This window comes from Pipistrellus hanaki (assembly GCF_964339955.1).
Source record: "Pipistrellus hanaki genome assembly, chromosome: 1".
Classification (NCBI taxonomy): Eukaryota; Metazoa; Chordata; class Mammalia; order Chiroptera; family Vespertilionidae; genus Pipistrellus; species Pipistrellus hanaki.
Window position 1 is genome coordinate 50293025 of NC_140503.1, and position 72089 is coordinate 50365113.

The 72089-nt window shown below is 38.2% G+C and overlaps 2 protein-coding genes across 3 annotated transcripts; one reads left to right on the plus strand and one right to left on the minus strand.

The window, feature by feature from the left end:
* The first annotated feature begins 3765 nt into the window (after positions 1–3765).
* Positions 3766–25773, plus strand: MNS1 (meiosis specific nuclear structural 1). Of its 2 annotated transcripts, none has more exons than XM_084877945.1 (10): positions 3766–3872; positions 4584–4802; positions 7492–7619; positions 13426–13528; positions 16477–16706; positions 17463–17679; positions 17788–17895; positions 20565–20822; positions 23852–23977; positions 25382–25773. In XM_084877945.1, exons 1-10 carry the CDS (start codon positions 3870–3872, stop codon positions 25472–25474), a joined length of 1485 nt encoding a protein of 494 aa, XP_084734071.1. In that variant the 5' UTR covers positions 3766–3869; the 3' UTR covers positions 25475–25773. The 2 variants fall into 2 exon arrangements, with proteins under 2 accessions (XP_084734071.1, XP_084734072.1); XM_084877946.1 differs by lacking the exon at positions 3766–3872 and adding an exon at positions 3879–4015.
* A 377-nt stretch (positions 25774–26150) lies between these two features.
* TEX9 (testis expressed 9) lies at positions 26151–59107 on the minus strand. The gene is made up of 12 exons (XM_084878277.1): positions 59044–59107; positions 58850–58935; positions 52023–52086; positions 50094–50173; positions 41248–41293; positions 40352–40434; positions 38652–38830; positions 36560–36642; positions 35629–35802; positions 31111–31245; positions 27353–27487; positions 26151–26711 (listed from the first exon to the last, which is right to left on the minus strand). The coding sequence occupies exons 1-12, from the start codon at positions 59077–59079 to the stop codon at positions 26634–26636; spliced, it is 1179 nt and encodes a 392-aa protein (XP_084734403.1). The 5' UTR covers positions 59080–59107; the 3' UTR covers positions 26151–26633.
* Positions 59108–72089: the final 12982 nt, after the last annotated feature.

Consider the following 72089-nt stretch of genomic DNA (forward strand, 5'->3'; position numbering starts at 1 on the left):
CTCTGCTGTCTAGAGCATGTATGAGCTTATCAACTATGTGGCTGCTGGAGTTTCGGTCTTATTACAGGTGGAGACGCACACATACAAAGGCCCTCTGGTAGGAAGGAGCTCAAAGAAGTCTACTGTGGCTCAAGTTTGAAGAAGAAACTTGAAGTAGACATACAAACCTTTACAGATCAGGTTAGGAGCTGGGGACAGTGAATACTTATTAAGGAAAAAAATTCCAAAAAATTCCAATAAAAATTCCAAAAATTCCAAAAATACCCTTCACAGCTAGCTGACCTCATGCTGAGACTGAACCAGAACAAAAGAGAAAGCTCCTCCTCTGACCACCTGGCCAGCAAGCATGAGCAACAAAGGACAGGGATCTACTCCTGGAGGCAGGAGCCAGGGTGTGGAGAGAGACACTTTCCACTGTGCAGGAACATGGGGAAAGCCTAATGCTAGGGGCATATCACGGACATCAGGAAAAGCCTTCTGGGAAACCAGCCCATAATATAATACAAGCTAATGCTAAAAAACAAAGCTGAAGATAGTGGAGCACTGAAGATAACCATAGTAACAACCAAGCTCAAATGCAGTTCACCTCCTGCTATACTGCCTCAGCCTCCTACACTAATGTTGTAGCAGAAGGACAGGTGTTTTTATTTCCAGGTGTAAATATGATTTACCTTCGTCTCTATTGTCTTCTACATTATGTCTGGCATTTAATAAAAAAAATGAGATCCACAAAAATGGAAAAAGACATTGTAACATTTGTAAAGACTGTATAAATATGAAGCAATCAATCAAAATTCATATATGACCCAGGTGGTGAAACTCTCAGGAAATTTTAAATACTATTATCAATATAATTAAAGCCTCTAATGAAAAGACAGACAATATATGAAAAGATGGGTAATTTTTATGAGAAGATGGAAACTATAAGAAAAAGTTAAATGAAAATATTAGATAAAAACCGAAACAGTAATGAACTTGAAGAATGCTTTTGACAAGCTCCACAGAAGACTTACAGCTCAGGAAGAAGTCATTGAATTTGAAAATATAGCAATAAAAATTACCCAAACAGAAATACAAGGAGAAAAAGATTAAAGAAAGATAAAGAAAAAAACCCCACAGTATTTGAGAGCATTGAGGCAACATCAAACCATCTAACCTATGTGGAAACATATTGTGGATTTATATATGTAAAAGTAAAATATGATAACAATAGCACAAAACATGGGATAGAGGAATTAGAATCATACTGTTGTAAGCTTTATACACAACAAATGAGACAGAATTGTAGTATTTGAATATTTAAATATACATATTAAACCTTGGGGCCATTACTAAACATAATGAGGTATAAGTAATAAATTGATAGTGAAAATAAAATGGAATCACAAAAAATATAAAGAAAGACAGAAAACAAAGAGAAAAGGAACAATGAACAGGTATAACAAATTTTAAAATTAGCAAAATATAGATTTTAATGCATCCTTATCAATAATATGTAAATGTCATAAGTATAACAATTAAAAGACAGATGTCAGATTGAATAAAAAAAACAACATCCAACAACATCTAAATGTGCTATTTATGGAAAGATATTTTAGACACAAAGATGAGGTATCCAAACCCATAGGAGTTATCTTTTTTTTCAGTCAATCTTTTTGCATTTCAGTTTGGGAAGTTTCTATTGACAAATCTTCAAGCTCCCTGATTCTTTCCTCAGGGGTATCCAGTCTACTAATAGGCTTATATCAAAGGCAGTCATCATTTGCTAAGTGTTTTTGATTCCTAGAATTTCTTCTGGGTTCTTTGAGTGTCCATCTCTCTGCTTATCTTACCTATCCGTTATTGCATGCTGTCCACATTTTCCATCAGCACTCTGCAGAAATTAATCAGTTATTCTAAATTCCTGTTTACTACCCAAGAAATCTGTGTCAAAGCTGAGTGTAGTTCTGATGCTTAACTCTGTCTGCCAGACTGTGTTTTTCTTGCCTTTTAGCAGCTTGCCTTACGTCTTGTAGACTTTTTGTTGAAAGCTGGACCTGGTATATTAGGTAACAGGAACTGAGGTAAATAAGGCTTTAGTGAGGTGTGAGGTTTTTTATAACATTGCTAGAGGTTGGGCTGCATTTAATGTTTGCTGTATCTGTAGGTGCCAGAGGCTTCAGATTCCTCTAGTGTTTTGTTTTTGTCTCCTGTTGTCTGTGGATTTTCCTAGGAATTTCTCGTTAGTGTGTGTTTTGCAGCACTCCCAGCTGTAATCCACTGTTATTACACGGGAGCACTGTGGGTGTGGTGGTAAAGCGTGGAAAAGGGAAAGCTTTTACAATTTTATGATTAAATCTCTATTTGTAGGGCTGTGACCTTCACAGGTGTTTCGTAGCTTCTTTCTCTCCATTAGGTGATACAAGGAGGCTGGAGGAGTGTCCCAGGTGGGATAAGGCTGTGGTAAATAGTTTCCTCTGAATAGTGGCCTTTATTATATATTGTAGAAGGTTCTGGACATATTTCACAATGATTCTTCTCATCCCAGAGGAGATCTTCCTTGGTTTTTCCACTGTGAGAACCTGCCGGGATTCCTGGAGGCGAGACCCATGGAAGTGTGGGGGCCTCCCTAACACTGCAGGCCCTCCTGGTTCCACTGACCCTCATCCACCCTTAGCCTTTACCATTCCATCAAAATTACCACTTAATTGTTAGTAGTTTATGGCTCCAGTGGCTTCTGCTCCAGGCAATTAGGTCTTGGATGTGACTCCTTGATTTTACCTCTCTCCAGATTGCTGGGTGGTGGGCTGTCCTGGGACCTTGGTTCTATAATTTGTCCAAGAAAAAGAATTAATGTTTATTCAGCTTTTTCTGGTAGTAAGGATGAAGACGATGACTTCCAAGCTTTTTAAATTTTGAGGCTGAAACCAGGCTGAAGTCTTTTGTTGTTGTTGTTTTTTTGTTATTAATCTTTAAGCAGAGATTGTGCTACACCAGATGGACTTTCAGTTAGACAACACAAACTAAGTCAGGTGCTTGCACCTACTACCTTAATTTTCTTTTTTTTTTTTTGAGATTTTATATTTGTCTAAAAATGTTATCTCTAAAACCAATATTTGACTAATTTCTCTGACCCATTCCTGTCCTTAAGTTCTTTCATTTAAAATGGACTTTTCCTTCAACCAGCTGATAAAATAAACCAGACCTACCTCCTGTGATCATCTTTATTTTCTCTCATTGGTACCAGAACCATGTATTACACATTAGAGTAATATCCATGTGGTACATACATTTTAAATATCTATATCTATATCTATATCTATCTATCTATCTATATTTTTTTTAATTGATTTTTTTTACAGAGAGGAAGGGAGAGGGATAGAGAGTTAGAAACAGCAATGAGAGAGAAACATCGATCAGCTGCCTCCTGCACACCCCCCACTGGGGATGTGCCCACAAACAAGGTACATGCCCTTGACCGGAATCGAACCTGGGACCTTTCCACAGGCCGACGCTCTATCCACTGAGCCAAACCGTTTCGGCAGGATTTTGTGCATTTCTATGTAAAAAAAGTTTCCTCAGCCTGGCTCCCTAACCCCCCAGACGTTAGCCGCGGAGGGAAATCGTGAGCTCCCTCACAGACCGCCAAAGGGCTGACGGCCTATGGACCGGGATCTGAACTTCCCGCCGCCTTCCTTTAGGCCTATAGGAGGAGCCAGCCCCCCAAGAACCTCACCGCTGATTGGGTCCTTCTCGTCCAATGGGAGCCCGCGCCTTGGTCAGGTCGTGGCCGTTGCCGGGAAACCGCGTAAACACCAGAGAGCGCCGGGGGTGTTTGCGTTTGCAGGGGGATCGTGGCTCCCTGAAGCCGGGGGTTTTCCTTCGCCAAGATGGTGAGCGGGTGGGGCCGGCGCGGAGGTCTCGGCACCACTAGTTTACTTGTCGATGGAGCGGTCGTTTAGAGCTGGCCTGCTTCCAAAAAAGGATTTGAAATGCCGGGCCTGAGAACTAGTGGGGAAGTTGCTTTTGCGTTCCGGTGCGCGGTAGCTTCCAGCTTATTTTGCACTTTCCCCACACTGTTAGATCTGCCCGGTAAAAACCTTATTTCCCATATAAGTAGCAGCGGGTGGACCCGTTAAATCTAGATTAGGGACGCCGGACGGGCTTGAGAACAGCACTTTATGGCCAAGCTGGAGGAGGGGGCGAGGTCGGGAGCGGGGAAGGGAAGGAGGGTGAGGAGAGGAATTCCCTGCTGAGCAGTCAGTCCTGAGCTGGGTGTGTGGAGCTCAACTGCCTGTCTTTGAATCCTAGTACACCTGTTAACTGAAGGACCTTGTAAAGTTGCTTTTACTTTTGACACCTCATCTATAAAGTGGGGAATAATTGTACCTCCTTCCTCGATAGATTTCTAGCACATTTACACTTCTATTATTCTTCTGAATTAAGAAGGAAGCCAAAGCCTCCCCACATTTTTTTTTTTTTATTCCCGTTACCTATCTTTGTTTCATTTGTTCCTGAGGGTTACATAAATATATTTTCAAAAATTTAGATTTTGCAACACCAAAATATGCATACTTTAATATATTTTTATTTTTGTATTATAGGCTTCCAAAAGGACTTTGAGCTTCAATGAAAGGCACCAGCAATTAGTAGATAGAAACTACAAACAAATGTTGCACCTTAATGCTCTAAAAAGGATAGAGACTCAAATCAGGGACCAAATTGTGCGGAATAAAAATGATGACCGAGCTGATGGCAAGAGATTCCTCAGGATATTACAGGATGAACAATTTGAGTTGGATATGGAAGAGGCTATTCAAAAGGTAAATTCTGTTATTCATTCTTATACCATTTTCCCTCTTCATTTTCTCCTTGGAAATGATTAAAGCTAACCATTCATACTGGAATTGAATAGATAGACAACAGCATCAGACATGGGATGCCTCGAAGTAAGTCAGCCCAGCGTGTTGGTTCATAGCTGGGATTTTGGAGCTAGATTATATGTGTCTTTGAATCCTAGGATTCCTGTATATTAGTTGTGGAACCTTGGGTGGGTTGCTTTTAATTTTTATGCCTCATTTATAAAATGGGAATAATAATAGTACCTACTTTGTATGATTGTTTTAATGATTAATGAGTTAATACATGCAAAGCCCTTGTGATATAGTGCCTAGAACAAAGTTAGCACTTAGGTGTTTTTTTTATTTTTTTATAAATATGATATCCATAATTACTAATGTCAACAGTTTTGTTCCCATAAATACAGTTCTGTTGCCTTCCATCCTGTCTAATAAAAGAGTTATATGTAAATTGATCATCACTCCAACACAGAAGATGGCTGACCCCATGTGGTCAAACATTCTGCCCCCAGGTGGACACAAGATGGCCGCCACAAGATGGCCAGCAGGGGAAGGCAGTTGGGAGGCACCAGGCCTGCAAGGGAGGACAGTTGGGGGCAATCAACCCTGCAGGGGAGGGCAGTTAGGGGTGACCAGGCCGGCAGGGGAGCAGTTAGACATCAATCAGGCTCGCATGGGAGTTGTTAGGGGGTGATCAGGTTGGCAGGCAGAAGCAGTTAGGGGCAATCAGGAAGGCAGGCAGGTGAGCAGTTGGGAGCCAGCAGTCCTCGAGGGGTCCCAGATTGGAGAGGGTACAGGCTGGGCTGAGGAACAACCCCTCCCCCCCCCAATGCACACATTTTGTGCACCGGACCTCTAGTAAAGTTATAAAGACAAACATTTAATACCTTTTGAACTTACAGATATTAAACATTAAGAGGCAGAAAATGAACACTTACATATTAAGTATGAATTTACTCGTATTTTTAAATACTGCCTTGAAGAATTCGGGTACAATTTATATCTCCTGAAATACAGTGGAAATTTCTAAATGTTTAAAAGGTTGAGGGTGGTAGAAGAAGGGAAGCCAATAAGAAAAAAAATGAGTTCTCATAAATGTGAAAAAAGTATCCTGACATTTCAGTGTTTTTTGAGTGCCTGTTTTATGTTCAACATTTTGTCACATCATGTGACAAAAAAGCAAGCTTTTTTTTTTTTTTTTTTTTAATTAAAAGTAGCAACCATCTCTCTAAGTTCCAAATTCCAGAAATTTAGACATGATTTTTTTTTTTAACACTGAGCAAGATCTCTGGGTTTAGCTTTTTCTCTTATTCCTTTTATTCTTATTTTTCTTTAAAGATGATCCCAAATATCCTATCAGCTATCTTCTGCATACTTCAGTAGGCATCTTATAAAATATTTTCTTACATAGTGCCACTATCTCACCCAATAGAATTATCAATAACTTTTAGGTATCATTTCATAAGCACATTTCTGTGATTATGTCAGGAATCTGCTTTTTCAGTTGGTTTGTTTTAATCAGGGTCTAAACAAGGTTCTTGCAGTGTATTTGTCTGTTTGTCTGTTAGATCACTCTTAATCTAAGACAGCTCTTGCATCATCCTTAATTTTTTATTGTTGTTGGTTAATTCTCACTGGAAGATATTTTTTACATTGACTTTTTTTTTTTTTTTTTTTTTTTAAGAAGGAAAACAATGACTTTTAATAACATTTGGTGGGATTATTCTCCTATGTATTTTTTTTTTTTTTACATTTTTTAATTAAATTATTATCTGTGTACATATTTTAACATTGCCCCCCTTCCCATATGTACCCTTCCTCCCCAGAGTTTTGTGTCCATTGGTTGTACTTATATGCATGTATGAAAGTCCTTCGGTTGATCTATTATCTCCCCCAGATCTCCCTCCCCTCCCCGCTGTATTTATATTGACTTTTAAAGAGAGAGTAGGAGAGAGGGAGACAGAGAGAGATGTGACCTGTGGCCTCCAGCACACTCTGACCAGGATGGGAGCAAACCTGCAATCCAGGTACTTGTCTTTGACTTGGAATCAAACTTGTGACCCTTTGGTATGTGGGCTGATGCTCTAACCAGAGCTCTTTAAGTTTTTTAACTTCATGTTTCTCAATTGTTATTAACTAGGCCAGTTGTTGTGTATGATATCCCACATTCTGAATTTATCTGTTTACTTCCTCTCTGTTGTCTTTAATTTGTAGTCCTATCTATCTATCTATCTATCTATCTATCTATCTATATATATAAAAGGCTAAGCTGCCAGCCAACTGGCCAGTAGCTATGATGTGCACTGACCACCAGGGGGCAGACGCTCAACGCAGGAGCTGCCAAGCGACAGCAACTTTGCAGAGTGTCCTCTCGCACTCCGAGACCCCCTCAGGCGTTGTTGGACTGCCGTTTTCAGCCCGATCCCCACAGGCCAGGCTGAAGGACCCCATCTGCCAGAGGGACCCCGCGCACTCCACATGGGCCCTTCAAACCATGGCAGCTGAGGAGGAACTGTGGGAGGTTGGCTCTGAAGGCACTTGCAGTTTTCTGTTATAAACAAGTAAATTCAGCCTTTATGAAAAAAAACCAAACCTGATTCTGGAAGATAAATAACTAAAGTTATGTGCTTTGTTTTGTTTTGTTTTTATTCAGTCAGAAGAAAACAGAAGATTGAAAGAACTCCAGTATGAACAAGAAGAAAAACTGGCTGTGGAACTGGCAAAACTAAAACACGAAAGTCTGAAAGATGAAAAGCTAAGGCAACAAGTAAAAGAAAACAGGTATCTTGGTTTCTATAAGTTTCATGCAGTTAGTCTTTCTCTGTAAACTTCTGTGTAATGCTTAGTACCTGAGAGTGAAACTTCTTTATATCATTGCACTTAGTTAACATTTTGCCTGGAAATACTTACTGCTTTATATTCTATATATATATATATATATATATATATATATATATTCATTTGAGAAAAGAAGCTGTATTTCTAGAAGTAAGGTGTTAATATTTAAGGTGGTAAAAAGAAATCAATTTCCTTTGCTCTTTCCTCTAAACATTTTTTTAAATGACCTATTATTAAAAAAAAAAAAATATTCATGGAATCCTAGTCTTAAGAGAACTTTGGGTGATACCTCATTTAATCTTATACTCCCACATAAACTTCCTGCAGTATTTCTGGAAAGCAGTTGGTCATTTGTGATCAACACCTCTGGTGACTGTGATAGGAACTTTCTTTTTTCATTCGGTCCTAACTTTGAATAACCTTTCCCCCAGCTGTCTCAAAATTGATTTCCCTGTAACTTTCATTTGCTTATCTCACTTTTGCTATCTGACGGGGGGGAAATTAGTTTTTCTTGAGGACATCCTTTCATATTTATGAGTCCATTAAATGTTTTCTTCTGTAACTTAGATATCCTTCATTCCTTAATTTGTTCAACTTCTAGGTTCTCCTCTGTAAATCTAATTTAGATTATTGGTGTTTCTTAACAAAATCTTGCCACCACAATTTCTTTCTTGGTATCATTGCACTTTCTCCAGGGTATTGGGTAGTACCCCTAATAGTGGGATTGTTCTAGAATATGTTTCTTGTCTAAGATCGAGTTGCTTTTGAGGGGTATCCATATCACCCTTTTGATGAAAACTCAGGGCTAACTAAATACCCATGTACTTATATAGTTGAATATAGTAGAAATGTACTTTGACCAAGAGGGTTTCTGTAGAATATGATAGGACCCATGAATGAGTTTCAGGGGTTTTGAGCCTCATTAAAATTATATATTTGGCAAATAAACCCATGTATATTTTTGTAGGGCCATGACTTAAATTCTCTAAGGGGTTATTAATGATTAAAAAATGATTTAAAATTATTGCTAATGTCTTCATATTGTTCTAGTCTCAAACTATCTTTTTGGACCTTAATTCTCAAATCATCATAAGCTATCGCTCATGGTTTTCTATTATGTGACATGTCTTGTCTAATTCACTGATATAAGATTTAAAGAGAGGAGCTTCCCACTCCTAGTAATTGTAGACTAGGTGATGCAGATAAATGCTCCTTTTGAGAAGAGGCTGTCTGGAGAAAGCGTTAACAGTGAGATCTGGAGAGGAAGGAAACCAGAATGGTGAGCTGGGAGTTTGTAACCTGCTGATTCCAAAACTATGGGTGAGAGTTAAGTGAAGCAGAGCTTAACTAATTAGCAGATGGACAGGTGTTTGACATCGTTCTACAAGTTGTATGCTTCAGATTTGTGCACTTTAGTGTGTGTTTTACTTCAATAATAAAAGAATTCAGTTAGATTGATTGAAACAGATGAAGAGATAAAGTGTTTCAGGTTAGTGGAAAATATCTGGAATATAAAGCACAGAGAGAAAAAGGATAGAAAAATATACTAGAGAACTTCAAAGAGATTTGGGATACAGTGAAAAGTTCTAACAGATGTATAATTTTAGTGCTGGTAGGAGACATGAAAAAGGAAGATGCAGAACAGTATTTGGAGAGGCCAAGGATTTCCAAAAATGATAAAAGACATAAAGCCATAGGTTAAAATGCAGTCTATCGATATAAAACCCTATTATGCAAATCGACCGAACAGCAGAACAACCAGTGGAACAAATAGTTGCTATGATGTACACTGACCATTAGGGGGCAGATGTTCAATGTAGGAGCTGCCCCCAACCCACAGGCCCCCACCAGTGGGGGATGGAGGGCGGGGCTGGCGAGTGGGCGGTATCAGGCCAGCCAAGGCAGGGGTGAGCCGGGGCCACCTGATCACCTCACCAGTCACCCCACAGATCAGCCCTGATTGCCAGCCAGGCCTAGGGACCCTACCCATGCACGAATTTCATGCACATCCCTCTAGTATATAAGGAAAACTACATTCATATTCATCATAGTCAAAATTCTGAAATCCAACAGTAGAGAAAGTAATAAAAATAACAAAAGTAGCCACACAAGAAAGATTTCAAAGGAGCAACAATAAAAAGTATGATTGAATTTTCAGCAGCAATAGTAGAAACTAGAAGATTTAAAGAGATGAAAATGTATTTAAAGAGATAAAAGAAATAATAGCCCATCTAAAATTCTATACCTTGTGAAAAATTTCTTCGGATTTAAGGCAAAAGTAATTCAGTTGAGCATTCTTTCAAATAGAGTATGCTGCCTCTCAGCAATGCAAAACTGCTGAGAATGTCTTACTTTGTGCATGAGCCATGGTAAAATTTTGACTGACATGCAGAAACAGACCATTTTCCTAATGAGTATGTTTAGTTGCAAACTGGAAGTCTAAGAAAATGTTTGCTGTGGTACTTAAAATGTATCCAAAGTAATCCAAAGTACCTATATTAAGATTCAGCTGCTTACATTAAAAAAAAATTTTAATTTTTAAACACAGAGCAAATTTTTTTAAATGATTGAAATTTATTTAGAAAATAAGTTCAGAAGTCATGAGACTTTTATTTGATTTTGAATACATCATTTTTTTACCCAAGAAAATATTTATAAGACAATTTATTTTATCATTGTTTTTAAGTGGAGTTGGGAAACTCAATACCCATTTTTAGAAAGCTTATGTTATGTATAGTACAATTTAATGAATAATTATAATTAATTAGTTATTACTTATATTTAGAATGATTATTAAATTCATTAATTGTATGGCACAATTAATTATACAACTTACAATTATTGCATAATTAGCAACAATATATTATATAGAAAACAAATTGTTTATGAAAGCAAAAGCAATACCTCATACATAATTTGTATTTCACTTAAGTGAAAAACAAGCTCAAAGAAAAGATATAGTCTTCCCTTATTAAATGTATAACCTGTTCCTTGCTGATGCCAATGCAGTTATATTCCAGACTCATCATCAGTATGTTGATTAAAATTAAGTCTGTGATATGAATAAAAAATAATTTCAGCAGAATTGATCACAGTAGCCCTGCCTTGAAGGAAATACTATAAATTCTTCAGGTGGAAGAATGGAGATGAACCCAACATTAATTTCAGAATTTCAGGAAGTTAAATCTAAGTGAAATTTGAATGTGTAAATCACTTGTGTCTTTTGGATTTTAATATATGTATAGAGTTAAAAGTATAATAAATTATAACAAAATTGAGGTAGGAAGTAAATACATGGAGCTAAATAAGCCAAGAAAATCCTTTTTTTTTTTTTTTAATTTCATCTTATAAAAGAAGGACATAGGGTTTGAGGGGGCTGGGTTAAGGAATTAAACAAAAAACAAAACAAAAACTCAGACAAAACTATAAAAATTTTTATTTTATTTTTCAATTACAGTTGATATACTAGAGGCCCAGTGCACAAATTCATGCATGGTGGGGTCCTGAAGCCTGGCCGGTGCTTGGGGCGATTTGGGGCCATCTCACCCACTCTGAGGGGAGGGACTATGGGAGGTTGTCTGGCTGCAGAAAGTTGGCTGTGAGAGCACAGTGACCAACAGGGGGCAGCTCCTGAGTTGGGCGTCTGCCCTCTGGTGGCCAGTGCATGTCATAACGATAGTCGACTGGTCGTAACGGTTGCTTAGGGATATATATATATATATATATATATATATATATATATATATATAATATTAGTTTCACATGTACATCATAGTGATTAGACATTATAATTTATGAAGTGATCACCCTGATAAGTTTAGTACTATATTCCTTATGTTGTACTTTATATCCCCATGACTTTTTATAACTGACAATTTGTACTTCTTAATCCTTTCACCAGTTTTACCACCCACCCCAACCCTCCCCCTCCATCTGGCAACCAACCAGTTTGTTCTCTGTATCCGAGTTTGTTTCTGTTTTGTTTGCTGATTTATTTTGTTTTTTAGATACCACATATAAGTGAAATCATATGGTATTAGTCTTTTTCTGACTTATTTCATTTTGTGGCTGAGTAATATATCATTATCTATATGTACTACATGTTCTTTATCCATTCATCTATCGAGGGACACCTAGGTTGCTTCCATATCTTAACTATTGTAAATAATACTGAAGTGAACACAGAGGTGCATACCTCTTCTCAAACTAGTGTTTTAGATTTCTTCAGATAAATACCCATCAGTGGAATTGCTGGGTATTATGGTAGTTCAATTTTTAACTTTTTGAAGAACCTCCATATTTGTTTCCATAGTGGCTGTATTTTTTTTTTTTTTAAAGGTTTTTATTGATTTTTTTAGAGAGAGAAACATCGATGTGAAAGAGACACTGATCGGCTGCTTCCTGCATTCCCCCATCAGGGTTCAAGCCTGCTACCTGGGCATGTGCCCTGACCAGGAATTGAACCACCAACCCTTTGGTGCCTGGGACAACGTCAGACCAACTGAGCCACACCAACCAGGGTGGCTGCAGCAATTTTTAATTTTGCCAACAGTGCACAGGGTTCCCTTCTTTCTACATCCTCACCAATGTTGTTTGTTGATTTATTGATGATAGCCATTCTGACAGTTGTGAGTGATTGTATTTTGATTTTAACTTACATTTTCCTGATGATTAGTGATGTTGAGCACTTTTTTAATGTCTGTTGGCCATCTGTATGTCCTCTTTGGAGAAATGTCAATTCAGGTTCTCTACCCATTTTTAATCAAATTACTTTATATTAAGTTGTATGAGTTACATAATTATTTTGGATTTTAATTGTTTATCAGATGTATCATTGGTGAAAATCTCCCATTCAGTCGGCTGCCTTTTCATGTTGTTGAGGGTTCTCTTTGCTGTGCAAAAATTTTTTAGTTGATGTCTCATTTGTTTATTTTGCTAATTAGATAGGATGTCCTTCCTTCCGGACAAAGCCGCAGTGGGCTGAGTCAGAGGCGGCAGAGGCCTCCCCCCACTCCACCCCCATGTGGTAGCGGCAGGTGGGGACTGGGGCCAAGGCCCTTGCACAAATTTTGTGCATCGGGCCTGTAGTATTTAAATAATACAGGCAGCCGGGACCGGTTTGGCTCAATGGATAGAGCGTCGGCTTGGGGACTGAAGGGTCCCGGGTTCGATTCCGGTCAAGGGCATGTACCTTGGTTGCGGGCATATCCCTAGTAGGGGGTGTGCAAGAGGCAGCTGATCGATGACTCTCTCATCAATGTTTCTAACTCTCTATCTCTCTCCCTTCCTCTCGGTATAAAATCAATAAAAAATATATTTAAATAATACAGGCAGTCCTGTAATTAGGTTGGACTCGACGTATGTAGTTTCATGATTACGTCGCCTTCTCCCATTTATTTTCTGTCATTTTGATGTATGTACATATGTGCTTTATGTTTTTTATGATTTATTTACCACAAGGTCAGGAATTGTTATATTTCTTTAAATTTTTTTTTTACTGTTTCATTTCATTACTGCTGTGTATGTGCTCCATGTGAGTGACGGGGATGCTTATGTAGGAGGGTTCTGACTTACGGCGAAAATCGCATTATGTAATGCTGTAGGAACGAATCTCCTAGTTAACCCAAGAACCTACTGTAATGTAAATATACTTCACACATTTAGATAAAAATTGTTTTAACTTTCAGATATAGGTTATGTTTATGGTAATCTTCCTCAAATTTAAATTCCTGTTTGTTTTTAAAAACAGTATTGAGATCAGAGAATTGGAGAAGAAATTAAAAGCAGCTTACATGAATAAGGAAAGGGCCGCTCAGATTGCTGAGAAGGACGCCATTAAATACGAACAAATGGTGAGCATGTTTCTGCCCATTCTCTTCTCTGTATTTCTAGGTTCATTAAAATATTTTTTTGAAAATTGTTACATATTAGAAAGAATTTACGGTGCTACATTTCTCAAATACTTTTTATTTTTCAGATCTTTCAAGTATAGGAAATCATGGGGTATTTAACATTGAGCCTTGTTTAATTTAATATTAGAGCCTTTCAGAGACATGAAGGATTAGGTTGCTGCTTAGAATGAACGGCTCTATTCAAAAACTCCAGCATTCTTTATGGTCTCTAACCAATTATTCTTTGACAAACCAATACAGTGCAAGTTGTTAGCATAATTTACATTGTGTTACTAATTTTTCATTTTTAAGCTATTCTAAAAAATAAACCATTTTATAATTTTAGGTAAACTTTTCTGTATTATAAACAGCAATCACGTCTTCCCATGTTTCCCTCTACTTTATCCCCTTTTCTACGTCCTGACATCCTGCCAAGTTCAGGGTAAGAGTTACTCTTGGGCAAAGGAGTTTCAAACACACTCACCAAAAGAAGAGAGAGTTTATTGAGTTGACACTCACTGATCTCTCGCTGTCACAAAGAAAGGCAGGACACAGATGGGAAGGTTTGTTCCACATTACACATTACACAGCCTTTACAATTCTCTCCTCGCACTGCTCTGTTAAGGTGTAGAGCATTTTGGTGGTAGAGTTCCCTCTCCTAGATCTCTTTCAAAAGACGTTGTCCGGCAGGCAGGCCAAATGGGCCACATGCAGCCCATAACGAGTATTTTTGCGGCCCAGCCAATATAACAGTATGTAAGAAACGTTTTAATAAAAATCTTGTAACTTAATTTTTACAAAATCCTGTTATACATAATCATTAATAAGGAACTACAACATTTGCTAATCTCCGATGCCTGTGATTGTGTTGCATTCATTTCCCTTATGCGCCTAACACGCAGGCGCACCATTAGCTCCACTAATACTAGCAGCGAATATTTTAGCAGCCGATTGCTCATTAGTCTTGGACTGACTGGTTTGGTGTGTGCAACAGGAAATATTTTGCCTTCGGAGAACAAGATAAATAGGTTTTTTTGCATTATGTTTATTTGTGCAGTTATTCAGTTTCTGGTAAGTTAATGTTTAAGAAAAAATATTAATTTTTATTAAAATGTATTATTTTATGTTAATGATTACTCATTTATTTCAGCCCTTATTATTCAAGCATGTATCTATCGAAATGAACCTACATTTCTATGAAAATGGAAGCTTTTGTGCATTCCACATAAACTTAAACCTTGTTTATTTGGCCCGTGTTAGCCTTTGAGTTTGACATGCTTGTTGTATAGATATTAAAGAGAAAGAGGTAAATGTTCTGGCTTTTAAAGCTATACTGAATGTATTTTAGGTTAAAAGGAAAAAGGGAAAGTTGAAGAATAATCAAGGTGGAGAATAATACATATCATAGACCATTTTTTATTTTAAAAAATCTGTACCTTTATGTATGTGGATATCAACATGTGTATATACATACATGTATGTATTGTATATAGCAATACACACACATACTCATACACACTATTAGAAGGGTGATATTAAAATATTTAACTGGTACAGTACAGTGTAGGTATAAAATAAAAATAGATGTTGCCTCGGCCAGGTGGCTCAGTTGGAGCATCATCACATACACCAAAAGGATTTCAGGTTCAAGTCCCAGTTGGGACACACATCTGGCTTGTGGGTTCAGTCCCCAGTCAGGGAACATACAGGAGGCAACTAATCAGTATTTCATTCTTACATCAATGTTTCTCTCTCCCCCTCCCTTCCTCTCTCTCTAAAATCAGTAAGAATATCAAGTGAGGATATATTTCTAAAGTTTTTTAAAAATATATATTTTATTAATTTTTTTACAGAGAGGAAGAGAGAGAATTAGAAACATCGATGAATTAGAAACATCAATCAGCTGCCTCCTGCACACCCCCTACTGGGGATGTACCCGTAACCAAGGTACATGCCCTTGCCCGGAATTGAACCCGGGACCCTTCAGTGCGCAGGCCGACCGAGCCAAACCATTTGGGTGGTAAAAAATTACACGTCACTTTATGGCAATATTCACTTTATTGTGGTGGTTTGAACTGAACCCTCAGTATCTCTGAGGTGTGCCTGTACCATCCTTATTCTAAATAGCATCTGATACTCATCAACGTAAGCAATGTCCAAACCTGAAGATTTCTTAAGAGTTTATTTGATGACATATGCTGGGGAGGAAAATCTCAAATGCTCCAGAGACTTAAGTTTTGTAGCTTCATTTATGCATTTGAAATTACAGAGTGAACATAAAGATTATTTGGAGGTGGAAGAAAGCAGAGTGGGGACTGGATTACAGGGTATTAATGAGATGAGGGTGGTTACTGCCTTATTTCAAAGGTCTGTTAACCTAGATGAACACAAACAATGGACAGGGTTCACTTTAGGCAAAGGTAAACCTTTTACTAAAAAAGTTACACGTCTCAGCATGACTATCTACTATGACTTCCCCAGTTAGGAATCCATGATCAGATCACCCTGTGAGGTCACTTCCCATAGAGCCACTTTTTCCCCTCCACACGCACAACAGAGCTAAAAATGGTTAAAACTGCCACCATTAAATAGAAGAAAGAGATGGCTATGGTGTTGCAGTTAACATAGTTACTAATCGAGTACATCTAACTTTATTTACTGCTTTTCACATGTGGAGTTATAACTCTCCTTGTTACTTATTGCTCTGAGGGAACTACTCGAAGGAATAGGAAAGCCGCTTTACGGTTTGACTCATCGTTCAAACCCTTCAGGTGACTGTGACTTACCTTTGACGTGGATGAGAGTATTTTATTTAACAGGCTTTATAATATCCAGTTACATCTCTTTAAAATATTCTATCACACTGCTCAGATTTGAAAATGGAAAGATGAATTTTGCTTTCGTAACAGAAACGTGATGCTGAAATAGTGAAAACCATGATGGAAGAACAGGAGAGAGTAATAAAGGAAGAGAATGCTGCGGAAGAGAGACGAAATAAAGTAAAAGCACAGTACTTTATTGACTTAGAGAAACAACTTGAAGACCAAGAGAGAAAAAAGCAGGAAGCTTATGAGCAGTTGCTGAAAGAGAAACTCATGATCGATGAAATTGTTAGGAAAATCTATGAAGAAGACCAATTGTAAGTTAATCGAATTTTATTTTATTTATTTTTTTTAATATATTGATTTTTTACAGAGAGGAAGGGAGAGAGATAGAGAGCTAGAAACGTTGATGAGAAACATCAACCAGCTGCATCCTGTACACCCCCCACCGGGGATGTGCCTGCAACCAAGGTACATGCCCCCGACCGGAATCGAACCTGGGACCGTTCAGTCCGCAGACCGACGCTCTACCACTGAGCCAAACCGGTTTCGGCAGTTAATCGAATTTTATGTGCATAAACATTTACATTAATCTCAGGCTTGAGGAGGGAAAGCACCTAAAGAGTGTGTCTGATACACAGTAAGTCCTCATAATGTTATTACATAAACTGAGACCAGCTTTTATTTATCTCTTGGCATGATAATTATCTGATAATTAATAAATGTTTATTAAGTGACAATAAATAACCCGTTTGTCTTAAATATGCCCATATCGTATAGCAGAGGACTTGTTTTCAGAGTGCTGTGAAGCAGATGTTATCAGGTTGTAGTGTTTGAAATGTGATGCATAAAACTTCATTAGTAGGTTAGAGAAAAGGCATAATAGTATGTTACTCAGAAAAAACATATACCCATTATATAGATAGTGGCAAATAGACACTCAAAATATTTTGTTGCATGAATGAATGAACACACTATACATTTTCCCCAGATTGACTGAACAAAATTACACATATTTTTCAATACTTTATTATTTCTGTTACTATAAAACTGCGCTCACTATTGCATTTTAGAGAAAGACAACACAGGTTAGAAAAAATGAATGCAACTCGGAGGTATATAGAAGAGTTTCAGAAAGAACAGGCTCTCTGGAGAGAAAAGAAACGTGAGGAAATGGAAGAAGAAAACAGAAAAATCATAGAGTTTGCCAACTTGCAGCAACAAAGAGAAGAAGATCGGATGGCAAGAATTCAAGAAAATGAAGAAAAAAGGCAACAGCTTCAGAATATGGTATTAAAATAACCACTTTTTTAACACTGGAGAAATTCTAAGGTATGTGTTATAGGATTTGGTACCTGTAAATGTCTAATTATTTTTTGTTTTGTTTTTATTTAATAGTTGATTCAGAAATTGGGACAAATGCTGCAGCAACGTGAAGATTTGGAACAAGTGCGACAAGAATTATACCAAGAAGAACAAGCTGAAATACACAGGAGAAAAATAAATGTAAGTTGGAAACTGAAAGAATGATTAACATAGAGAATAATAATTTGAGATGAATCAGTAGATAGATTTAAACCCAGTGATGTTGATAATTGCCTTCTATGAAAATGGTTTAAGCACTACAATGAAAAGATAAATTTTCAGGCTGGATGAACAAAGCAAGACCTGGCAGTAGTTCACAAACTGTGTAAGAAGCATGATGCAACTATGTAGTCTATAAGAAACACAACTTAAACATGAAGACACATATAGTTTAATTAAAAGCAAAAGGATGGAAAAGGAGGTACCATGCAGACACTTCTCAAAAGAAGCAAGTTGGAGTGGAAGTCAACATATGGGTTAACTCATCTGGAGGACATACTAGTCCTAAGTGTGTATGAACCTAAAGCTTCAGAATATAAAACCAAAAGGAGAACTAGGCGAATCCATGTAATTGAAGATTTCAATACCCGTTCTCATTAACATAGAGAAAAGTCAGAAAACCACATGATGTAGCAATGAGAAACAGTATCAAGAAACTTAATCTCATGATTTGCCAATTTTCTAATTGGGTTGTTCATTTGTTGTAAAAGTTTGAGAGTTTACTATATCCTAGATACTAGTCCTTGTTACAAATATCTTCTGCTAGTCGGTAGCTTGTCTTTTTTTTTTTTTTTTTTTTTTTTTTAAATATATTTTTATTGATTTTTTACAGAGAGGAGGGTAGAGGGATAGAGAGCTAGAAACATCGATGAGAGAGAGACATCGATCAGCTGCCTCCTACACAACACCTACTGGGGATGTGCCCTCAACCAATGTACATGCCCTTGACCAGAATCGAACCTGGGACCTTTCAGTCCGCAGGCTGACGCTCTATCCACTGAGCCAAACTGGTTTTGGTGGTAGCTTGTCTTTCCATCTTCTTAACAGGGTCTTTCTCTGAACAAATGTTTTCAATTTCTATGAAGTCCAATTTATCAATTTCCTTTTTTTTTTTTTAAATATGTTTTATTGATGTTTTACAGAGAGGAAGAAGGGAGAGAGATAGAGAGCTAGAAATGTCGATCAGAGAGAAACATCGACCAGCTGCCTCTTGCACATCCCGTACTAGGGATGTGCCCGCAACCAATGTACATGCCCTTGACCGGAATCGAACCAGGGACCTTTCAATCCGCAGACTGACACTCTACCACTGAGCCAAATCAGTTTCTGCTATCAATTTCCTTTTTAATGAATTGCAGTTTTGGTATTAATTCTAGGAAGTCTTTCCTTAGATCCTGAAAAATTATTCTAACAGTTTTTGATGTTTGTATTTATAAGTCAGTGACTCATTTTCAGTTAATATTTTACATAAGGTGTGAGACTTAGGCCAAGGTTCGGTTTTTGCTTTTGGATGCCCAGTTTGCAGCCTTACAGAGCCAAGACATGGAAATAATATCTAAATGTGCACCAATGGCTAAATTGATAAAATAGTAGCCCAAAGAAAAGTAAAATTGCCTTTTAGGAATTTCTTTTTAGTGAGGAGATAAGGCATGTACCATATGAATAAAATTAAATGATGGAAAAGTTAAATGGTATATAAGTCCCCCTCTCCCCCCAAAAAATGAATTAGAGTGATTAGAAAAGACTTTATGGAGGAGGTAGGGTTTGAAAAGGGGATTAAATAGGGTTAAGGGAAGAGGTTGAATACACAATACAATGATCAAAGTTGCTATAACTGATACTGCAGATTGAATCACTTAAAACCCACTCTTCCTTTTTAAAAACATTGTGTTACTATGAATGCCTTCAGGATACTGGACTGCCTGGAGCTTGTGTAATGATTGGTTAGATTAGAGAAGGACTTAAATTTTACATTAGTCCTAACTGAATAAAGTGATAAAGCAATTATTAGTAGAACCCAGGTGTAAGGTATGTGAGTGATCACTATAAAATTCTAAATATTTCTTTGGTTATGTTTGAAATTTTTCATAATAAAATGCTAGAAAAATTAAAGTTTATAGAAAAGGACTTTTTAACTTTTCCCAAATTGTCATTGCTAGATTATTGTTCTGAAAAGTATTTATCAATGATTTTAACAATAATTTCATGCAAAATTCTAGAATGATTAGTTGGTACAAATTTCACACAACACAGCCGAAATCGGTTTGGCTCAGTGGATAAAGCATCGGTCTGCAGACTGAAGGGTCCCAGGTTCGATTCCGGTCAAGGGCATGTACATTGGTTGTAGGCACATCCCCAGTAGGGGGTGTGCAGGAGGCAGCTGGTCGATGTTTCTCTCTCGACGTTTCTAGCTCTCTATCCCTCTCCCTTCCTCTCTGTGGAAAATCAATAAAATATATTTAAAAAAAAAAAATTTCACACAACACAGATTTAATAAACTTGGGTGAGCAAAAAGTTTTTATATCAGCTCTTTTCAAAGTAGTTATGTGTTAATTCTGATGGTAAATATATACAAATTAAAATTTAAAAACAAGTAACAAATTAAAATTTAAAAACAAGAAGGCAATTCAAAACATAACATGCCCTTTATCCAAATGGTATTAAAACGGCAAAGTGTTATCTTGAAAAGGCTTAATTTCTCAATTTTATTTCACATTGTAACTATAAGCTTAAACTATTCTACCCTTTTCTTTAGAAATCTGCTTTAAAGAGAGTTATTGAATTAACTTCTATATATAAATGTTTTTTAGGAAGAAGCAGAAGAGAAGTTGAGAAAGCAAATGGAGTTAAAGCAAAATTTTATAGAACAAATGGCCTTGAAGGAACTAGTACAACAGGCTGCAAAAGAGGAAGAGGAGGAATTTAGAAAAGCTATGTTAGCTAAATTTGCTGAGGATGATCGAATAGAATTAATGAATGCTCACAAACAAAGAATGAAGCAACTAGAGCACAGGAGGGCTGTGGAGAAACTTATTGAAGATCGTCGCAATCAGTTCCTTGCAGACAAAGTAAGAAAAAAGGTTTTTTGGTCATTATTTAACAGCAATCAGCTCATGTATTCATTCAGTAAATAGTTAACTGAGAACCTTTTATGTGCCAGATGATAGCTATGAATCATATATTATAGGAATCTCTTTCACGTCCCACGTGGAAAGGGTTCCAAATCAGGGTTCAAGTTCTGGAGAAGGTTCGCACACAAATGAAAAGACTTGAAGAAATTTAATTTGGCGATATGGGGGGCCAGGTGGTAGTCCAACTCTAGTGAGAGAACTACCACTGCTCTGGCCCTGCCATCCCTTTTATTGAGGCTTTAGGGAAACTATCTTAGGCAGAAAATAATAGAAACTTACCTGGGACAAACAGGTGGAGGCTGCTTCAGCTAACAATGTCTCAACTAAAGGGTGAGTGGTTAGAGCAATTAAGGTTGTTGACTAGCCTTCCTGGCTTCCTGTCAACATCTCTCTTTTGAAAACTGATTTGTTTCCAGCAATATATGATATATAATTTTTTTCCTTTCTTGTTTCCATGACTCTGACAAGGAGTGGTCCGAAGAAATAGTGACCCTTGTAAACTAGTTATTTCAAAGAAAAGTTTTGCATTAATGAGATACTTTACTTAACCCTATTTTATCCCCTCTTCAAATCCTACTTTACCTAAATTAATTCATCACTATTTCAATATTGCCTTTTAACATTCTTCCCTGTCAACAGGAATTTTGGATACATTTCCTTAAGAGTTCTTTTAAGCCCTAAAACTTTTTAAAGCTAGTCATATCTTCCACATCATATGGCACAAAATGTTGGTGTGGTTGAGGATTCAGAACTCTTGATGCTATTTTTGTATTTCATACAGGCTTTTAAAAATTTAATATATGGAAATATTTTTTTTAGATATCCCTATTGTGTTGTATCCATTATTTTTTTAAAAATCAATCTTTATTGTTCATATTATTACAAAGCTTCCTCATTTCTTCCCCCCTCCACCAGGTTCCCCCCCACCCTCTGCCCCCTTCCCCTCCCCCATTGTCCTCATCCATAGGTGCACAGTTCATGTTCAGTCTCTTCCTCCCTCCCTTTCCCCGATAGTAAATCCCTTTTCAGATAGTAAATCAGTTACTTAGCATTTTCTCATATCAATAATACCTCCACATGCCCAAAGATACACTTCACACAAAAGACATTTCCAAATATTCGATAGGTCAACCAGCCTCATGCAGGCCCCACCCAAGGCACTCACAGATCAACACCCCAGCGCTATACTAACTCAACACATCCAGATCTAAGCCTCCATCACCCGATTCAGCAGACCCTCAAGTTCCCCAAAAGTTTCCAGCCATGTCTGAGAGGCAGCCTTGGGGAGGGGGCAGGCAAGGAGCGAGCTGTTCCGGGCCTGGCTGCTCCGGGCCTGGCCTCTGTTGCTCTGGTCCGTTCCACAACCAGCTGCTCTGGGTCTGGCCACTGCCGCTCCCGACCTGGTTGCTCCAGGCTTGGTTGCTGCTGCTCCGGGCCTGGCCACACCCAACCCGGCTGCTCTGGGCCTGGCTGCTCCAGGCCCGGCCGCTTTGGGCCTGGCCACTCCCAGCCTGGCAGCCGCTGCTCCAGGCCTGGCAGCACCCGACCTGGCTGCTCTGGGCCCGGCTGCTCCTGGCCCGGCCGCTCTGGGCTTGGCCACTCCGAGCCTGGCAGCTGCAGCTCCGGGCCTGGCCGCACCCGACCCGGCTGCTCCTGGCCTGGCCGCTCCGGGCTTGGCCGCTCCCAGCCTGGCAGCTGCTGCTCCGGGCCTGGCCGTACCCGACCTGGCTGCTCCAGGCCTGGCCGCTCCCAGCCTGGCAGCCGCTGCTCCAGGCCTGGCCGCACCCGACCCGGCTGCTCTGGGACTGGCCGCTCCAGGCCTGGCCGCTCCCAGCCTGGCAGCTGCTACTCCGGGCCTGGCCGCACCCGACCCGGCAGCTCCGGGCCTGGCCACTCCCAGCCTGGCAGCTGCTGCTCCGGGCCTGGCCACACCTGACCTGGCTGCTCTGGGCCGGGCTGTCCCGGGCCTGGCCGCTCTGAGCCTGGCCACTCCGGGCCTGGATGCTCCGGGCTTTGTATCCATTATTTTTGTCAGATACTGTAAACTACCTTAAGCATCTGCCAAATATTTGAATTAATTAGGAAATCACTTTGAACATTTCCTCCTTGGCAATTAAGACATTGTCCTGAAAATATGTACTTGCCTCCTAAAATCCCAGGCATAACCATAAAGTAGGGCAAAAGAAGGCTTACAGTTATATGTGAAAGTTTATTCATGTATCATTTATTATTGTATTTCCTATATGAACTCTAAACCTACTTTTGCTCTACCTTGTATTGTTCTTATAACTTTTAAGGCATAATTACTGTAAAAGGTATATATATAAAATATATATGATACACATTTAGGGTGGGGCAAAAGTATTTTACAGTTGTGAATACAGTGGTGCCTCGCATAACGAACGCCTCGCACAGCGAACTTTGGACAGGTTTTTCATGAAACCATCGGCCAAAAAGCAGAAATGGATGAAGATGTGCAAGATTCGGTAGACTCTACTTAGTCTGTCTTAAAATTAAAAAAATGTGTGTTTTTTTAAAAAAAAATTATGTTTTTAGATGTATATAAATAAAAATATGTCATCTTAGCATATTTTTTTTATGTCATCTTAGCATATTTTATGCTACAGAACGAATTATTTTTTTTAACATGTATTGTTATGGGAAAACGATTTTCACATAACGAACTTTTCGCATAACAAGCTTGCTCCTGGAACGAATTAAGTTCGTTGTGTGAGGCACCACTGTACACAAAATACAATTCTTATATTATGTATTAATTGCCGTATCATTTTCCATATGAACTATAAACCTACTTTTGTCCCACCCTGGTACATCATCTAGTATCTTTTGGAATTAATCTCAATAAGTAGTTCATCACTTTTATCTAATTCACTGCAAGAGTAGTTTTGACAACTTCTTTAAGATTAAGGTATTATGTGACAATAAAATTTTATTTATATTTCCAGCAACAGGAACTGGAAGAATGGCAGTTGCAGCAAAGTAGTCAAAGACGTATTAATGCAATTATTGAAGAAGAAAGACTAAAACTTCTCCAAGAACATGCTACAAAATTACTAGGATATCTCCCTAAAGTAAGTGAGATTTAACTCAAAGTGTAATCCTCATGGCATCTATGGTGGGGAAAAAACAAACAAACATGTATTAGGATTACAGAGGTCCTGGGTTTTGCTCGCTTTTTGCTGTTACCAAGCAGCAGAGAGATTTTAGCCACTCATTGAACATCTCCAAAATGAGAGAGAGTCTTGGCACATTTTTAGAAGTATGAGTGAAATGTATTGAAGTTAAGGTTTAGAGATTCTTCTCTCACCGTTCAGTGTAGGTGTTCTAAAACTAAACTAATATAAAGCAATTGTGATATTTTGCAACAGGAAAGTTTTGTAATCAGTAATATCAGCGGCAGGCATATGCTTGAAAGGAATCTATGACAGATCTGCTCTATAGTAGGAGATTTTATTATCACTAGGTACTAGTAACCTGCTTTTAAAAGAACTTCCAGAAGATAACAAATTTCACAATACATCTGAGATACAGGGTGACTAAGATTTCACAGGCCATATATAGACATATAGACTCGTGTATATTGCCATTTGATATTTTAGTCAATTGGACGAATCAAGTGCATATTTTATATTTAGCCCAACACAAATTAAGGAAGGAGAAAGAGAAACCTGAATAATTATTGCCTGCCCTCAAAACTATACAGTCTAATTGTTTAGATAGGATTAATGAATACAAAATGATATATTAATGACAAAAGCCACATGGACTTGATAAATTCTGTGAAATAGACTACAAATTCTGGGAGAGTCTAGGAATTGATATTTTTTTAGGAAAATAATTATGGAAATGAGGAGAATTAATGAACCTGATAGCCTAAAATGACTTTTTATCCTTTAGGTCCTAATGGCCCAAATGACCTAAATTATTCTTTGGATCCTTTAACTATGAGTAAATACTTAAGTTCAATTTGTTTTAAAGAGCCACCTCTTACTATAAGAGAAAAGGTTTATTCAAATGGCTAAACTCCAAACCTGGATTCATTCTTTCCTGTGAGATTGAATGTTTGCTGATTACCCATAGAACTGAAGCTAGAGCCAGTCTCATGCATGAATCTGGCAAAACTCGAACTTTTCATCCTGACCCCTCATAATCATATTGTAGGTCTGTTTCAAGACAGGGTAGCATACAGTATGCAATAAATTCCTTCCCATTCAGCCAATCCAAGTAGTAGTACTTATAAAATAGATGATTCCTTTGACAAGTTCCAACAATGGAACTGATAAATCAGGAAGTCTGGTCAGTCTGAGAATATTCAGTATGTATATCAAAGAAAATAACCATTTTTTTTATAACTCTACTAAAGAGATTTAATTATCTTAGAAACAACTGCAAATTTCAATTCTATTTGATAGTCTTACAAGCATTTGGGGAAATATTCTGGTATTCAAAGTAACCCACAAATATTTTTCTTGTAGGGAGTATTCAAAACAGAGGATGACATTCATAGGCTTGGTGAAGAGTTTAGGAAAGCATATCAGAAAAGGAGTGAAACTTGTGAAGAAAAGTGATACCAAGATTTGGTAAAACCTTGATTCTTTTACATGTTGCCACTAGATGTCAGTGTAAGTCTTGTTTTACAGTTCAGTGATAGTAGGAATCTTGTCTATTTGAATTTTCTAAAACATCTTCATTTCATCATTTGTAAGTGGTTCTCTATAAGAAAACATTTATTTTCTGATAAAAATTAAAATGATTAAATACTTTCAACTGCAAAATTAACTGCTGTTTTTGTGCTGAAATCTGAATAGCTGAGTTCTACACCACCATATTATTACATTCCATGTATATAAATATAGACACTACCTTTCCCATACTGTTCAGAATTTTTTCTGCATCCCTATTCAGGCTACAGTTCTTTATGTTTGTGTTTAGGAACTTTACTTGCCTTATTTGACCAGGGAAAAAAGTGTGTATAACCAGAGGCCCGGTGCATGAAATTCATGCAAGCACCCTTTCCAATCTGGGAACCCTCTTACAGTCCAGGACTGTTGGCTCCCAACCAGTTGCCTGCCTGCCAGCCTGGTCACCCCCTAACCACTCCCCTGCCAGCCTTATTGTGCCTAACTGCTCCCCTGCTGGCCCAATTGTCCCTAACTGCCCTTCCCTGCCGGCATTGTCACCCTTAATTGCCCTCCCTTGCAGGCCTGGTCACCCCTAACTATTCTCCCCTGCAGAATAGTCCCTCCCAACTGCCCTCTCCTACTGGCCATCTTGTGTCCACATGGGGGCAGCCATCTTGTGTGTTGAAGTGATAGTCAATTTGCATATTACCTCTTTATTATATATGATTAATTTGAGTTTAAAGCACCTTTTTCTGAGCATGTGGGAGCAGATAGCCCTCAAACTTCCAGAACTGTGAGACAGTTTATGTTGTTTAAGCCATCAAGTCTGTGGTTCTTATGGCAGCTTTAGCAAACTAACTATAAGTATGTTTTTTAAACATTCATTTTTAGTGTAAGTAAAGCATTCTTTTCTGTCTACTATAAAGGAGGAGAAAAGTAAAGGATGGGAATTTCAAAGTGTTTTATTTGTCAATAACTTAATAAATAAGCTTATCTGAGAGAAATTCTGTTTTAAGAGTAAAAATAATTCAAACCATTAACTTAAGCTAAATAAAATGTATATCCATCACACACTTAGTTATAAACACTAACTAAAATACTCCACTTAAGATTTTTCCCAATCAAGTGCCTTCATAAATTCCTCTTCAGTGAAAGACAGCATCTTGGCAGCTTCAATATGCATCTGTGTTTTAAAAGAAAATTAATATGAAGTCGTTTACTTTAGTTTAAGAATAAACCACACAACAACAGGAAGTTTGTTAAAAGTGTGTGTCAAGTGCTGTCAAATTATAAGCACTGTAGGGGGGTGATCTGTTAATTCCAATAAACGTGATATATGAAACAGTAATTACATTCAAGAGTCAGCCTGTAAAAGCCTATTTGTCCAATGGTGGTACTGTACCAATTAACTGTTGGAAGACAATTCAGTAATAGTTTAATACCTTAACCTAACCTTTGCAAAAAGGAAAAGAGGCAGAACCACAAATTCTTATCTTCCCACTACCAGGTGACTCATGGAACAATAGTGATATGGAATCAATTTTCACTCTTCAAGAGGCAATACAATCCCCTAAGATAAGTTATTCTTGTGTATTGTACATTCTTTATTTAGGAAGTACCCATTCAGTATTTACCAGGCCCATTTTCCACATTACTAATTTACTTGCACGAAAATGGCCACTTTCTTGGATGACAAATAAATTTTATATAAACTTTTGTGCCTAAGCATGTGAAAAAAAAATACCTGAAGTACAAATACTAGTAAATATTTTAGGAAGGAGTTCCAAATAATATCTATGGGTTTTCTTTTTAGGGTACACTCACCTTCTGCCTTTTTAAAACATCAATTAATTTTAATTGTTTCTTGAACCCCATCATTAATTCTCCTTTTTGTTTTTCTAGCTTCTTGTTTTCTGATTTTAATGCTTCAATTTTTTTGTGCTCTTCACTTGCTATATCCTATAAAAGAAAAAAAATAAGTTCCATATATACTTTTTTCAGTCTTTTAATAGAAAAAAAATTATAAAAACTATAATGAACTGAAATATAAAATTTTTGGTCGTTTTCTTTGCATTACTAAATTACTGTAACTTTGATAACTTTTAATGATGCTCAAGTCTCTCACATTTTAAAAAATGTTTTTGAAATAACAACTCAGTTATATTCCAGTAATAGTAAAGTAGCTTGTATTGAATCAATTCTCCAGATATTAGCAGATATAAATTCTTGACACAATTTTAAAAACATTTGAAGATGTAGGTGAGTAATCAATAGCAAAGTGGAGGTGATAGGAACCTTGAAAAAAATGGAAGCATATTGGTTGAGAGCTCTTTCCAGTTCATGAGTTCACTGGGGATAGACCTCAAGTCATAAATACCAGTCTTATCCGTTGGAAATCTTGGAAAGAATGGAGTCCTCAAAATCTGCATATATATTTGCCTCTAATCCTTGGCAGACAACTAAATAACCATGTGCAGCCACTGTCTATGACAACTGAGACAGGTTAGAAGTTACTAAGTACTGGAAGATGTTATATAGTAAGTCCTCACTTAGCATTGTAGATTATTTTACTTAATGTCAGAGAAACTATGTATAATGAAATCAATTTCAATACAAACAAGTTCCAATGGCATGTCATCAACATTAAACAAAATAACATTGAATGAAATTACATTATTTGGCTTGCTATACTTAAAAAGTTGAAGTCTTTCATGCAAAAGGAAAATGACACCAAAAGGAAATCTGAATCTAATACACATAAAGATAAAACAAGTAACAGCAATAGTAATGTGGTAAAATAGTAAATATGACTTTAAAAACATTTTTTTTTTAAATAGAGAGTGATGTCAGCAAGATGGCAGAGTAGAAAACTCCAGGGCACTTGTTCTCCCAAAGAACTCCCATGGAAACACTGACTGTACAGCACACACATTACTGGAGCATTGTGAGAACTCTAGAAGCCAAGTAAGCAGCAGCAACCAAGCAAGAACCACATTCAAAATACTAGGAAATGTCACTGCATTTATGTTCACCTCACCCTCCCCAGCACAGTGAAAGAAACCTCTCAATTCCCAGCTCCTCCCTTGGGAGGGAAAGACTAAGAACAGAACTTGGTTGGATGTTTTGACTTATATCAGGGCTGCCTTCGGGACTGTTTCGTCTCACCTGATGGAATGGTGGTGTGGTCTGAATATTAGGTTGGGGGCTGCTGGACGTGAGGATATCTGCAGGGGATATGCAGAACCACAGGTGCCCAGGAGCAAGAGATTACGGCAGAGGAATAAAATACATCGAAGGCACCGAGAAGAAGAAGGGCCAAGACTTAGGGAATCAAGACATTTAAAAGATAAGAAAGCTTTAAGACATATAGGAAAATAAAATGGCAATGGGAAGTTCTTCCCTGTTAGTAATCATGTGAAATATAAATGAATTACAATTCCCCATATACTAGAAGAATGGGTTAAAAAAAATAAGACCAACTATATGCTGTCCACAAGAGATTCACTTTCGATCTAAAGACATACATAGATTGAAAATGAAAGACTGCAAAAAGTTATTCCATGGAAATAGTAACCAAAAGAGAATAGGTGTGGCTCTAATAATATCAGGCAAAAACAGTTATAAGACAAAGAAGGACATTATCCTATCTAATAAAAGAGTAATATGCAAATTGACCATCACTTTAAAACATAAGATGGCCACGCCCATGTAGTCAAATATGGCTGCCCCCATGTGGACACAAGATGGCCTGCAGGGGAGGGCAGTTGGAGGTGACCAGGCCAGTAGAGAAGGGCAGTTGGGGATACCCAGGCCTGCAGGTGGGGGGGGAGACCAGGACTCTAGAGGAGGGCAGTGTGGGGGAGGGGCGGGCCTGTAGGGGAGAGCAGTTGGGGGGAACAAGGCCTGCAGGGAGGGAAGTTGGGGAGGGGGGAGGAGAATCAGGCATGCAGGGGAGGGCAGTTGAGGGGCACCCAGGCCTGCAGAGGAGCAGAGTTGTGAGCAATCAGGCAATCAGGGAGGGCAGTTGGGGGAGACCAGGTCAGCAGGAGAAGGCAGTTGTGGGCTATTAGGCAAGCAGGGAGGGTAGTTAGGGATAACCGGGCCAGCAGAGGAGGTCAGTTGGGAGAGACCAACTCAGTAGAAGAAGGCAGTTTGGGGGACCAGGCCTGTAGTAAGGGGCTGTTGGAGGGGTCCAGGCCTGCAGGGAAGGGAAGTTAGGAGGAAATAGGCCAGCAGAGGAGGGCAGTTGGGGGGTGGGGCCAGGTCTGCAGGAGAGGACCATTGGGAGGGACCATGCCTGCAGGGGAGGGCAGATAGGGGGGCCAAGCCTACAAGGGAGGACAGTTGGGGGGATCAGGCCTGCAAGGGAGGGCAATTGGGGGTGACAAGACCACAGGGCAGGCAGTTAGGGGTGATAGGCAGCCAAGGGAGGGCAGTTAGGGCTGACCAGGCCAACAGAAGAGGGCAATTAGAGGTGACTTGGCCAGCAGGAGAGGGCAGTTGGGGGCGACCAGGCCTGTAGAGGGCAGTTGGGGGCGACCAGGCCTGTAGAGGACAGTTAGGGGTGACAAGGACGGCAGGCAAGGGCAGTTAGGGGCAATCGGGCTGGCTGGGAAGCAGTTAAGCGTCGATCAGGCTGGCAGGGGAGTGGTTAGGGGGTGATCAGGCAGGCTGGCAGAAGCAGTTAGGAACAATCAGGAAGGCAGGCAGGCGAGCAGTTGGGAGCCAGCAGTCCTGGATTGTGAGAGGGATGTCAGATTCGAGAGGGTGCACCCCACCCATGCATGAATTTTGAGCATCGAGCCTCTACTTGTTAAATATTATTCTAAGAGATTTCAACGGAGCAACACTCTCTGCTTGACACAGAACCAAAAACTATAGCTAATATTTTATAGTGTACAAAATGTTTTCAAACACATCAATATTTGAGCCTTCATTTATTCAGCAGATATTTTAGGAATTAAATGGTAATTCTATGGCAATCATTTGTTAGATGCTGGGAATACCAAGGTGATTCTCACAGTAACTGTAACAGTGGTTATCAAAATGTTGTCTCAGACCCAGTGGCATCAGCATCACCGGGAATCTGTCAAAATGGCACACTCTCAGGCCTTCCCCCAGATCTACTGAAAGAGAAACTCTGGGCTGGAGCCCAGCAATCTATATTTTAATGAGCCCTCCAGGTGAATCGGTGACCTGTAAAATATACTAGAGCCCCTTGTATTATATACTAGAAAATTGAGACTCAAAGAAGGATACAACAAACGAGAAAGAGACTTTTCTTCGTCATTTATCCCAAAATTATAAAAGTGTCTGGCATATAATATGGGCACAAAATAGAGATTTGTTGGATGAAAATAGTGAAAGAATCCTCCAAAGAGTTGTGCTATCACTCAATTACAGCAATTGCCTAAGCAATGTAATTCTTACTGAAGATGTACATATTAAGTGTATTTTTCAAAAGAGAAATGTTTTCCATGACAATAAGAATTATAATTTAAAAACTATTTAATTTTGACTCTTGCATAAAAGAGGAAGCTATCAAAGTTGATCACTACTGAAACCTTTCCATGTTTCCATACCTTGTTATTCTGTCTTAATTTACTTAGCTCCAATTTATATTTTTCTGCTTCTTCTAGAGCCCTATTCAAGCGAACCTCTGTGGCACTTTGGGTAGTGGCCGCTTGTTTTTGCAGTCTTCTTTTATTTTCTAATTCCTGTACAGAAAAAAGAAAAGGAATGGAACATTTATAAATATATAGTAAGTTCCCTCTATTAGTCTGCAATATTTTCCATTTCATATTCCTTGCTTTCTTCAAAATTTTACACACATGCCACCACTCGGGGCTGAACACTGAGTGACAGAGGTCTCAGAGAATTCTTACCCTGAATTGTTATTAGAAAAATACATCTTTAAAGATATAACTGCAAATTAAGCTTTCAGATTATTTTTTGTTTGGAACTTTCTGCCTGTTTTTATTGATCTCAAGTTACAGTGGTCATGCCCTCTATTTTACAAATAACTTTTTATAACTACAGTTATTCCTTTGTACAGTTATTCCTTTGGGAACAACCCAACACACCAAATGTAAGGCACAAACTCATAAATACTGTTTGTGTAAACCTGACAGACATTTAAAAAAATAATGTTAAATACAGAGCGTTCTACATTAACCTTACAGGGAAATCCCAATTCTTTGCAAAAATAACAGCTGTTAGGGGTTATTTCCCACATATCAGGGTGGGTTTGTTTAGACCTGCATTTCTGCAATTATTCTAAGAGTTGCTATTGCAGAGAATCTGTAGGCCACACAAAAAGAAACATGAACATATAGGATAAACTCCCAACTCCACCATAATCTCATTTCATGCCACAGAGGTTAACTTTGGCTATATCAAAAGTACTTGGCTATCTCTCAAACCATCATGACATTTCTTGCCTCTGAGCCTTTGCTCATGCTCTTCCTTCTGCCCTGATCCCTCCCTACTCTTCATTTTTTCCTGGCTAGCACATACTCCCCTTTAAGACAGCTAGGGCTATACACTATGGTTTTACCTTCTCCCAGAAGACTTTCCTCACTATCCTCCCAGGTTAAATTAGTACACGCTCTTCAGAATTCCAATAGCATCTTGATATACATACTTTATAGTCCCTGTTGTATGAAACTGAATCTATCCATTTTGTTTGTTCCCCCATTAAAGGGTAAGCTCCTTGAGGATAGACACTGTCCTAATTTCTATATTCCCAGAACTTTGGTGGCATATAATAGGCACTAATGACATGATAGTTGAATGGATTTTATTTTTAATTACTTCACTCGATCTTCTTTGTATCACCTGCAATGCCTAGCACAGAGCCTTTTTCAAAGAACATACTCGATAAATATGGAACTGAAATGAGGGAGTTAAAAATAAAGCTATCTGTTTTGTAAGTTTTTCTCCTGGCTGTATCACTATGCTGTATTTGAAAACTGATCTCCTGGCTCCAAGTAATTACAGGGAAAACAAAACACATGCTGCTCTTCATGTAGGTTTCTAAACAAATCAAACTGTGTATGGATACCATCTGCTATCACCAGCCGCCTTCACAGCTTTCTGGTGGCAGCTTACACTAAGAACAAGCCTGATTTATCTCACTGTTCACACAGAAAAGGCAAAGATTCTCTTGTTAACTACAAAGTCCACAATTCTTGGTGACTTTGTAACCTACTTCACAGAAAAATGAAAACCATCCTTCACCACATGATGTCCTTCCTAACCCTGATTCAATACTGCCCACTCCCTTTCTTGAAGTGAAAAAGAAAAAGTATAGTCAGAGAAGAGTAAAGTAGGAAATAAAGTTTTCCTATGTAAGTAAATCCACTATAGAAAGGAAAAACCTTATTAAAAACTTGAAAACATTTTTCAATCATTTCAAGAACTTTTTACAAAGTGCAGACAGGATACCAATGCATCCTGAAATCTCACCTAATAATAGACAAACATGTAAATTGATCGTACCTGCGCTTTGCCCACAGCCAATCAGAGTGAGTATGCAAATTAGAAGGTCAAATATGGCAGCTACCAGCTGCTCCAGGCACAGAGTGGCCAGACGGGGCAGAATGCCTGCTATGAGAGGGAAGAAGGAGGGTGGGTGGGGAGTGGGGTCGAAGGGATCTACAGGAGCAGAGTGCTGCAGCAAAGACAAGACTGCAGACACCGGAGTCTGCAGCGAATACGAAGATGGCAGACTCTGGCCAAAGTGAAGGCCTGGGTCCCTGGTGCTGGAGGAAAACTGGTGCTGGAAGCCAAGGGAAGGAAGGCCTATTGCACGAATCTCTCTGTGCAATAGGCCTCTAGTAACTCAATATAAAATAAATCTACAGTCACAAAGAATTAAGCAGTTTTCATAATGCTAGAGAAAAATTTTATGAAAGAAATGAAACAAAAAAAATACATATATCAAACAGTGATAAGTTATTAAAAGTGGGGTCCCTTAAAAATCAAGATTAAAAAACACACACAAAAAAAAACCCAAACCATTTATCTTGCTAAAAAATTAAAAATATCTAAGGATAAACTTAACTAAGGATGTGAAAGAGATATAGGAAGACATAAACAAATAGAAGAATATATCATGTTCATGGATTGATAGAATCAACATCATTAAAATGTTAATACTACCCAAAGCCATCTAAAAAGTCAATGCAATCCTCATTAAAATACCAATGGCATATTTCACAAACCTAAAACAAAGTCTCCAAAAATTCATATGGAATAAAAAAAGACCCCAAATAGCTGCAGCAATCTTCAGAAATCAACAGACAAGTACTGGCAAGGATGTGGAGAAAAAGGAACCCTTGTATACTACTGGTGGGAATGCAAATTGGTGCAGCCACTGTGAAGAACAGTATGGAGTTTCCTCAAAAAACTAAAAATGGAACTGCCATTTGACTCCTGAATCCACTTCTAGGAATATATCCCAAGAAACTAGAAACACCAATCAGAAAGGATATATGCACCCCTATGTTCATAGCTGCACAATTCACCATAGCTAAGATTTGGAAACATCAAATCTAAGTGCCCATCAGCAGATGAGTGGGTTAAAAAATTCTGGTACATCTACACAATGGAATACTACGCTGTGGTATAAAAGAAGGAGTTCCTACCATTTGCAACAACATGGACGGAGATTGAGAGCATTATGCTAAGTGAAATAAACCAGGCAGAGAAAGATAAACATCATGTGATCTCACTCATATGTGGAATATAATGAACAGCATAAACTTATGAACAAGAACAGATACAGAGACTGAGAAACATCAATCAGAACATCAAACCTTAGGGAAGGTGGGGGTTGATGGGAGTAAGGGGGAGAGATCAACCAAGGGACTTGTGTGCATGGATATGAGCCTAATCAATGGACACAGATAACAGCGGGGTGAGGCATTAGTGGGGGATGGAGGGTAACGGGGGAATAAGGACACATATTTTAAATGAATAAATAAATTAATTTTTAAGAATGCCTGGTACTGGCACAAGAACAGACATATAGACCAATGGAATAATATAGAGAACCCAGATATCGACCCAAACCACTATGCCCAATTAATATTTGACAAGGGGGGAGGAAGATATCAACCAAAGGACATGTATACATGCATATAAACACAACCAATAGACCTAAGACAATGGGGAGGTGGGATGAGGGCATGCGACAAGGGGTAGGGGGCGGCTAGGGGAAGGTCACTGTGTGTGTGGGGGGGGGGGTAGATATATGTACCACTATTATGTAATACTTTAAACAATAAAAAAAAAACTGGAAAAAATATAGAGAGAAGTTGGAACCCTTATACACTGTTTGTGGAAATGTAAAAATTGTATAGCTGGTTTGGGAAGCAGCTGGCAGTTCCTCAAAAGTTAAATAAAGGGTTAATCTATGACTCAGCAATTCCATTCCTAGGTATATACCCAAGAGAAATGAAAGCATGTCCACACAAAAACCTGTACATTAATGTTCATAGCAGCATTATTCACAAAAATTGGAAACAAACCAAATGTCTATCAACTGATAAACAGATAAATGTGTTACAACTATATACTCCATGAAAAGTACTGAAGTAATGGTATGTGCTACAGTGTGGATAAACCTTGAAAACATGTTAAGCTGAACATGTCAGTCTCAAAATAGCACACATTGTATGATGTTATATATATGAAATGACCACAATAGTCAAATCTATTGAGACTAAAAGTAGATTAGAAGTTACCTAGGGCTGGAAGGGTTTGGAAGAAGAGGGATGGGGTACTTGGCAAAAGGGTATGGGTGTCTTTTGGAGTGATAACATGTTCTAACATTGATAAGTGGTGGTAGTTGCACAACTCTTTGAATACACTAAAAGCTGCTGAATTGTAAACTTTAAAAGGGTGCAATGTACTGTAGGTGAACTATATCTCAATAAATCTATTTAAAAAAATACTCTCCTATATAAGGAAGAGGAGTTTTTAGTCAACACTGATAAAATAACTAAACAACCGAAAGTGGTGTCTATCCCAATGTGCAATTATAGTATTTTAGTGCATCTTTGGTTTTAGGTTAAGAAAAATAGCAAAATAATTACCCTTTCTACTGAAGACAGCTGTTGCTGTAATCCATCACATTTTTTGTTTGCTTCTTCGAAAAGAGTTTTGTATTTTTCTGTTTGAGACTGTTGCAAATTAATTGTTCGCTGCTGTCTTACACAATCTTCCTCAAAATTTTTTACTTGAGACTTTAAATCCTCAATTTCATCCTCCTATAGTTATGAAATTATAGATTATGTGAAAAAATGCACATGATTTGGTATATAAAAATGAACATTATTTTAAAATATAAAGTAGAAACAAAAAGGAACTTCATGTGATTTTTAATTTTTCATCTTAAAAAATGAAAGTCACATATTTTATTTGTGCTTAATAGCTTACACTTGTAAGTCTAATATAAGGAATTCTAATTGCTAACAAGTACAGTGGTGCCTCGCATAACGAACGCCTCGCACAGCGAACTTTGGACAGGTTTTTCATGAAACCATTGGCCAAAAAGCAGAAAATGGATGAAGATGTGCAAGATTCGGTAGACTCTACTTAGTCTGTCTTAAAATTAAAAAAATGTGTGGTTTTTTTTAAAAAAATTATGTTTTTAGATGTATCTAAATAAAAATATGTCATCTTAGCATATTTTTTTATGTCATCTTAGCATATTTTATGCTACAGAACGAATTATTTTTTTAACATGTATTGTTATGGGAAAACGCGTTTCACATAACGAACTTTTCGCATAACAAGCTTGCTCCTGGAACGAATTAAGTTCGTTGTGTGAGGCACCACTGTATTTAAAATTCTTTAGCTCTGAAAATTCCACATCTTAGAATGGAGTTCAGTGTTTACATAATTTTTTAATTCAAAATTTAATTGAATTATATCTCAATGATGCTAATTTAAAAATATAATTTGTTACTCCTAAAATGTCTTAATATTAGAGCATGTACATTTTGAGAGCTTTTAAAAACTAACCTTTCTATTGCATTCACATACAACATTATCCAATTCCTGCTGCATAACACGGAGTTTGGCCTTCAGAAATCTGATCTGTGCTTCTGTGGATTTAAATAATTATATTTATTGCCTTTCACTGAATCTAAAACATCAATTGTAAGACAGACCATTATATTATGAAAGAACAAACATGTTCAAGATGGGAATCTAACAGGAGATGCCTGTTTAAGAAGAGTAAATACTACTAATTTAAAGATAACTTAACAAATCCACCAACAAAAACAAACTGCTCACATTTCAGTGGGACCAAGTAAAGAAAGGGAGGAAGGGGGAGGACCAAAGCACTCCTGAGAATCTGAACCTCAAGCGTAAGTGTGCGTACACACTTTCTGTTCCAAAGGTCTTATTAAGGTCCCAGCGTCACCATAGAGCTGATGAGCTGCGGTTGGCTCTAACCCACCTAGATCTCTCTAGCCTCTACTCTCTTTCTAGCCTCTCATATATATCAGGCTAGTAGGAATAGAAGGGGAATGATAATTAAAAAGTGTGATGTTTGCAGTAGTTGGTTTCTAGGAGAAAAGAAAAAAGAATGGGAGAGCATGACTTTTTTTCCTACCATCTCTTTCTCTCCCCAACTTTAGATGCTCAGCACTAACCTCTCTATCCCACTCCAACTATTAGTCTTACAAAGCAATATGTGCTGCTAAACTACTTTTTGATCTGTCCTCCCCCAGGTAACCACAGGCAATCATCTGGAATAAAATAAGAAAAGGGGAGCCCTAACCAGTTTGGCTCAGTGGATAGAGCGTCGGCTTGTGGACTGAAAGGTCCACAAGGTTTGATTCTAATCAAAGGCATGTACCTGGGTTGCAGGCACATCCCCATTAGGGCTGTGCAGGAGACAGCTGATCGATGTTTCTCTCTCATTGATGTTTCTAACTCTCTAAACCACTCCCTTCCTCTCAATAATATATATATATATATAATTTTTTTTTAAAGAATAAAAGGGGAGAGCTAGGGCAAAAATTCTCAAAAAGGGAGTAGCGTTGCAGAAGGCAATGAACAATTAGAAAAAGCCGTTTGTGCTGGTTCCCTGTATCAGGGACGAGGAATACTGGAACAGGGCCATGCACACTGTGTGCTGAGGTACAGCTAACATCTGACCACTGTGTCCGTGAAGGCATCTTAACAGACACAAAGGCAACGTCCTGCTTCATTTAACTTCCTTCTTGTCAACTAGCCCCAGAAAGCTTGGATAAGTCAATAAATATAGTAAATGCATAAATATATTGCTCCTCACTTATGACTGACTAGCATGCAGCACAACAATCATACATATAATTGTCGTGGTTTTCACAGAATCAGATAATTTTAAAGATAAAGTTTATAATCTAATACAAACTGCTAAATTTCAAAACTAATATATCGCTATTATAGAGGGGCTAAGTGACTTGTCTGAACTCACAATTAACTATGTACATATACACTGAACTGTTTTATTTTTTGTTTACAATAGCATAAGTGACTCCTCACAAATTCAACATAATTTTAGAGACATTACTGGTAACTAACAATGTCTTTAGATGATCTAAACTTAGTAGTATTATGTTTCTAGTGGTCTGATGAAAATGAGTTTATAAGAAAGAAAATTATATTGGTTAGAAAACTCATTTGATCCTTTTGCCTGATGCTACATCTATAATTCTTTTTGCATGTGTTTATTTAATATGCAATAAGCATAATTTAGTAATATAGTAATGGTAAATGAAAAAATTCAAAGAATCATGTGTTGTGTTTATTTTTTTATTTTAATGTTTTAAGGATTAGTTTTGGGACATTTTAACCTTAGTTTAAGAGTGGTCAATGAAACCAATACCAATACCAATACCATAAATATCTCTATATGATCAATGAAGCAGTTACTTAGCCATGATCCATTTCATAATAACTGACTCGTAACCAATTACTTCTTACAATCCAACTCATTCCTTCCACCATCATATCCCACTAGATGATTTTAAAACAAATACATCACAATACATTTAAAAATGCAAAAAAGTTCCTAAATATCTTTTTCTAAGTAACTTTGATATAAAAAAAGAAAACTTACCTGTTCCAATGTCTTTACTAGCACCACAAAAAATATCATCATCTATATAATTAGGTAAGCCTTCTTCTTCTAGTTGCCCTTCAATTTTGCTAACTGTTTTTGCAAGAGAAAAGTCTGAGAAATCCTCTGGAATGGCAACATCATTGGCAGTTGGTACATCAGAGTATTTCAACTTCATACTAAATAATAAAATTCCATATGTAAGTGTACATTACACATACTTTATATATCTGATTCCTAAATATGACTTTTATCCAACTAAAGCATATTAAAATTATAATAAAATTTAAATTTATGATGAAACCTATAATTGATACTTTCAAGGACTATAAGAGTCTTAGTAGACTTTCTATCTTTATGGTTTACACAACCACAGAGCTAGAGAAGGCTTTGTTAGGCCTGTTTATTTTAAACATTGCTTCCAACAGTGAACATCTATACTAATAAAAGGGTAATATGTTAATTAGACTGGGAGACCTTCAGGACAAAACCATGGTGGCGGGGCCAAAGCAGAGGTAGCACTCTAGCCATAATTCTGCAAAGACTAAAAACTAATATCTCTTGAGAAAAAATTACAGAATAAACACTTCTTAGCTCAAACTCAACATTTTTTCCACCTAAAAAAACACATTGTAACCAGGATCAAAGTCAACCAAAAAGTTAGATTTACTTTTGACACATAAGCAAAGGCTTCTGAATTTTATTCTGAAAAGAAACCTTTCTTTATAAAAGTAAACATGAAGTCTAAAAATAAGATAACCTTTCCAGTATATAGTATGTGTTCTCTCTTCTTCAATTAATCAATTTTTAGATTTTTCTTCCTATCCTTTCACTCTACTTTTTCTTTTATTGAGAAAAACAAAAAGGTTGGTTAGCCAGTTAAAAGACAGAATTAACAAGCATTTTTCCCAAATTAAGAGTTTAGGTAAGTAATAGACATATAAATTTAATAATATGGATAAGAAGCTGATTGGTACTACCCTCAGCAGGTATGACCCTCCTTTTCTAGAAAGTCTCCAACCCAAAGAGCTTCGTGGGCCCCATTTTTAATATGTAAAATACTAAGAACAGTCTTGAATTATTTTTCATCAAAAACAATAGAATGCAAATTACATTATAGTCTAAGAGCAAGTCAAATCATTCTGTCTCAATAAATACAGTAAAGTATGGTACCCTGTTAAATACTCAAAAAGTATATACAATATAGTTTACTTGAGAGAAGTAGGCAGGAAATAACATCTATGTTCTAGTCACAGTTCTAAGAAAATAAAAAATTAATTGCTGCAAGATATTTCTGAATAGAAAATGTTTTAAATTACTGAATGTGGATAGATGCATATAGTGTAATTTTGTATATTTTGTGGTTAAAAAAAAAAAAGACCTGGAAAAACAAAAAGCTTAATAATTAAGAATGTCCTGACCATTATAGCTCAGTGGTTATGCATTGACCTATGAACTAAGAGGTCACAGTTTGATTCCTAGTCAAGGGCACATGCCCAGGTTGCATGCAGGCTCTATCACCATTTAGGACTGTGCAGGAGGCAGCCAATCAATTATTCTCTCAGTGTAGATGTTTCAACCTCTCTCTCTCCCTGTCCCTTCCTCTTTCTAAAATCAATAAAAAATATTTTTTAAAAGAATGATACTACTGTAAATTATAAAATTTAGGGGGAAAGTATACCTTTAAAATTGTACTATACCTTGAATTTGTTTTCTTTCCTTTATTTGCAAAGTGTAGCTTTTTTTTAACCTTATTTACTGTATCAACATTTTTGCTCTTTGGCTGTATGAAAAAAAATTTAAATACTTGATTAGTTAAAATTCTAATTATGTGCTAAAGTAAGTAATCTAGACTTGTTGGTTTGCTACATAAAAGAATTGCTATTTTCATGAAATGAATCAAACTGTATTTTTTTTTTAATTCCAGAATTCTATAGCTAGAAAAGACCTAGATGATATTAGGACCAAGAGATTCCAAGACGAGGAAAATGAGTCCCAAAGATTCAAGGATATTCAGCTAGTGGGTCGAACATTAAACTGAATGTTCTGACTCACAGAATTTAGTTCCCTTAACTGATTATCCCCCAGATGGCTTTCATGTATACCAAGAACACCAAACTTAAGGCTGGTCTCAAATTTGACATGCTTGATGTATACTGTTACTTAGACCTACATCCCCATGGATGGAATGTATAGTCCACAGTAAGCTTAGCACCTACAATAGTGATTCCTACATGTAAATATTTAAATGACTGAATAAATCTTTTAAAAATATACTCTTTGTATATAAATATTTTTCTTTTTCAGATTTTCTATCTATAAATTTGGGCTTCAGAGAGAAAACTAAAATATGCTAGGGTACAGACTCATTTCACTTAGAAGTTTTTCCATTGTAGCTCCAAATTGTTCAGTGAAATTATGAGACAAAAATGGATTTCATTTATTTTATGAGAAAAATTTCATGAAGACATTTCTTCGGAGTGTCAAGCTTATATTCTAAGTTATAACCCTTCTCTCTTTTGTCTAAGAAAAGTCTAAAAAATACTCCTAAATTTTACAGAATGTAATTATATTCACAAAAAGTTTGATTTCATACCTGAGTTTCTGAATATAGGGGAACTGTCCCTTCAGATAATAGACTTCTAGAGACCAAAAATAAACATACATTAATAAATAGATGATATTAAGCAGAGACCCAATAAAATTCAACAGCAACTATAATTGAAAGGAAAAAATATACATCAAATAGATTCGGCTATAATTTTAGGTATGCATGTGTTAATTTATTTAACATGAATGTCACAAACAAGAAAAGTGGTTTGGTTGAATATATCACCTTAAAAATATCTACTGTGTGTGAATTCTTCCACAACCACATCAAAATTACAACTAAACTACAGAATAACCATCATTCAGAACCACCTGAAATCTAGCTGAATGTATGTCCTCATCAAATTTAAAGAAGCCTCAACGAAACTAGCAGGTGGGGAGCGGAGATGTGGAATGGGCTGTTCTCACACGTACATGTGGTGATAAAAACTGGGAGGGATATCTCAGCTGTGAAGGTTCCTCCTGAGGAGTGAGGGGTCCCAGCCCCACACCAGATCCCCCCAACCCAGGGTTCCAGTGCCAAGAAGAGAAGTCTATGTAGCTTATGGCTATAAAAACCAATAAGAATCTCTGGCCAGTGTGGCTCAGTTAGCTGGGCATCGTCCCATGCACCTAAAAATTGCTGACTTGATTCCTAGTACATGAACATGCCCAGGTTGTGGGTTCAGTCCCTGGTAGGGAGCCTGCAGGAAGCAGCTGAACAATGTTTCACTCTCACATTGATGTTTCTCTTTTTCTCTCTCCCTCCCTCTCTCTCTAAAAATCAGTAAGAAAATCTTAAACAAACAAACAAACCCCACAAAACAACAAAACCAGCATAGCTGAATAAGACCAAGGGCTGCTGGAGTCCCAGGCAGTTCCTTTAAAAGGACCCATGTGCAGACTTACTCGACTCACTCCCTCTGAGGTCCAGCAACAGATTGAAAGGAACCAGGGGCATACAGGGAGGAACTGGATTGTGTGGCATCAAGGGGAAAGCTGTGAGTGGACAGCTTTCTGTCAGATAAAAGTGCTGGATAGCTCAGTGCTTAGATGGGTAGCTCAGTGCTTAAATGATGTCTGATTTACCAAGGTTGCAGGTTCCATCCCCAGGGCACACACCAGTATAAGAATCAACCAATGGGTGCATAAATAAGTGGATCAACAAACTGATGTTTCTTTCTCTCTCTCCCCGGCTAAAATCAATCCATAAATTTTAAAAAAATGTTTAAGTGTTGACAGAGGCCACTGTTCCTTTTCGGAGACCCCTGCCATAGAGCCAGCAAGTGAGTGCCTTATCTGAGTCTCAAAAGTCACACTGTTCACCCTGCTCTGGTGATTCCCTGAAACCCTGTATCCCAAACTTGTGAGCCTATCCAAGCTGTTTCCAGTAGGTTTCCCATGCAAATGGCCTATTGTGGCTCATGCTTCAGACTTTCATTAAATATCTCTAACAAGCAACATCTGGCTTGAGTGTACCCCATCCCTCTAGCTCAGTGTTTCCCGAACTTCTCTCATGATGAGAATCACCTGGTGGAGTTGTTAAAATACAGATTCCTGAATCCCAACTAAGAAGTGCTAAACTAGAACTTTTGGGAACGTATACAATTTTACCTATATGTTCCCAAAAATTCTAATTTAGCACTTCTTAGTTGGGATTCAGGAATCTGTATTTTAACAACTCCACCAGGTGATTCTCATCATGAGAGAAGTTTGGGAAACACTGCTCTAGCTAAATGACCCCAGGCCCAGACCAAGCAGCAGCTGGCCTTGGTTCACAGGTTGGCCTTATAAGGGCATCTTCAAACCCAGCACAAGTAGCAGCCATCTGCAGATTGCTTTGTAGCTCAAGCCAGCTGGCCCCAGGCAGAACACAGGCAGCAAATGACCTTGGCCAGCCCCTCCCAGGAGGCCTCAGAGCCAGCGCACCCAGTAAACATCTTCAGACCATACTGAAGCATCACCCAACCACCTCCACAAGTGACATACTCAAGTAAATCCTTCTCTGTGGGTGGACAGCTTTCTCCATGGTGGTTGGTAGTCACAGCCAGTTCCTGCAGTCACCTGGCCTGGGGATAGCTCCCGCCCATTGAGATGCCAATAGCAATCAAAGCTCAACTACAATAGAAGGGTGTACACAGCCCACACAGGGGGTCTACACCTGGAGTGCCCAGCTTAAGTGAATGGATAGGCTATGCCACTGGACCCTATAGGACATCTTCTACATAAGGTCACTCTACCAAGGCTGGGAACAGGAGATCTATCTAATACATAGAAACAAACACAGAAAGGCAGCAAAAATGAAGAAACAAAGAAACATGTCCCAAATGAAAAACAGAACAGCCCATCAGAAAAAGAACTCAACAAAATGGAGACAACCTATCAGATACAGAGTTCAACACAATGATTATAAGTATGCTCAATGAATTTAGTGAGAACTCAGAAAGAAGAGATAGGAAACAAAAACAAAGATAGAAAATTAAAAAACAAAAACAAAAACAAAAAAACACAGAAATGAAGAATACACAGTAACTGAAATAAAGACTATATTACAGGGAATCACCAGTACAGTGGATGAAGTAGAGGACTATAAGGCAGCAAAAACCCCCAATTAGAACAGCAAAAAGAAAAAAATCCAAAAAATTAAAAGACCCTCTGGGACAACTTCAATGTACCAACATTGGAATCATGGGGGTGCCAAGATTAGAAGAGAGAGAGAAGAAATTGAAAACCTATTTGAAGAATAAAAAAGATAGAAAACTTCCCTAATCTGGTGAAGGAAACAGACATACAAGTCCAGAAATCACAGAGTCCCAAAGTTGAACTCAAAGAGGCCCACACCAAGACACATCAGAATTAAAATGCAAAGATGAAAGATAAAGAATCTTAAAAGCAGTTAACTACCTACAAGGAAGCTTCCATACTGCAGTTGCTCCCCCTGAACAACCCTGCCCCTGGTTGGCCAACTCCACCCTAATCAGGGGTGGGGCCAGCTGGCCAACCTCCCAGGTGCCCTCCCCCAGCGACCAGTCAGATCAGCCAGATCGTGGCAGGCCGGCAGGACCCCACCTGTGCACGAATTCTGCACCAGGCCTCTAGTATTTTAATAACTATTTATGGTGTCAGATGGTTACAAATATATTGGACAATCACTTAGTAAGTTTTAGAAGGTATAATCCTGGGGTGTACATTTGAAACTAATGTTTATAATGTTGTGTGTCAACTGTAACTGAAAAATAAAAAATAATTAAAATGAAATAATTTCCCTTTGATAAAATATATTATAGTGCCAGTTTTAAAAGGAAAATATAACACAAATCTTAATAACTGGCAAATAATAAGGAGTGATTATTGGTTATACATGGAGATTATCTATTTTATAAAATGATTCACCACAGAGTTTTTTTTATTGTGCACCAACTCAATGTTATCTTTTGCCTAATGTATTTAAATACTTGGTCAGTGTCTGTTTTCCCCTTTACATTGTAAACTTCATGACGGTAGTAATCATGTGTGCATTGTTCACTGCTCTGTGCCCAGTACTTGGCATGGTATATGGCATATAAGCTTTTAAATTGGCACTAAATATTTGTTAACTGTATAATAAAGTATATTTAAAATATAATTTACCTTTATGCACAAAATTTTTAAAATATATTTGTAATTTTTTTCCAGTTACAATTACCATTCAATACCTATTTATATATATATGTATAAAACCCTAATATGCAAATAGACCAAATGGCAGAACCACCAAACAGTCGCTATGACGTGTGCTAACCACCAGGTGGCAGAGCACAGAACATGGGGGTATCAGCCACGGTGGGATGGTGGAACAGGTGAGGGGGGGCATCAGACCAAGGTGGGGTGCCGGTCGCTGTCATTGGGATGAGCCTCTGGTAGTTACTGAAAATTCTTTGCTCCTGCATGCTGCGGTCCCACCTGGCACTTGCACCTGCTGCTGGTGCCCACCCGACTCATACCCACTATTGGCACAGGAGCCACTGCTCACACCTGCTACTGCCAGCCGCAATCGCTCAGCATCGTCAGTTGGTGCAAGGGGCAGCTGCCAGCCCTGATCACCCCTCAGGGTTTCTCCACATCCCCTTGGTCCTGAGGGTGACTGGGGCCAGCAGCCACCTCTTGCACCCACTACCAGCTATGGCCCTGCTCACCCCGCTGCCAACACCGGAACCACCGCTCGCACCCACTGCTGGTGCTGGCTCTGTTTGCACCCGCAGCTGGCACTGGAGCCGCCACGCATACTTGCTGTCAGCCCCATCCCAGTCCACTTGGCCTGCCTGTGTATGCAAATTAATCCACCATCTTTGTTTGGTTAATTTGCATACTCACACCTGATTGGCTGGTGGGCACTGTGAAGGTATGGTCAATTAGCATGTTACTCTTTTATTAGGTAGATTAGTATCAGGTGTACATCATAGTGTATATAAATTTATATAAGTGATTCCCTAATACCCACCTGGCATTATACATAGTTCAAAATATCTTTGTAGTTTAAAACAATTAGTGTTTATGAGGCTCTGCAAACTACAGCCCAGAGGTTGAATCCACCCATGTCTATTCATTTATACATTATTTATAGATGTTTTCACACTATAATAGCAAAGTCGAATAGTTGTGACAAAGGCTGTATAATCCACGGATCCAAAAATATTGATCTGACTGTTCATTGGAAAAGTTTGCCTGATCAATTTCCAGATCATTTCCAACACGTTTTAGTGTTTCAGAAAACCTACCAGTCTGCCATGAAAAATTAAGAGAAAAATTCTATCATATCACCTAAGAGGACATAAAAGCACAATTACTCTCCATCAGATGCCAACAATTGAATTAATTATAGAACAATAAATCGATGTCTTTCCTCTATCTCTTCCTTCCTCTATCTCTAAAATCAATAAAAAAAAAAATCATTCTGACAAAAATGGTTCCAAATTCTATATAAACTTTGTGTCCTCTTTAACCACCCTCATTTTAAATTATTTGTCATTTCTTTATATTGTTTCATCTTCCACCTCCCCATTCCTCACCACATACAAATACATATCAGCAAAAAGACATTTATCTGTCTCAATCAGTTTTAGCAAAGCACTATTACTTTGCTAGCATTATTTCCATAAAAAAATGAATTAAAAATTGTGGCATTCTGATTATATTTGTTAAATAGCTCTAGGAAAGGTTTGTGTGTAATATAATTGAAATGATTTGTGTAGTAAACTTTGCTTCCAGCAGACTGTATGTACGCTATACTTTTAGGAAATAAATTCTGGTTTCCCTAGCACACAGGTTGGCAGAGTAACCTTGGATGCTGAAGATTTATTATAATACTAGAGGCCTGATGCACGAAATTCATATAAGAGTAGGCCTTCCTTCCCCCGGCTGTTGGCACAGCTCTCCTCCACATCTGGGACCCAGGCTTCCCTCTGGCGGTCGGCACCAGGGACCTGGGCTTCCCTTGCAGAGGGAGGCCCCACCCACCGGCCACTGCCTGCCGGCCAGTGGCCTGGGCCTCCCTCTGCAGGGCAATCATGGGTGCTGGTAATAGTTTAGGTCCATTGAACCCACACTGGCTGGCCTGGTACCAGTCAATGTCATAATGTGGTCCTGGATGGTCATCCAGATGGTCGTCCCACTGTTTGGCCATTCGGTCAATTTGCATATTACACTTTTATTATATAGGATATATGCCTGACTATAATAATTTAGCTAAATTATCATTGTTCCAAGTTGAAATAGACTGTTTCTTTACAGAATTAATTATCTCCTATAATCAGCGATTCCCTACTAATAGTCTAGTGCCATGTTTTGTTCATGTGGTAAACGCCATCCAAAGTAATTATTTTGAAAGCCACCTGAACTAGATAAACAGAGGTGTCATCACTGTTCTGCACTTAAGGAAAATTTAGTGAAAGAAAATCAGCAGATTTATTTTTATGCTTATGAAATTCTCTCACTTGCTTCAACAGAAACCAGTTTACCAAATAAAAGCCTTGCCCAATCTTAGTAATCTACAGTTTGGAATTCTGACTACTATTAAACATCATTTTCCACAAAATATCAAAGCATTACATGTAATAAGGATAAGTAGTTTCATGGCATCTAATGATGTTGTAAAAAAATTTTATGGAAAATTAGTTTAATGAAAAAGCAACACACTAGGCATTAACTCCTTGGAAGCAGAACCTGGTTTGTTTACTCACTATTGTACCATTGTAAGTAGACCTGGCATTCATGATGTCCAAAATTTATTTTTTTCAAGTTTATTGAGATATAATTTACATAGAGTAAAATACACCTTTTTTAGGCATATAGTTCAATACATTCGAACAAACTTATGTGGACATGTAAACATATTCAATACAACAACCAAGATAAAAAATACTTCCATCACCACAAAAAATTCTCTTGTGCCCCTTTGTAATTAGTCTTCCCCTTCCACCGAGCCCCATATAACTACTTTCCAGAATATCAAATAAATGGAATCATACAATCTACTATACATTTTTTGGTCAGGCTTGTTCCACTTAGCATCTATTGCTGGAGTATCAGTAGTTCATTATTATTGTCAAGTAATATTCCATTGCATGGATATACCGTTATTTGTTCATCCATTCTCCACTTGAGGATACTGAGTTGTTCCTAAGATTTGGCAATTATGAATAAAACTGCTATTGCTTGGAAACATGTCTTCAGTTCTTTTGGTTAAATATCTAGAGGGGAATTTCTGGGTCATATGCAATAATTATTTTTGAGTACCTGAGTAATGTCCCAATATTTCAATTATAGCCAAACATACTGCCGCTTAAATACCGTTCTTTTTTTGTTTCTAAGTTCTCTAAGGTGTTTAAATACTATATCCTAAATTAGGGCTGTGCAACTCTCATAGTCTGCTTCTTTATCTTAGAAGAATGGGAGGACAGATAGCTACTTTAAGATTTAAACAGTAATAGTTTAGGTTCATCACTCAAAGTTTCTTTGCTGGTATAACTCTCAAAAACTAGTGAATTTCTTACTTACTTGGTTCCAATCAGTTTCATGTGCCATTAACACACCCACAATGCTTTCTAAGACTGTTTTTCTTTACCCTGAACACCTCCCCCACTACTCCCTCTCTCTTCTTCTCCCCACTCCAATTTAAAAATGGGTGTTTTGAGGTTGTCAAGCTTCTATGGCGAGACTATACCTATAGTTAAATCTTTGCCCTGAGGCATTTTATCCAATTAGAAAGTTTTACTAGGTACCATTTAATATGATCTTTGCCCTGAAGAACCACTGGAAAAATGTTACCCATAGTTGTGAAAACCACACTTTTAGTCTAATTTTTACCTCAAGTTAGGCTATAATAGGCTTTTGTTCCTCAAAGATTTTCTAAATTTTCTCTCAATTTTTGAGGTCCAAAACAGCTTACTTTGAAAGCAAGGATAATCAAAGCAGAATAGTTCAACTAAAAAATGGGCAGAGGATCTGAACAAACACTTTCCAAAGAAGACATACAGATGGCCAATAGGTATATGAAAAGGTACGCAACATATTAATCCTAAAGGAAATGAAAATCAAAGCCACAATGAGATAGCACTTCACAATTGTTAGAATGGTTATAAATGATGGTGAGGATGTGGAGAAAGGGACCCTTGTGCATTGTTGGTTAGAACGCAAACTGGTGTAGCCACTATGGAAAACAGCATAGAGGTTCCTCCAAAAAACTGAAAAGAGAACTATCTTATGATCCAGCAATTTGACTTCTGGGTATTTATCTGAAGAAAACAAAAACACACCCAAAAAGATGTATGTTCACTGCAACGTTATTTACAATAGCCCAGAAGTGGAAACAACCTGAATGTCCATTGTCAGATGAATGAATAAAGAAACTGTGGTATTATTCTGTCATTAAGAAGACCCATTTGCTGTATCGTGGATGGACCTTGAGGCCATTACACTAAATGAATAAGTTAGACATAAAAAGAAAAATATATGATCTCATATATATGTGGAACTGAAAAAAACAAACAAACAAAAAACAGCTCATAGATACAGAGAACAGACTGATAGTTGCCAGAGGCTGAGGACTGGGAGTAGATGTGTGTGTGGGGGGGATGGGTGAAGGGAATAAAAAGATACAAAATTTCAGTTATAAAATAAATAAGTCATGGGAATGTAATGCACAGCACGACTATTCTATCTAATAAAGAGGGGCTATGCTAATTGACCCTCACACTGTCACAAAGATGGCAGCACCCACAGCCAATAAGGAGGGAATATGCTAATTGACTGCCAGGCCCTCAAAGATGGCGGCACTCAGTCCCCTTATCCCCATTGTGCACCTGTCTTCAGAGTCTCCCAGGCCTCTCAGCCCCCAGCTGCCCAGGGTCACCTGAGGCTCAGGTAACCAGGGCCAGCTGAAGCTTGTGCTGCCGGCAGTGGCAGCAACAGAGGTGTGATGGGGGCATCACCTTCCCCTGATCGCCGGGTCAACTCCCACCCAAGGGATCCTGGACTGTGAAAGGGCGCAGGCTAGGCTGAGTGACCCCTCTTCCAGTGCATGAATTTTCATGCACTGGGCCTCTAGTAGTTAATAATATTGTAGTGTATTATTTGAAAGTTGCTAAGAAAGTAGATCTTCAAAGTTCTCATTATAACAAAAGAATTCTGTAGCCAGATATATGATGGTTGTTAACTAGACTCATTATGATGACTACTTCACAATACATAAATATCAAATAATTGCTGTACACCTGAAACTAATAAGTTATATGTTGATTAGATCTTAAAAGTAAAAACAACCTTAAAGCAGTTACTCAGTTTTTAAAAAGGTGTTTAAGAATTTAAGTCACTTACCTTAAACCGTAATCACCATCATCTTCATACGATTTAATTTGTGTTGAAATAGGCTGAGATAGTACGTCTTGCTGATCTCTCTAGTTAAATGAGTAAAGATAAGTGACATAGGGGGGGAAAATGAACTAAAATAGAATTTATTTAATTCCTTTTTCTATTAAACATTTCAGATTTGTCCACAGCTTCCATGAAAATTGAGGCACAGAATTTTAAAGAACATGGTATGAAAATAAGGTCTGTAACAATGGAGTTTCACCTTTCACCCATTCTGGGTTAAGCAAGTCAATTCTAAGGAGAAAATGTTAGTGTGCCAATGCCTTTATATGATCTTATCCGACTCCTGCTCCCACACTACATTAGAATCTTCCATTTTGTGTAATATGCAAAGGAAATTATACTCACAAGAAATGAAAACATAAATCCATTAGATGGGCAGAAAAATTTGTTGCAAATAACAAAGAACTTCAATGTTAAGAATACCATGAAAAGGCTAAAAAAGAGGCACTAAGAGTAGAATCTTTTGGCAAAGATATATCAAGAAATAAAAGTGAGCAAACAAACATCTAATGTCACAATAATTATATCTGTCAGTTTCTGTGGGGGCAGGAATGCCCTTTCCTCCTTCCCACCCCCTCCTTCCCACTTTTCTACTCTACTCTTTTTTAAAATAAATAAATTACAAGTTCCTTATTAGAGGGCTCATGAAGCAGAACATAATGAATCCCTCATTCTACCATAACTTTGGATTTCTTTTTCAACCATTTTCTGACTCTTCAGACACTGGCAAAACTAAAAGATGTAATAAAAACATTTCTTTTTAAATAAATATTTAGTTACAAATGCAACTAGCAAATATGCATCCATTATAAAAGTGTATTACCTGAAATATATATATATATATAAATTAAGTTTCTTATTCTACTCTTAACAAATAATGATGGATATATTTAAGGCCTTAAAATAAAATATCACCTCTTCTTTCCTGCACCTATCAACTCCAAAGTGGGGTGGAGGGTGGGGTTTAAAAGAAAGAATTATAATTAGAGTAAGAATTATAAAAAAAAAAAAAAAGGAATTTTTAAAGCAGCCACTTTATTCCTCTAAGGCAGTTTGTCGGCAAACTTATTAGTCAACAGAGCCAAATATCAACAGTACAACGATTGAAATTCTTTTGAGAGCCAATTTTTTAAAACTTAAACTTCTTCTAACGCCACTTCTTCAAAATAGACTCATCCAGGCTGTGGTATGTTGTGGAAGAGCCACACTCAAGGGGCCAAAGAGCCACATGTGGCTCGCCAGCCGCAGTTTGCCGACCATGGCTCTAAGGAATGCTACTACATAATGGGGATGCTGATGCATAAGGATGGATGCTTAAAGCAGGAATAACCAATTGGTACCCAGAATGGGGTAAAATATGCTTACTTTGTCTAGTGTTATAACCTCACTACATTTTTCCTAACTATAAATCTGATATGGTCTATCCCTAAGAATATAAGTTAATCGCATCCTCAGAATTTAAGAAACAAATTACATCCGAATAAGAAGTAAATTACCATCTAATGATTGTTATCCTTTATCCAGCTTTTGCCCAGAGACAATTTTATTTCCTTCCTTACAGAATTACCAGTGTTAATTCTACATAGCTATTCTATTAATCTTAAAATAGTGGGGAAATTTATTAAATATTAATATTCTTATGATTGGTCATCTAAATGGAAAACACTTTCAGTGGCTTTTGGAAAATATATGCTTACAAAAATCACATGCATGCATATATACACACACCTACCTACCTATACATATATTCATGTTCAATTTGTCATAATTCATTGAACTTAAAATTTGGGTACATTTTTTATGCACGTTATAAATCAAATTTAAAAAAAAACAACTAGCACTTACATGGAATTACTACTAACATTTACTTACTATTGCTTCCTCAGCTTGTCGAACGAGATCAGCTGTTTTTGCCTCCAATTCTGCATTTAAACGCCTAAAAGCAGAAAATAATTTTTTAATTGGAATATATTGAAGATTCTAACAAAAATAAAAATAATTAAATTTCAGTAACTATACTTTAGCTAATCAACAAATTCCAAAACAAACATGACTTTTTATTCTAGAATTAACAAAATGACTAAACACTTATCTCCAACTCCCCTTGATTCCCTTTTATGGTAGAAATTCAAACAGTGTAACTCTTGTCTTCTCTCTGGCCCTCACTTCAGGTGTAATGTCTTATTTTGAAATAATAAACTGGTGGGTTCAACTCAATGCCACTCTTCATTATCTTGAGATGAACTCCAACTGGGGACAGAGGTGGGGCAGGGTAGGAGAGAAACCTACTTTGGCCTCCGGCGTTGCTGTGACAATTTTATTCTATTACTTTGTATTTTTCATCTATAGTATATACACAATTTTGCACTATGTTTTCCCATAACAAACAGAAGAAATATGTTTATATCTTTATAATTAGTGCCTTAAATGAATATGAAATACCTTAATAAGTTGAAGTTAACATAATGTATATATTAATCTATTCCTATTGTTAAAGTCCCTTTTATTTTCACTTTTAAAAAAGCTTGTTTGGCCCTAACCGGTTTGGCTCAATGGATAGAGCGTTGGCTTGGGGACTGAAGGATCCCAGGTTCGATTCCAGTCAAGGACATGTACCTTGGTTGCGGGCATATCCCCAGTAGGGGGTGTGCAAGAGGCAGCTGATCGATGACTCTCTCATCAATGTTTCTAACTCTCTATCTCTCTCCCTTCCTCTCTGTACAAAATCAATAAAAAATATTTTTTTAAAAATCAATAAAATATATTAAAAAAAAAAAAAAAAAAAAAAGCTTGTTTGGCTCAGGCAAGGAAAACAAACTGGCACCAAAAATAAAGCAGGAACTAAAAGTGAGAGCAATGAACAAGGACAGAAGACAAAATAGCTTAACAGCTAAAAAATGATGCACATGTGGGAGTCATGGAGAGTTGCACCTATTAAACACAAACAACAACACTACCCATAACCTTAGGTGAACAGAAATGAAACTATAGCCATTGAATCTCTTGTGAGTAGTAAGAGCATACAGGAATGTGGTCCAAGTTTTTCTTACCAAGATGGTATAGAGACTCTATGCCAAAACTATAATATAGAGAGTTGGCCTAGAACCAGTGAAAACTCTAAGCTAAATGCAAAACCATCTTTAGGGACATTTACTCATTGACAACTTAAAGAACTCTCTCAGAAAGTAAATCCTGCTAAAGATGACTTCAAAAAGATAACAAAATTGCATAAAGAACCAAGTCACCGAGAGGAAAAATCAACAGATACAAAAAAAAAAAAAAAAAAGTGTAAGAACTGAAGAAAATAAAACAATTAAATAAACATTTTTCTTTTTTTCAAAAAAAAAAACAACAAAGAATAGAAACCATCTGGCAAGAACTAGACATTACAAAAGAACACTGGATATGGAAAAGAACCAAACAGAAATTACAAAAATGAAAACACAGTGATTGAAATTAAAAACTCAATGGATAAGTTGGATGACAGATGCACTGAAGAGGGAATAAATCAACTAGAAGACAGATATGAGGAAATCACCTATAAGGAAGTACAGAGAAACAGAATGATAATACAAAAGAGAGATTAACATTCACTAAAGACAGACTGCATGACAAAGACAGATTTATATCTACCTAATAGAAAGTGCAGAAGGAAATCCCAGAAAAGGAGGGAATGTCAATATTTGAAGAGATAATGCTGAGAATTTTCCAGAAGTGAAGAAATATGGATCTCAAGCAGAATTAAGAAAACAAATCCGCAACTGTATACACCATAGTGACACTGCAGAACTTCAAAGACCAAGAAAATATTCTTTAAACTGTGGAGTGGAAAAAATAGACCATCTAGAATTCTATGTTTAGCTAAACTGTCTTTGAACAATAAGTGCAAAGAAAGAAAAATTTCAGAAAAGAATGGAGAATTTAAGACTCAAATTTTCACAGAGACAAGTAATGAAGGGTCTACACTTCAGGAAGAAGAAATTTGAACTTGAAAAAAATCATAACAAGAAATTAGAAAGCAATGATAAATCTAAATTAGTAAAGACTATAAAAATAACAGAGAGGGGTATTCAAACAAAGAGGAAGGAAAGTATAACCCAATATCTAACTTAACAGGCAGGAAAAAAAATATAAGTTAAATCAGTCTAAGGTCTTTCCATACCAGTAAAAGAAAAGTGAAGACAATATAAACTCATTCAATTCAACAGAAGTCATAAGAACTAAAGAAAAGGCATCGTAAATACAAAACAACAACAAAATAAGATAGCCAAAACAACTTCAAGTTAATAAGCAAAATAAATTCACTTATTAGAAGGCAGAAATTATCAGACATGATATAAAACGAATACTAGTACTCTTAAAGTAAATGACATAAAAAGTTTGAATATAAAGGAATGAAGAGATATGACAGACATGATGTACTATTGAAAGGAATAATTCATCTCGAGGATTTAATAATATATCCCCCAAACAAAAATGGACATGCTGATAAGAATAACTAAAGACACATGACATTTGTGCATTCTGGGGGTGGTGGGTCCAGCCCAACCTGCACCCTTTCGCAGTCTGGGAGCCCTCGGGGGTTGTCTGACTGACAGCTTAACCACACTGGGGCATCCTTGGACATCCTTAGCACTGCCATGGAGGCAGGTTCCTGCACTTGCCAGCGGTAAGCCCATCTTGTGGCCGAGTGACACTCCCTCTGTGGGAGTGAATTAACCACCAGAGAGTAGCGACTGCATTGACCATCTGCCCAGTGGTGGTCAATGCACGTCATAGCGACCGGTCGTTCTGCCGTTCAGTCTATTTACATATTGCCCTTTTATTATATAGGACTAGAGGCCCGATGCACAAAACTCATGCAAGAGTATGCCTTCCTACCCCCATCTGTTGGCACCGGCTTCCCTCTGGCTACTGGCAGGCACCCAGGACCTGGGCTTTGGGACCCAAGCTTCCCTCCAGCCCCGACTTTGACTGGAAGGGTATCCCGAATGACATCTGGAATGACGTCCAGTCTAATTAGCATATTAAGCTTTTATTATTATAGATTATTTTTCAATTATGGTTATAATTGATTTTAGTACATATCTAAGAAACCAATACAGCTAGTAGAAAAAAAAAATCGTGATATAATGATATTATGGATACTTTATACCAAACAGCTGTTGCCCTTAAACACCTCCTCAGCCCCACCTGTATTTTCTGCCTTCCCAGCTCACCCAGATTAGGTTCTAATTGGTCAGTTTCTATGCCAGTCAGCATCAAAAGCTCTGCCTCCTAGGCAACCACTGGCTCCTCACAGTTCACCCAGATTTGGTTCTGACTGGTTGGTTTCTATGCCAGTCTGCATCTCTAGGCTTATCTCTGGGCCTGATCAGAGAGGCAGGGCTTATCAGCAGCCCCTGTCGAGGCTGGAGAAAAAGAGAGGCACGGCTGCTGGCCAGGCCCGTGTGTGTGTGTGTGTGTGTGTGTGTGTGTGTGTGTGTGGAAAGATGAGGGGGGAGGAGGACGGGGGAGGGGAGAGGGGAGGGAGAGGAGGAGAGGGAGAGAGGTGCAAGGGCTAATCAACAGTAGCCACGGAGGCTACAGATCAGACCCTGCTTCTCTCTCCAGGCCTCTCTCCAGGTCTGATCCGTAGCACCTCGGCAGACAGTGTTGGGTCACTGTGCCTATAGCAGTGGCAGTCATTGCTGGGTCTCCAAACTGACTACAGGACTGACTTCCAGTCAGTCGAGCCTTCAGTTGTTACAGACACTGGGTTTTTATATATTAGGATAATAGTAAAGGACACCCAAACACCCATGTGTAACTGGAGGTGTACCATATTTGTGGAAGGAAAGATTCAATAGCATAAAGATATCTGTTCCCTGCAAATCCTATCTAATAAAGAGGGACTATGCTAATTGACCATCATGCCCTCACAAAGATGGCAGTACCCAAAGCCAATAAGGAGAGAATATGCTAATTGACTGCCATACCCTCAAAGATGGAGGCGCCCACAGCCACAAGATGGTGGCACCCAGTCCCCTCAGTCCCCCAGCCACCTAGGGCCAGCCTGAAGCACAGGCAAGCCTTGGATGGCAACTGCCCAGCTGCCCAGAGCCACCCAAGGCTCAAGTAACCATGGCTGGCCAAGGATGTGCTGCCGGCTGTGGCAGCAGCAGAGATGTGATGGGGGCATCACCTTCCCCTGATTGCTGGGTCACCTCCTGCCTCTGAGGGCTCCCGGATTGTAAGAGAGGGCAGGCTGGGCTAAGGGACCACCCCTCCAGGCATGAATTTTCATGCACCGGGCCTCTAGTTAATCTATAAATACAACATATTATATTATATTGAATTATAATGTGGGACACCTGAAATATACACTAAGTGGCCAGATTATTATGATCTCTGAATGCATAATAATCTGGCCACTCTGTGTGTGTGTGTGTGTGTGTGTATTAGTTAAATATCAATCAGGCTGGCATGGGAGTGGTTAGGGTGTGATCAGGATGGCAGACAGAAGCAGTTAGGGGCAATCAGGAAGGCAGGCAGGCAAGCAGTTGAGAGCCAGCAGTCCTGGATTGTGAGAAAGATATCCGATTGGCCATTGAGGGGTCCCAGATTGGAGAGGGTGCAGGCTGGGCTGAGGGATGCCCCCCACTACCCCATGCACGAATTCTGTGCACCAGGCCTCTAGTATATATAGGCCCGGTGTATGAAATTTGTGCATGGGTGGGGTCCAGCCAGCCTGGCCAGGAGGAGGGGACATGGGCGGGTGGCCAGCCTGCCTTCAGGTTAAACTCTTGTTTGAGGAGACAATTTGCATATTAGCCTTTTATTATATAGGATATACACTGAGTGGCCAGATTATTGTGTTCAGAGATCATAATAACCTGGCCACTCAGTGTATGTATGTGTGTGTGTGTGTGTGTGTGTGTGTGTATATAAAATGTTGTATACTAATTTTACCACAAAAATAATAAAATAAAATAAAATAAAATAATAAAATAATGGCCAGTTTACTTTTCTCCGTGGTGCAGAAGTGACCTACAAACTTTAGTCAAAACTTGGGAACTACTCTGTTGAAATGTCTCAGATTTGCAACTGCAGAGTACAGGTAACAGACCTGGGCATTTTTTAACAAAAAACAACTTTTGCTAAAATAGAGCAGTCTGCCTTTAAATTGGACCATATCCCTAATGACAGCCAGAGCCAGGTGCAAAACATACCCTTAAATAAACAAATGACTTGATCTAATCAAATTAGGTATTTAGTGCTATCTGGTGTATAGTGATGAAATTAACTGAATTGTATATGGACAACAGGTCAGTTGCTTAAGAACACTCTGAAACTGGAATAACAGGCCCATTCCATCAAATAGAGAGGGATGATTATGTTCCTACATGCTTTATGGCAAATGGTATGTGTTTTGTTCATCTAAAGAGGGTACATGTCAGTTTTAACTTTAAATATGCTTGGTACAAACTACAGGGTAACTGTTTAAGAACTGTCAAAATGTGTTCCAAATTTTAAATCAAATTAGTTACTTAAAAAAGAAAGTTAATTGTTAAAAATATAATAGTTGTTGATGTTTTAAGGGTATATTAGTATACAATGGTAAATAAAAACATGGTCTCAGACCTTGTGGATCTCATCATCCAGCAGAGGAAAGACAAAAAGTAAACTAAGAAATGAATTTATGGGAACGCAAAGAAAAACTAATAAGACAATAAACAAAAAAGGGAAGAATAGAGGTGCCTACTTAGCCTAGTCAAGGAAGACCAGCCACTCTGAGCCTTATGGGTAGGAAACACGTGTGACTGTCCTCGAGGGAAAAGCTGAGGAACTACAATAGAAGGCCAGTTAGGCTGAATGAAGTGTGGTAGGCAAACAAGAGGCTGGCGTCCGATCTGACAGAGCTTTCCAAGTACAACATGAAATCACTGCAAAACTATAGGGACGGGAATGACACGATCAAATTAAAAGGTTGTTCTTGGCATCTATGTGAGAACTGGGAATGAAGAGTGAAATCGCCTGAGAATGAAAACACATGTTATCAGGATCATTTGTCATTACAGTTCATCGGATAAAGAAATGAAATCCTTCTCCCAGATCCATCAAATGTGGACAAGAAAATTCCAAATGCCCCCAAGAAACAGGCTTTGCACTTAGAAACCAAGCCTAAAAGACATTTACACATACGTAAACTCTTAGGAAACTGGAATTAAATGGAATTCCTTAAAAACTATAAATTCGTGGCACTGGCTATCGTCTAGCGCAGTGGTCGGCAAACTCATGAGTCAACAGAGCCAAATATCAAGAGTACAACGATTGAAATTTCTTTGGGAGACAATTTTTTTTAAACATAAACTTCTTCTAACTCCACTTCTTCAAAACAGACTCGCCCAGGCTGTCGTATTTTGTGGAAGAGCCACACTCAAGGGGGCCAAGGAGCCGCATATGGTTCTGGGGCCGCAGTTTGCCGACCACGGGTCTAGCAGTACCGTCTCATGGGCGAAGGTGTTTGCCTGGATTACAATTTCGCTCCCTTCCAACATCGTTGTTGGACGCGGGCGAACTCAAGTTCAAAAGATGGAAGAGAATGCCGGGCAGTGAGTGAGTGAGCTGTCCCAGCGCTCCATCACCGGCCAGAGTCCTGGAAACAGCCTCCCTGAGGTGAAAGGAAGAAGGCAACGCTGAACCGCCACGTTTCTTACTTATATTCCTCTTCCTTGGCGAGCAGGTCCCGCCGCGGCGTCGCAGGTGTCTGACCGCGGGGCGGGAGTGGAGTCCCGGTCCGTCTCTGGAAAACAGACCGAGAGGTAGTTCAGACCCAGAGTTAGAAGAGGTTCGGCGTCCCCTAGCCCGCCCCGAATCTGTACGCGACCCCGGAGCCTGGGGCTGAACGGACCCTCACGCCGCCGCCACCGCGGCTTCGCCCTGCCATCTTCCGCGGCCAGGACGCCGTTGCCGAGGCAACAGAATCACTTCCCGCGAGAGTTGCCTCCTCTCGGGCATCCTCGCGCCGAGGGCGCCGACGCCGCGAGGGCGGGGCGGGCCGGGGCCTGGACCTCTGTGCCCCGCAGCCCAGAACCCGCTACACGATAGCGTCGCCTGGGAACCTAAGAGGCCAACGTGCTGCTTTGACACAGAATCTGTTACGTTGGCCCGGAAGGGCTTCACCTGAAGGAGGCAGGTGCATTTCTAATTCTCCGTCGAAGCCAGATGAGAGTCAAGCCCCTACCCTCTTGTGCTTTTCCCCAAGTTAGTGGCCAATCCGACCTCCCCCTGTTTGGTTTTAAATGAACTCTGCAGAAGAATTCCAAGTTCTCAGTGCTCACCGTTACCCATGGCTTGCGCCAGAGCTCCAACTCTCCAGGTGGTAGGCCTCAGGTGATGTCCTGGTTGTGCTGCTCAGTAGCCATTGAGCAAAGCCTTCTGTTAACTCGAGAACTTCATCTGTAAAACGGGAGTAAAAATAGTGCCCTTTCACTGAATTGTGCTTATGACTGGGCCTGGAAAACAATAAAGATTCCAAAATTCCAATCTGGGCGAAATAAACTCACACTTAGGATCATTTAATCTTCAGCGAGGGTGCTAAGACCATTCAATGGGGGGGTGGGGGTGGGGGTGGGGGTGGGTTGTTAGTCTTTTCAACAAATGGTACTAGGATAAGTGGATGTCCACCTGTAAAAGAATGAAGTTGGATTCTTATCTCATACCATGCACAAAAATTAACTCAAAATGGATCAAAGGCCTAACCTTAAGAGCCAAAACTATGAAGCTCTTCAAAGAAAACACGTGTAAAATGTCACCACCTTGAATTGGATAACGATTTATTCACCATGACACCAAAAAAAGAAAAGAAAAAAAAAACAAGCAAAAAAAGAAAAATTAATAGAATAGACAGCATCGAAATTAAAAATATTTTTGTTTTAAAGGATACCATCAGTAAAGTGAAAAGACAGACCACAGAAGGGGAGGAAAAAATTGCAACTCTTTTATTTGATAAGAGACTTGTGTCTAAATATATAAAGACATACTGAAACTCAAAAATAAAAAAAGTAAACCAAGTAAAAAATGGGCAAGGATCCTGAATGGGCATTATTTCAAAGAAGGTATACAAATAGCCAAAAACACATGAAAAATTGCTCAATACTGTGAGTCTTCAAGGAAATCAAAATCACAGTAAGATACCACTTCCCACACACACGAGGATGACTATATAAGTGCCAAAAAGACAGATCATAACAAGTGTTGGGGAAAATATGGATAAATTCAAACCTTCATATACTGTTGGCTAGAATATAAAATTGTGCAGCTACTGTGGAAAAACAGTCTGGTAATTTCTTGAAAGTTTACACAAAGAGTTACAACATGATCCAGCAACCCACCCCTAGGTACAGTATATGCTTAAGAAAAATGAAAATTGCCCAGCTGGCATGGCTCAGTGGTTGAGCATCAATCTATGAACTAGGAGGTCACAGTTTGATTCCCAGTCAGGGCATATGCCCGGGTTGTGGGCTCCATCTTCAATGTGGGGTGTGCAGGAGGTAGCCAATCAATGATTATCTCTCATTATTGATACCTCTCTCTCTCTCTCTCTCTCTCTCTCTCTTTCTCTCTCTCTCTCTCTCAGGTTGCCAGTTCCATTCCTGGTGCCCAGGGCATGTGCCCAGTTGCCTTTCCAGAAGGGGGCATGTAGGAGGCAGCTGATCAAAGTTATCTTCTCACACTCACATCAATATTTCTCTGGCTTTCCCTCTCCCTTCTCTCTCTAAAAACATCAACATAAAATATCTTTTAAAACCTCAAAACATATCTGCTGAAATGGAAACATTCAATAGATGGATTGACTGACAGATTAGACACAAGATAATTTGTAAACTATAAACTAAGAAAATTATCCAGAATAAACAGAGAATGATAAGAATGTTAAAAATATGAAAGAAATGTCAAACAACTATAAAAGTTAAACTTAAAAGATCTGGCATATAAATAATCACATTTCAAGGAGAGATTTTAAGAAATGAGAAGGAATATTTCACAAGTTAAATGCTTAGAATTTTACAGAATTTAGAAAAGACATGAATGCACAGATTCAAGAAGCACAAAATATCACAAGAAAGATACATTTAAAAAGCTATTCTGAGACATGTCATAAAATTCAAAACACCCCCCCAAAAAAATGTTTAAAGCAGCCAGAGAGAAAAAACACAGACAACCTACAACAAGACAGACTAAAAGTAGATGCTTTAATAGCAACAATGGAAGCTAGACAACAGTAATATAATAACATCCCAGGATAGTAAGCCCCATTATAATGAAAGTTTGGATCCAGCATTATCCTATAAAATAAAACGCTAATATGCAAATCAACTAAACAGCAGAATGACTGGTCACTATGACGAGCACTGACCACCAGGGGGCAGAGGCTTAATGCTGGTGGTCAGTGCGCTGGAAGCGCTGCTCAGCCAGAAGTCCTGAGCCAGGCTCATGGCTGGGAGCCCAGCAGCGGTGGCGGCGATGGGAGACTCTCCCATCTCTGCAGCAGTGCTAAGGATGTCACTCTGTGCAGGTCGAGCTGAGGGACCCCCCCAGTGCGCACAAATTTCCTGCAACAGACCTCTAGTAATTAATCACGAATAATCATTAGTGATTGACTGCCTTCTATCTGGCCCTCATTTCAAATTGGATGGGATACACTTTTATCTGCGAATGGAGGACATGGAGGAAAGGGTAAGGCTGAGTGAGGAAAAATTAAGCACCCTATGTCAGGAAATAGGGAGGCAGAGGGTGAGTCCCTTATTGCCAGTATTTTCCCAGCCCTATCTCCTTTGATTAGACTGATTAAATGGGCCCCAGCTTAATTAGATTCCTATAAATGATTCCACTGTTCTGGAAGTTCTAGCCCGTGAGACAGGATCCAGAATTGGCACCAGATGACACTTACTTTGAAGCAGACAGCCACTACCAAGTGGTGCCAAACCACAACCAGGATGAGCAAAGATTTTAATTATAGAGTCAGACCACTAGAACAATCAGCTAGACACACTCAGCTGACTCATTTCTTTAATTTTCTAAATAAGCCCACTATTCTTTTTGCACAATTGAAATTTTTCATCTTAATTAATCTTATGAGGGGATTTTATTGTATCTTCAAAGTGATTAAAAAAAATAATTTCAGTCTAGAACTGTGCACTCACTCATTAATTCTACATTGCAAGAGTGAAGGTGAAATAAAGATACTTTCAGATACATATAACCTACAAAATTTAGCACCCATATGCTTATACTAAAGGGACTTCTAAAAGATGTACTTTAGGAAGAAATAAAACAATGCCAAAGAAACACTTTGAGATGACAGAAGAATGGTGAACAAATAAAATAGTAAACATGTATGTAGGTTTAAATAAATCATTTTTCTAAAATTCCTACTAATAATAATGTCTACTTTGTGAGGTTTTTTTTTTTTTTTTTTTTAAGGATTGGAGCCCTAGCTGGTTTTGCTCAGTGGATAGAGCATCGGCCTGTGGACTGAAGGGTCCTGGGTTTGATTCTAATCAAGGGCATATACTTGGGCTGCAGTTTCAATCCCCAATGGGGAGGGGGAGAGGGTGTGTGCAGAAGGCAGCCAATAAATGATTCCATCTCATCATTGATGTTTTTATCTCTCTCTCCCTCTCCCATCCTCTCTGAAATCAATAAAAAAGTTTTGTTTTTTTTTAAAGGATTGGATTCTCATCAAACTGGGACTAGAAGAGAACTTATTCAACCTGATAAAGAATATCTCAAAAAACCTACATCTAACATATTTAATAATAATAAATCAAGTGATTTCTCCCTAATATAAGGAAAAAGACAGGAATTTTCATTCTCACTATTCCTATTCATAATCATACTGAAAAACTGAACATTTTATCCTGTGCAATAGATAATCAATCAATTGATCTTGGAAAGAAGGAAATAAAATGGTCTCTATTCACAGATGACATGATTACCTATTTGCAAAATTCCAAAGAATATACCAAAAATATCAATGGGATTACTTAGTGAATTTAGCACAAAAAAAATTTTTTTTAAAGCTCAATATACAAAAATTAATTGTAGTTCTAAATACTAGCAATGAACAATTGGAAATTTAAAATCCAGTACTATTTACAATAGCACCAAAAGCACATGAATTGTGTAGGTATAAATATACCAAAATATGTGCAAAATCTGTATACTGAAAACAGCAAACACTGATGAAAGGATACAAAGAAGACCAAATAAATGGAAAGATATTCTATATTCATGGACTAGGAGACTATATTGTAAAGATGTATATTCCCTCCAAACAACATCCCAGCATGATTTTTGTAAAAATTAACAAGCTGATTCTATTGATAAAATTTATATGGAATGACAAAGGAACTGTGCTAGCCAAAGCAATTTTAAGAAAGAAGAGCAATGTTGCAGGACTCACAATACTTGATTTTAAGGTTACAGTAATCAAAACAGTATAGTATTGATAAAAAATCTAGACACATGGATAAATGGAAGAGAAGAGAGTCCAGAAGTAGACCCACACATTTTTTAAAAGGTGCAAAAACATTCAATGGAGCCAAAGCATAGGCTTTTAAATAAATATTGCTGGAACAATTATAAATCCATATGAATTTAACCTTTATCCATACTTCACACCATATAAAAACCAATTTGGAAGTATCTTATCAAGTTAGACATATACTTACCATACAACACAGCAACCTAGGTAATTACCCATGACAAATGAAAACATGTCAAATACAAAATATACTATTTGATTCCATTAATATTAAATTCTGCAAAAGTCAAACTCTAGTGACTGAAAGCAGATTGGTGGTTGCCTGAAATTGGAGGAGGAGGAAGGAAGGCCTTGAATGGAAAGGGCCACAAGGAACTTTTTTAAAAATATGTTTTTATTGATTTTTAGATAGAGAGGAAGGAGATGGAGAGAGAGAGAGATAGAAATAGCCATGAGAGAGACACATCCATCAGCTGCCTAATGCACACACACCCCAGTGGGGATCAAGCCTACAACAGACATGTGCCCTGACCGGGACTTGAACCTGGGACCCCTTGGTTCATGGGGTGACACTCAGTCCACTGAGCCACACCACCTGGCCCACCAGGAACTTTTAGTTGTTGGAAATGTTCTATGTTCTTGATTGATATTTAGACATGAGCATATCTAAATACCAAAACTCATCAAACTATACACTTAATATAGGTGAGTTTCATTGTAAGTTATTCCTCATTAAAGCTGGGAGAAAATAAATGGGTTAAACTATCCCTAAAAGTACCTCATGTTCAGTTTCACTTGTTTGAATCATTTTGTATCTAAGAGACATATATCTCCATCCCTCTCCATGCAGCATTTTCTCTTGTACCATCAAGTGTTGGTTGTACAACACTTACTAAGAATGCTCTACACTTTTCTCCAGAATTTACTTTCATACTTCTGACACCCATTCTGCAAATTTTGATATGAATGTTCAAGCAATAGCTTGAACATAGCTTCTATAAATGCCTTCTGACTTCAGATATCTTTTTTTTTTTTTAAACCACATACATGTTATTTTCAAAACTTGAATGTCAAGAGCAAAACTCTGGCTATTAAATAATAACAACAATGCCAATGCAAAACAACAAAATGAGAAATCAGAATTATGGACATATTATTATTTTTAGCTACTAAATGAGTCTCTTTTGTTGCTGGTGTAGCTTTACTCAAAGTCCTTGGACTTGCTGCACAAGACTTTGCAGAAGACTGGAAGCTAACAGATGCTAGCATGAGCAGGAACATGATTGAAGTAGCTTCCATTTCAGTCTTTAATTTCTTCAGATGATTCCATGTTGGCACTTCAGTCCCTTGCGAAGCCTTCAGTTTGACTTCAGATACTTTATTTTTTTTTTTTTAAATATATTTTATTGATTTTGTACAGAGAGGAAGCGAGAGAGATAGAGAGTCAGAAACATCGATGAGAGAGTCATCGATCAGCTGCCTCTTGCACACCCCCTACTGGGGATATGCCCGCAGCCAAGGTACATGCCCTTGACCGGAATCAAACCCGGGACCTTTCAGTCCCCAAGCCGACGCTCTATCCATTGAGCCAAACCGGTCCCGGCTGACTTCAGATACTTTAAATTGTGAAGAAAAACAAGGATATCTTTAATATTGAAATGTGGTAGAAGCAAATAAATTTTAAATACTGGCAAAATGAAACCTTTTATCACAATGCAATAATCTATCTCTGATAATGAATTCTGGTTTGTCAATTTTATCTGATTTGTAACGTGGGATTTTTTAATTGTCTATCTTTTTCCCATCTCTTTACTTTCGGAGATCGGCCCTGCTTTGACAATTCAAGGGTTCTAAAGAGTCCATTTTGATGTCCAGCTGAGTCCACAATGCTTGGCGGGAGGGAGGGGGATAGAACCTCACAGAACAGCAGCAGGAGCTTTAAGGTAAGATGTGTTTGTAAGTACCAGAGAGACAGCTCTGAAGGATACTGCAGAAGTGAGTAATGTCCACTGTAAACATACTGTATTGAGAAAGCAAGCAACATCTGAGTTTTAATGTAAGAATGATTTCTATCCCTGATCCCAACTGACATAACTCAGGATAAAAACGTGTGAAGTATAGAAATGTGTTTAAAGGCCAGGCCGGATACCACTAAAATTTTATCCTTGGTTATCTATCCCAAATGATGTTTAAAATCTGTATGTCCTAACTCACTGCAAAGAACACATGTTACTTTTGTAATACTCAGAATACTAAAAACAAGCCAACATGATGTTACCCGTCTCAAACACAACGGAAATGTTAGGCAACAGGCAGCCTGAGGAAAGGCCTCTGGATTTCCTGCTGGCCTCCGAAAGGGGATGTACGGTAAGGAAGGAGAAATGGAAGCCATGTTACAAGGGAATGAGTGGAAGTCAACTACCACAACAATATGTTTGAGGCATTGTGTGCCAAAGTATGGTTGCATATTTCTTTTGCCTCAGTCCATATCCAAAAGTCTGAGGCTGAGGCCTGACCCACTAAACTGCTGCATGTTAGTTTCTCTACGTGTCACTTTAAGTTTTCACCACATTATCTCTTTTTGTTAGATTTTCCCCCCCAATAAGTCATTTAAAAGGACAATTTTAATCACGGCTGCTAATCTCTTTTAACAATTATTTGATTCCTTTTACATGAATGTAACTTTAAAAGAAGCTGTTATTCCCAACTCAGGAAGCTGTTAAGTTGTTATTTTCAAAAGTGCTTCTTTTTGTACTGGTATGATTTTATATTTCCCCAAATAGTTTTACAGAGAGATCAGAAATTAAGTAATGGTTGTTATTTTCATTTATTTATTTTTTTTAAACCTAAAAATATCCAAAGCTAAACATTTCTTCGAGGCATCTGTGGGAAGTAACTATTCATTTTTCACCATGGCTGTCATGAAGGGGAACAGCCAGAACCAAAAACAACAGTATATGCATTAGTATAATTAAACCAGAAAAAATGCAAACAATATAATAAGTCAGATGTACATTAAAATGTATAAAGTAGTTGTGAGTGGATAAAAAGAAAACAAGGCCAGTCCAGTCAGGACAATAGGAGAAGGATTATGAAACCAACTTAATTTATCTCTTGGTATAAGTTTAGTTGAAAAACTTTACATTTATTTTCAGCTTCAGTTATCGAAGAACTTTGTAACAAATTCATATAGAGAAAGTTCTCAGTTTCTCTTCACCTATAAAAAGCTACTGTTATTAAAATATGGGTTATCTCTTCAATCATTTTTATAAATGTTACAGATGCCTAAGTAAAACCCATATTTTTACTGAAATGACTTAATTTAGAATTATTACCAGAAAAAAAAAATTTAAGTTTTAAGAAGCAGAATAGTCCAATGGTACAGAAAATTCAACTTCCTATAAGTCATGCTGAATACATAAAATGAATAGTCAGGAAAAAAAATTTTCCATCTCGCTGCTGTCCCTAAACATGTTTATACAATCTATTTTGGGAAGGAGGGATGATTTCTGGATGTTCTTCTTCAACAGACTGACAATTGGCAGCAAACAGCGAGACACATCCACACCCCTTATTCTTTGCTATGTGTTTTTCAGCAGCTGTTCCCTACCTTCAAACATTGTGTAATTAATGTCAGGTGAGGTCAGGCAAGAGCGTGTTAAATCCTTCCTGACCAGAAGCAGAGTATTAGCTGTAATTATTCAAAAATCTCCTATCTATGACAATGTTTATGGGCAATCATTATTAGATCTGTTGGCAAAGCTGCACCATACTTGGATCTGTCATCCCCCAAATGACAAAGGTCTCCTCGAGTCCTGCCTTGATAATACCAATTTTCTGGTGCTTTTCAGACAATCCTTGCCTACCAACTAAATGGCTAAAAGAACCAACTGGATGGAGCATTGGCCTGAGGACTGAAAGGTCCCAGGTTCAATTCCAGTCAAGGGCATGTATTTTGGTTGTGGGCACATCCCCAGTAGGAGGTGTGCCGGAGGCAGCTGATAGATGTTTCTTTCTCTTCGATGTTTCTAACTCTCTATCCCTCTCTCTTTCTCTCTGTAAAAAAATCAATAAAATATATTTTTAAATAAATAAATAAACTATAAATCAAGTCATGGCTGACACACATGTCTGACAGTGCCTTTTTTTTTTAATAAGGAAGAACTCTGTGAAAGCAATGGTTTTGATTACTTCTACTGTAAGTGGAAATTGCACAGTCAAAACTAGTTTTTCATCATTGAGTTCTACAAATATTTGAACATTTTTATATAAATCTATATACAAACAGAATCTCAGGCAATACCCCAGACCTGCCGAATTAGAATCCGCATTTTTAACAAGGTCCTTAGGAGATATGTATGCATGTTAAAGTTTGAGGAGCACTGCTCTGGGCTTTTAAGATTGCAAGGAACATTCTCATGTTATTTCAATTAATGAGCATCTATTGTTGATATACAGATGGCCGATCATCAGAAGAAAAGAAAATTGTTTCAATACAGCCAGTCAATGGAGAACTGGGGTATCATTATGGCAACAATATAACTCTCACAATCTATGCAATCTCCTATTTTATCTTAACAACAATAGTGAGTTTGCATTGCTCCCAATTCTAGTGCTCTGCTTCTCAGGATCTATCTTCATTGCTACTCTTCCTGTCTGTCAATAACATTGAAACAGCCCTTTCACAGAGGTGTCTCATTCAAACTCTATAAAAGAAGCCTCTATTGGTATTGGCCAGTATTGGGCATCAGGGCACCACTCTTAGCCAAAGCTCTCATGATAGGCTCATCCACCTGCTTACCAGGTGGTTTGTTACCTTTGGGTCTAATCCACTGTATTGAGACTCTATAAACCCAAGCATGGCCAGCTGTGCATAAGGGCTGCTTCTGGTCTATTTGTTCAGAACAAGGCTGTTAGCAGGCCAAGTACCCAAATATTATGCCCTATATCACAAGGATCCAAATATTTGTTCATCAGTTTTTACATAAGAATAGGAAAGAGCTTACTTTAGGTGGTTTAGATAATGAGCTGAGTTGGAGAGATGATGGAGAGGAGAAAATGATTCAAAGATAGTTACAAATGTATTTTTCAAGCACTCATATAGAATGAAGTTATGAAACAAAGCTAAATCTTTATAAACTGACTGAATATCTTATTTTAAAGTTTGGGTGGAGTAACTAAAATTTTTTTCAGAAGAGCCTATTTTTTAATGTTAAAGCAATACACTTCTTTTTTACAAATTAAATTTTTTCTATCACCTTTTATCCCTTCTATGTCCTCTACCCACTTAACACATCCCCCTCCAAACCAGCAATCACCACACTTTTGTTCATGTTCATGAGTTCTTTCTCTTTATATTTTTCTTTTTTTGCTCAATCCCTCCACACACCCCACCACCACACTCCATCCCCCATCCCCAGGGCTGTCTGCCTGCTTGCTCTCTATGAGTCTGTTTCTATTTTGTAAAGCAACGTACTTGTGATGTGACAAATATATTTGCCACTTTCCAGTAACCTGATACAAAGCATCACGTGGTAAGAACACTGAAAACAGAGACAATAAACAAGACTAGAAGGACTATCACCACGCATTGCCAGAAGAAGAATGAATTATTTAAATAGGTTTATACTAATGAAAGACACAAGACAAAGCTTGAACTAGAAATGCAGCAAATAACATTTGGGTGTGTCTTTAACACCTCATCACTCACCCTTTCCAACTCACTCCTGTCTGGGATTCCCTTTAAACCTGCACATGCTAACTTCCTGAAAATAAAGTTTATTGCCCCAAGTATTGAAGTTGCATCTTTTTTATTTTATTTTATCTTTATTGTTGAAAGTATTACAGTCCCACCCAGACCCCCATTGACCCTTTCCATCCCATTCCCCAGGCTTTTACCACACTATTATGTGTCAATGGACTATGCATATCTTCTATTTATATAAAAGCCAAGTAACCTGAATGACAGTCACTGCAGCTAGCCAACAGGCTGGAGCAGGGGCAGGGCCAGCTAGCCAGCCTCCCACAGCCCCCCCCCCTCCCCCCCCCCCCCCCGCCTCCTGACTGACTTGGCCCTGATGGTCCCAATTGGTGTGGGCTGGCCAGACCCCACCAGTGCACGAATTCGTGCACCAGGCCTCTAGTATGCATATAAGTTCATTGATTAATCTCTTTCTGCACCTGCCCCCTCTCCTTTCCTCTGAAATACATCAGTCTATTGCATACTTTAATGTCTCTGGATCTATTTTGTTTCTTAGTTTATTTTGTTCATTTGATTCCACATATAAATGGGATCATGTGAAACTTGTCTCTGACTGGCTTATTTCCCTTAGCATAGTGCTCTCTAAGTCCCTCCATGCTATCTCAAAGGGCAAGAGATCCTTCTTTTCTACTGCTTCATAGTATTCCATGGCGTAAATGTACCACAGCTTTTTTTATCCACTCCTCTGCAAATGGGCACTTGGGCTGTTTCCAAATCTTAGCTATTATAAACAGTGCTGCTGTGAACATAGGGGTACATATATTCTTTAAGATTGGTATTTCAGGCTTCTTAGGATATACTCCTAGAAGTGGGATCACTGGGTCAAATAGCAGTTCCATATTTAATTTTTTGAAGAAACTCCACACTGGAGTTTCCATAGTGGTTTACCAGTCTGCATTCTCACCAACAGTGTACTACTAGGGTTTCTTTTTTCTTCACATCTTCACCAGCATTTGTTGTTTGTTCATTTATTGATGGTAGCCATTCTAGCAGATGTGAGGTGATACCTCGTTGTTGTTTTAATTTGTATCTCTAATAATTAGTAACTTTGAGCTATTTCATATGTCTTTGGCCATTTGTACTTTAGATTCAATGCAATCCCTAATAAAATACAAAAGCATATTTCACAGATCAGGAACAAATATTCCAAAAATTCATAGGGAACCATAAAAAGACCCTGAATAGCCACAGCAATCTTGAGAAAGAAGAACAATGTTGGAGGGATCACAAGCCACTATAATCAAAACAGCCTGATACTGGCACAAGAACAGGCAGATAGATTACAGAACACAGAAATCAAGCCAAACCATTATGCTCAATATTTGACAACAAAGGCAAGAGCATACAAAGAGTAAAGACAGTATCTTCAATAAATGGTTTTGGGAAAATTGGACAGGTACATGCAAAAAAAAAAAAAAAAGAAAGAAAAGAAAAGAAACTAGACCACCAATGAACATCATACACAAGAACAAACTCAAAGACTTACATGTAAGTAATGAAACCATAAAAATACTAGAAGAAAACATAGGCAGCAAAATATCAGACACTTCATGTAGCAGAGTTTTCAAGAGATACATAGCCTAGCTAAGGCAAACAAAGGAAGAAATAAACAAATGGAACTATATCAAACTAAAAAGCTTCTGCACAGGAAAAGAAACCAGCATCAAAAGGAAAAGGGAACCCATGGTATGGGATAACATATTTGCCAATGATATATCTGATAAGGGGTTCATTTCCAAAAGAAAGACAAACAACCCAATTAAAAAAAAATGGGAAGAGGATCTGTATAGACTCTTCTCCAATGAAGTTGCCTCTTGTTCAATCTTGTTCACTTTAGAATAGCTTTAAGCTGTTTACAGCAATGACTTCAGACCAAGAGGTTCAGTCTGTACTTCTTACGCATCATCCTCTCCTACTCAGCTAGGTACTAAGGAAGACGTCAATAGTATCAAAGTGCCTTGTTAACAAAGTTACATATTGAGACTAAAAGAAACCAAAAGGAAGCATTTTGTATGCCTGGTGTTGGTAATTTAGTTGAAATACTATTTTGAATGAAAGAAACACACGATGCTAAATAAAATACCAGTTCTTTTTTTCACACATAGGATATTAGTAACCAAAGCTTTGTGACTACATTTAAAATGACTTCATGAAACCAGAAACATTTTTTAAAACTTTATTGTTGAAAATATTGACCCCCTCCATTCCATTTCTGCCCCTGTCCCCAGAAACCAGGAACTTTTTGAGCTCAATATTTGGCAACTGCTAAGTCTGATTGTTTAAGACATTTAACGAAACTAGAGTTGATAACCTCTAGCTAGGCCTAATTATTTGTCTAATTTTTTTTCTTTTTTGCCTAGCTAGAGACCTAAAGATCTGTCAAGGGTTATCCTGCTGTCCCTTCATTCTTCTCCATTCAAAACAAAATATTACACAATATGCAGATACCACCACTCTGACTGCAATCCAACTTTTGTGCACTTTTACTCCCCTGCTTGTGACAATTTTTTTTATTTTTTATGTTCAATTGGAACTACACCCTGACATTTTGGGGGCAGACTCTTTTGCCTACAATCAGGTATCTTCTCCACAGGAGGATGGAGTTCTAAGCCTCTTTTAGCTCCTTCTTGAGTTGAAAGGCTCAACA

Bases quoted from the DNA above. Each gene is read 5' to 3' on its own strand.
- TEX9 (XM_084878277.1), bottom strand. From the start codon at position 59,079: ATGGCAGGGCGAAGCCGCGGTGGCGGCGGCGTGAGG. The intron at 52,087-58,849 runs GTAAGAAACGTG...TTCTGCTTTTAG, and splicing joins GCCAAGGAAGAGGAATATAA to GCGTTTAAATGCAGAATTGG. The intron at 35,803-36,559 runs GTTAGTTTTTAA...TCATAACTATAG, and splicing joins TATGTGAATGCAATAGAAAG to GAGGATGAAATTGAGGATTT.
- MNS1 (XM_084877945.1), top strand. The intron at 17,896-20,564 runs GTAAGTTGGAAA...AATGTTTTTTAG, and splicing joins TACACAGGAGAAAAATAAAT to GAAGAAGCAGAAGAGAAGTT. The intron at 20,823-23,851 runs GTAAGAAAAAAG...TTATATTTCCAG, and splicing joins ATCAGTTCCTTGCAGACAAA to CAACAGGAACTGGAAGAATG.